This window comes from Zea mays, chromosome 6 (genome assembly GCF_902167145.1).
Source record: "Zea mays cultivar B73 chromosome 6, Zm-B73-REFERENCE-NAM-5.0, whole genome shotgun sequence".
NCBI lineage: Eukaryota > Viridiplantae > Streptophyta > Magnoliopsida > Poales > Poaceae > Zea > Zea mays.
In genome coordinates this window covers 150,227,970-150,300,058 of record NC_050101.1, presented here as the reverse complement: position 1 = coordinate 150,300,058, position 72,089 = coordinate 150,227,970, and the positions used below count along the sequence as shown (strand labels likewise).

The window sequence follows — 72,089 nt, the reverse complement described above, 5'->3', positions numbered from 1 at the left end:
CTGTAAATTGGAACTATGTGTTTGGCGCTAACAAATAATGTATTCCTTGCTGATCAAAGGTTTAAGATTACAGTTTGAACCAAACAAAAATGAATAGAAAGGTGTTTGATATATCTCCGAAACTTAGCTCTCAACTATTGTTGGAGACTTGTTCTCAAGTGCTTCGAGTTAAGAACAAGGCAACATAAAAAGTGTTAAGTGTTAAAATCCTTCGTCCTTCGAAGCATTATGTTCCTTCGGGAAATAATGAGTCTCGGACGAAGGTCATGAGAGACATACCTTCGTAAACATAACAAGTAATGACGAAGGACTAACATAAAGCATGAAATATGATATAAGCATCACCATAGAATCATTTCTATTTTATTAACATGGAAAAACAGAAATGATTCCAAATTACAAATGTACCTTCGGTCCTGAGAGAAGGTGAAAAGTACGAGCGTGATGCCAAAAGCAAATGCCAAGTCAGCGTGAACAGTACGGGAGTACTGTTCATCTATTTATAGACGCGGGACGCAGCCCACGTAAAATTACATCCATGCCCATTACATTTGTTAACGGCTTATGGAAATCCGTCGAGGCCCCCGAAGTCTTTTCATCTTTAAGTCGGTTCCCCCTTCCGCCATCGCGCCGAAGCTTCCCTGCGCACAGCTTCGGCTACGCTCGACCTTCGTCTGGTTCAGGCTTCGTCCTGGCCGTGCTCCATATTCATAATTCTGGATCCGAAAATACCTGTTCACATAATCCACTCGGAAAACATTGTCAAATCATGTTTTTGAGGACCTTCGGAGGACGAAGGCCCCCAACAGTAGCCCCTCGCAATATTAATTTGTAAATAATAAATTCAGATTGCGATATGGACGAAGGCCTTGAGCCGAAGGTCCGAAAAAACACCTTCCCTTTGCTAGAATAACAACATTCAATGACAAGTGGGGTCTTTCAACTTTCAACGCACCAAGCGTATAAATACGGCCATGCCGCAAACTTATTTCGCACGCTTTCTGGCCAACCACTCCTGCTCATTCATTTTTTAGCTCTTGTGCACTGTGATCTGCTAAGTTTTTAGCTTTGAAGCTTCGGCTTTTTAAAAACAGTTTTTTAGCGCTTCCGAAGATGTCTGAAGCTGCTAAGAAGGCTGCTGCTGAGATGAAGCTGAGTCTTGATGAAGAGAAGAACCTAGGGTTTCTTATAGCGATGTCGAAGTCCAACACAGAAAAGATTACCAAGGAAATTCTGGAGGGGCTGTCTGAAGATACTGGTGACAATGAAAGTTATGATATGGACAGCGGTGGCGAAGACTCCGAAGATCGCCCGTGGCGACCAAGCCATTCAGTTTATGGTAAATCAACTATCAAAGAGAATCATCTTGTTAATATGAGAGGAAGGTATTTCCGGGATCTGTCCATTGTGAGGGCGGACGAAGGGGAAAAAACTTGTCCACACCCTGAAGAAAATGAAGTTGTGGTGTACCGAAGCTTTTTGAAAGCTGGACTGCGATTCCCCTTGAGCAGCTTCGTCGTGGAGGTGTTGAAAATCTTCGAAGTCTATCTTCATCAACTTACTCCCGAGGCAATTATAAGGCTAAATATCTTCGTGTGGGCCGCGAGGAGCCAAGGTCTGAAGCCTGACGCAAGAAGCTTCTGTAATGTTCATGAATTATTATATGAAACAAAGCCTTGGGGCAAAGAACAGTACCATAACAACTTTGGCTGCTACAGCTTCGTTTCTCGGTCCGGGGCAAGCTGTCCCGTACCAACCTTTCGGAAGAGATGGCCCGGGGATTGGATGACAGAATGGTTTTATGTGAAGAATGACTTATCAGCACGAGAAGACATCAAAGGTATAATTATGCGTCCTATTTGGCAAAGCTTCGGCCTTCGGAGGCCGAAGGTTGAAATGAACGAAGCCGCCGAAGAGTGCCAAAGAGCCTTCGGCGTTGTCTGCTCTTTTATAGGAACAAGGGACTTAGTACAAGAACATATCGCCTTCAGGGTGTGGCCGCTTGCTGAGAAATGGGAAATGCCACAAGAAACCATGAAAGAGGCCGACGAAGGTGAGCTTGTGAGACTGAAGTACACCTTCAAATTTGGAGATAAATTTATTGAGCCAGATGATGAGTGGTTGAAAAGCATTGACAATTTAAGTGATGAGCTACTCGGGACCTACTCGAAGGCTGAAGATAATGCAATGTCAGCAGCCTTCGGAGGCCGAAAAAAGAAGAGACTGAATCGGGTATTCGATGCCATTGGGTTTGTCTACCCTGACTATCGTTATTCCACTCGAGGACAGAAAAGAAAGAACACAACCTCTGCAGGAGAGGAAGCTGCAACTGCTCCTAGCGAGCCAGAATCAAAGAGAAAGAGGATAAAAGTCCTCACACACCGACCACGCTATATTGAACCAGCTTCGGTGCCTGAGTTCACCGGAGAAGCTTCTTCGGCCATCGAAGCTGAACAGCCAACCTTGCTGCCAGAAACTGCAGAGATGGCCGAAGCACCATCCACAGAAAAAATGGAAGAAGCGAAAAAGCCGACTAAGGAAAAAACATTAGAAGTTTTGAGTCCTGCAGTAAATATTGAAACAGCAAAAAACCAAAAGGGGCCATCAGTGACCCCAAAAAGGAAAAGAATGGTAAATGTACTAGACGTCTTGGAGACAATTAAGTCTTCAAGCACAATTCCAAAAAAGAGTGTTGAAATTGCTGAAGCTTCTACTGAAGCTTCGGCTCAACAAGCTGAAGCTGAAGCTGGGCCTTCAGAGCCCTACAAGGAGCAACCTTTTGAAGCCGAAGCAATAAAAATTCCAGAACCAGTATTAGTTGAAGAAACTGACACCGCCATCCCCGAAGCACCTGCCAGCATGTGTGATTACATGATACGACATGCTTCGGGGAAGAAGCTATCTGAAGAAGAAACTCATGAAGCCATCCATTATGCAAAGGAACTAAAATATCCGAAGGGGGCAGTAATATTCAATGGAACGAATGAAGATGACTTCTTATACTGCCTGCCTGACAACAAAGAGCTATCTGTCTGCCGAGAAATGGCCAGAAGTATTGGTTTCCCGAAGCTTAAATCTGGATTAAGCGCCATGACGAAAGAAGATCTCGCAGACAGTCTTGCGTACAACAGCCTGAAGGTATAGGAATTAAACACTTGAAAAATCCCCTTATTTTTTACGCAACTCATTCCTTTTTTCTTATATGAATTCTTTTTTCGTATAGGGCCTGATCCTAAGCAACGCACTAAGAGCCCAAAAGAGCGCCGAAGATGAAAGCTATGAAATTGCGTTTAATAATTTACGCTCCGAAGTTATCAGACTGAGAAACGAAGCTTTGGAAAAAGATAAAATTCTGCTTACACTGGTAGATAAAGTGAAAAAAGACGAAGCTGCTTCAAAGGCCCAGGCCGAAGCTCAAAAACGCGAGATTAAAGATCTTCAGAAACAGCTGGCTAGAGCTAAAGAGGAGCGCGCGCTTGAGGAAACGAAACGAGAACTTAGTGATTTTATGGTCAGCAAATTGGAATCAAAAGTTAAGGAGCTTCGCACATCTCAGGGGAAATGCTATGTCAAATCTGTAGAATGTGTGAATAAAATTAAATCCAGCTTCGCCAGCGTAGGCGCCTTTTCCAGCGAAGAGAATTTCTCTCGAGGCAATCCCGAAGGTCCGCTGGAATGGATTAGCCACGAAGCAGAGGCCTTCGAAGAGATTCTGAATAGTCGTGGCGACATATGCGCTTTTTCGGGCGCCAGAGGAATTGCTTCTGTCTTAGAGAAGAAAGGTTGCGGGCATGTAAAATTTTTAGCTCAATCCGAAGCTACCTTATCTTCCGAAGACGTCAAGGACCCCTCGGCCGAAGCAAGCGTGGTTGGTGGCAAATTTTTTACTGATATCTGGAACGACGGCGGCCGAGGAATGGCGCAAGAGATCATCCAAAGGAGCGAAAAAGGCATTCATGACGCCAGAAAAGTGGCAGAAGCTGCCGAAAAGAGTACAGAGCCCGAAAGGCAATTAGGTACCAATTAGTCGCTCTTATTGTGTTGTAATTTTTATTCCAAACTTTGCTCAAGGTTTGCAAAAGTAATGAAGAAATGTTCTCTTCCCTCAGAAACTGCTGGATCAAATGTCGACGAAGAAATTAAACAAATGGTCGAAACTATCTTGGACAAAGTTGTTGACCAACTTCTAAATGAGGCCGCCGAAGAAGTATTGAGAGAAGATTAGATGCTATTTGGAAAAATCATTTAAAGTGTAATCTATGTAACACTTTGTACATTTGAATGTAATATACAAGTCTCCTTTCATTATTGAATTCTTTACGATGCATGAAACATTAAATACATACCATTTTTGAGCCTTTGGCGAAAAAACACCTTCCCTTCTTTTCATGCTTCGTGAAGAAGGCATTCTCCGTTAAAATTATTCTGATGAATCACATCCATGCTTCGTCAAAACATTCTTCGAAGCTATACTCCGAAGCTATACAACTTCGATATTGATCTGATAAAGCTCGCCCATGTTTCGTAAAAATATTCTCCGAAGCTGTATTCCGAAGCTGTACAATTTCGATGTCACTTTCTCAAAGCATCCTTTCGAAGGTTGAGAGTATCTCCTTCTCTTGCCAAATGCAATATGATGTATGATGCTTATGCTATGCAAAATGATGTGATGATGTTATGTTATGCATGTGACATTTGTTCCGGAGATACACATAAAATATATTCGTAAGCTCTGCATTCCCTTGGGAACGTCTTTGGAGCTTCTTCGTCTTTTACTTAGACGGTATCAGCGTTGACTTTTCGCTGTAAGCCTCCCTTAGGAGCTTCTTCGCCTTTTACTTAGGCGGTATCAGCGTTGACTTTTCGCTGTAAGCCTCCCTTAGGAGCTTCTTCGCCTTTTACTTAGGCGGTATCAGCGTTGACTTTTCGCTGTAGGCTCTGCATTCCTTTAGGAACGACTTCTGAGCAGAAAACTTACACTGCGCTCCCTTTGGAACGGCTTTTTGTGACTTCATAAACTTACTCTGCGTTCCTTAGAACGACTTTCTGTTACTCCGAAGGATTTTTAATCCGAAGGTCTTCCTTGGTAACGGAAAAAGTTTTAGGCTTCAGCAACTTGGGCCTGTGGAGCAAATAGATTTTCCTCGTGGGAAACAACGAAATTATTACATGAAAACTATCAATGTTTTTTGCTTCACAGAAAATAAAACTGAATAGAAAAGACTGCTATCAAAGGTAGGATATGTCAATAAATGTGCTTCGACTCTGGCACAGTGCTGTTGACTGTGCGAGCTTCGGACTGTTCTCTGAAGTCCCTCTGATGTGGAGCGTATTGACTCCCTTCTGGCTGTTGACCTTGCTGCAATGGAGGTGGAGGCGGAAGCTGCTGCCAGGAAGCTTGAGGTTGACTTGCCGAAGCTACAGAAGCCGCAGGGTGGTTGTCTATGTATTGTGGGACATAAGGCGGATGAAACGAAGCAGTATGCATAACCTGCTTCGACTGAGCTTGTTGAGATGCAGCTTCGGCTAGTTCCTTTTGCTTCTGGATTGTAACATGGCACGTCCTAGTGGTGTGGCCCTTGCCCTCTCCACAGAATAGGCAAAACAGTCTCCTTGGCTGATCTCCGAATCTTCCGCCGAAGCCCCTGGCGCCTCTGCCTCTTGGAGCTGGTGGCCGAAAGAAAGTTTGTTGTTGCCCCGAAGCCTGTGAGGAGCACTGCGGCCTGTTTTGCTGACTCCCCTTATCATCATTCTGAGTGTTGTGAATGGAACGGACATGCCTCGGGTAGTATCTTCCTCCGAAGCCCCTGGTCATCTCAGAAAATCTGAAGGCCTCCTCCCTTCTTTGGCGAAAGTCATTATCAGCACGAATGTACTCATCCATCTTTTGGAGTAATTTCTCCAAGGTCTGAGGAGGCTTCCGAGCAAAGTATTGAGCTGCAGGTCCAGGACGGAGCCCCTTGATCATGGCTTCGATAACGATTTCATTGGGCACCGTTGGTGCCTGCGCCCTCAATCGTAAGAACCTTCGGACATACGCCTGAAGGTATTCTTCGTGATCCTGAATACACTGGAAGAGGGCTTGAGCTGTAACTGGCTTCGTTTGAAATCCTTGAAAGTTGGTCAGTAACATATCCTTCAGCTTCTGCCATGAAGTGATTGTTCCTGGCCGAAGGGAGGAATACCAGGTCTGAGCAACATTCCTGACGGCCATGACGAAAGACTTCGCCATGGTTGCAGCGTTGCCCCCGTACGAAGACACTGTTGCTTCGTAGCTCATCAAGAATTGCTTCGGGTCGGAGTGGCCGTCAAACATGGGGAGCTGGGGTGGCTTATAGGATGGAGGCCAAGGTGTAGCCTGCAGCTCGGCAGACAGAGGAGAAGCATCATCAAAAACAAAATTTCCCTGATGGAAATTATCATACCAGTCGTCTTCGTTGACGAAGCCCTCCTGATGGAGGTCTTTCTGATGAGGCCTTCTGTTCTGCTCATCGTGAGTGAGATGGCGAACTTCCTCAGAAGCTTCGTCAATTTGCCTTTGCAACTCAGCTAGGCGGGCCACCTTCTCCTTCTTCCTCTGCACTTGTTGATGTAGCATCTCCATCTCTCTGATTTCTTGGTCTAGCTCTTCTTCCTCAAGCGTCGGGCTAACAGCTTTTCTCTTCTGGCTTCTGGCCTCCCGAAGAGAGACGGTCTCCTGGTTGTGGTCCAGCGGTTGTAGTGCTGCAGCCCCAGCCGCTGAAGCTTTCTTCGGCGCCATAGCGAAGGTCTATAGCTTCCGAAGGTGTTCACGAAGACTCGAAGTGGAAGTGAGTTCACCGGAGGTGGGCGCCAATGTTGGAGACTTGTTCTCAAGTGCTTCGAGTTAAGAACAAGGCAACATAAAAAGTGTTAAGTGTTAAAATCCTTCGTCCTTCGAAGCATTATGTTCCTTCGGGAAATAATGAGTCTCGGACGAAGGTCATGAGAGACATACCTTCGTAAACATAACAAGTAATGACGAAGGACTAACATAAAGCATGAAATATGATATAAGCATCACCATAGAATCATTTCTATTTTATTAACATGGAAAAACAGAAATGATTCCAAATTACAAATGTACCTTCGGTCCTGAGAGAAGGTGAAAAGTACGAGCGTGATGCCAAAAGCAAATGCCAAGTCAGCGTGAACAGTACGGGAGTACTGTTCATCTATTTATAGACGCGGGACGCAGCCCACGTAAAATTACATCCATGCCCATTACATTTGTTAACGGCTTATGGAAATCCGTCGAGGCCCCCGAAGTCTTTTCATCTTTAAGTCGGTTCCCCCTTCCGCCATCGCGCCGAAGCTTCCCTGCGCACAGCTTCGGCTACGCTCGACCTTCGTCTGGTTCAGGCTTCGTCCTGGCCGTGCTCCATATTCATAATTCTGGATCCGAAAATACCTGTTCACATAATCCACTCGGAAAACATTGTCAAATCATGTTTTTGAGGACCTTCGGAGGACGAAGGCCCCCAACAACTATGAAGTTCATATCTGAAAACAATTTTTTGCAAGTAACCTTTGATCTCCTTGATCTACCAGTTCAAAGACTAGTTCATATATGTGCTTTAACAAGGTAGAGATCAAGAACATAACAATTTTGTTTAAGATTATATGACCATGTGCATATATGATTGGAAGAAATTTTGTGTGGCACAATTAAAGTTTGACCGAAAACCTGCAACTATGAACCCTGTACTTGTGACTCTGAAAATAGATTTGACATTCAGTTTTGGAAGCCAAGTCTGGAAGCAGTTTGCTGAACAAATGTCTAGAAATTTGAATAAATCCTAGACAAAATTGAATAGGAGGGGATGTAATCCCACTTGATCCCCTCCAATCCCCTCGCAACCGAACAAACACTTATCTGATTTTCATATTTTGGTAGTTGATGTGTAGATCTTAACAAAGCAGGTGTGGTGTGACATATACATGGCAATTAGCTAGTATATTGCCGTATAGAGTAGTCATGCCACATAGCTGCACTTTTATTATGCTATCTTTTCTGGGTGAACACATATCATTTTGCTTACTTTCCCTGTACATGATACAATTTGTGGGTACGTTCAATTTACATTCGTGGCTTCACTAATCCAAGAAAGAACAAACAATGTTCTTCATTCTGAAGAGGTATTGTGCTCTCGCCTAATCAGGCAAAAATAAATCTCAGAATGTTAATCATTTTTATACTTTTAACAAGTTCATGTTTCCAATATGGATGCATTATATATTTATTATCCTAAAACCAGGAAATATTAGTTTGAAACAAACCTCAGTAGTATATGATGACACGTCATGCTTGTTCAGCAGTACAGAGGCCAGAACAATCATGTTGACTTCAGATCTTATGTTGACCCGACTAGTGTTGTGAGCCTACATTATCATGTTTCTCAATTATACCTAGGCTAAGTATTTACTCACTCGAGGAAAGTTACAAATGATTCAGATGTCTAATGTATCAATAAGTCTCATGCATTAGTTCTTCTTCATGTTATTTCGATTAAAGCGAAATGACCTCTATCCTAATGTCTAAGGGATTTGGAGTAGCACCTCTAAGTCTCGTGTTCGATTTTTCTCAGGACGATTTTTTCGGTTTGGTTAAAAAATCCCCTTGTTGTACCTCATCCACTCTCTGGTTACGATGTCCTATGCGCCATCCTCCGGTTAGCCTGTTACAGAGTGGACAATTGACGTCGACCCATAAGTGATGGGAGGCTAGAGTTCAGAGATTTTCTCGATCGGGAGCCCCGGACCAATGTTTTGGTCTTTTTTAGCCACCAGTAGATTGTGTGTATCCTTGAGTGCCGACCACATGCATTAATATCAAGAGGGCGATCATTTCCTCTCCCGGTCGAGTTTTTTATTTTGAGTAAATAAAACAAAGCATTCAAGAGAGTGCTAGAGTAAAAATGGTCTTATGTATACATAGATGTTTCATTTATTTCCCAAAAAAATAAACATATGTGTTTTTTCTAGAGTATTTGTATGATGTTAAGATAGTACTTCGGGGTTATATAACCCCAAATAACTTAATCATGCATAAATACTACTATATAGTCTATGCTAACGCTACGATCTAACAGAGAGGAGGGATTGACGACGGCAACGGCACGAGAGGAGGGATGATAGCAACGACAACAAAGACACAAGTGAAGGGGAGGGGACGACGGGGACAGGAGGGAGGGAGAGGCTAGGGACAATAGGGTCGCGAGGGAGGGGGAAGTGATGTGGGATTGTCTAGATAATATTGTCCATTGAATTTGAGTGAGTAAGGGAGAATGTTATTAGTGATCTGAATCGTTGGTTTTAATGATGTGTTAAGTCTGTGTGTAATTTGTTTGGTGGATTTTAGTGAAGGTTATGAGTGTGTGGGTGATTTAGTTAGGTGTGTTTTATAAAGTTTAAAATGATGGATTATATAGTGATATAGATTAAAAAATGTATATCGAAAAATCAAAAAGTAGAGCTCGATTATAACAGAATTCGTTCCTTACTTTTCAAGGTGTAAAAGTTAGAGCTTATTATCGTAAGGGCTTATCTGGGAGCAAAAATACCAGACAAGATTGGATTGGCTAAATTTCTCTTGTATTTAAATGAACACTTTCAGTATTGTGCTTCCAAATAAATAAGCCCCAAGTGTACTGCTCTTAAGCATGCTGGCTTCAAACCATGCACACAAGAAGTTCGCAGTCTCACAACTCGCGAGAAAAATGCCAGACAGAGGCCACCATAAAAACAGGGGCAGATCCACACCAATTCATGGGTATTTAAATGAACATCCAATATTTTTTTAAAAATAAGTATATATAGTACATAATATATGTGTATTTGTAAAAAAGAAATAAAATAGTATTAGTATTTGGGCTAAAATATAAAAAGGCTTAGCGCCTAAGCGGGCCAGTGGGCTGGCGGTGGTGGCCCAGCTACACGTGCTCCTAGTCCATGCGGCCTGTGCCAGTGGCCCTAGCCATGCTCCTAGCACGCGCAGCCACCATTCTGTTGCGCTTAGAGATGACAATGGATACTCGAAACCTAAATACCCGACAGGTTTTACCCGATATGAAGGCGGGTACGAAATGATTTATCTACCCACGGATATGTTAATGGGTAAAAACCTCTACCCGTTGGGTAGACGGGTATGGGTTGGTACTACTCATACCCGTCTACCCGTGGGTAAAATATACCCGCATCAATAGCACTATAAACATCTAATAGAGTCCAACTTAGCTAGAATAAAACTCTTCTCTAATTATCATTTGTCTAGATACCAAGTTATGTAATCATATAATTTGTTATATGTGAAATTGAAGTTGTTTTTATATGTTTCTTTAATATTTTGAGTGATTGGTATATTGGAATTTAATTCTTTTCTAGCGGGTACGGGTTACCCGACGGGTAAAAATACCCGCGCGGGTACGGGTATGGGTAAGATTTTATACCCGCGAGTATATATGGGTAACCTGACGGGTAGAATTTTTTTTGATAGGTATGGTACTACCCGACAAATATGTACGGGTTGCCATCCCTAGTACTTGCGCTCCACACACCGCCGCTCCCGTCGCCAGCTAGCCAGGCCCGGGCGGGAGGCATGTGCCACCAGTGCACAAGAGAGTCATTGGCAATTTTGCCATTATCATTTGTGGGCTTCGCCAGTATGTTATCGGACCCACAAATCATAGATACAGACAGTCCCACCAGTCATAGACACGGGATGGCATAATAACAGGCAGCCAAAATTGAGAGTGGCAAAATAGCAAATTTCTGGTGCACAAGAACAGGGCCCCCTCCCTCCAAGAGCCCCTAAAATAATAGTTAGTGATAATTTAATCAATATAAATTTTAGTAATGATTAGAAAGTCTAGCTAAGTCAGCTCGATAAAAATAAAACAGTGTTTGTCGTAACAAGCGAATATCAATCTCTCATGCAACTCATTTTGGCTATATGGCGAAGTGCAGCTAGCACATGCTGGCATAACATACAAACGTTAAGATCATTCATTACCGTTATTAAGCTATTTCCTATATTAATAATTCAATCACTGTTAATAAATGAGATTAATCTGTGTCATCTATTCTTAACAAAGAAAAAAAGAAAAAAATCGGTACAGTGCCTTCAATTATGCCGGCTCGGCCCTGCAGCTAGCCACCGCTGCCCGCAGGCCGCTCCGCAGTCTGCCGACCTCCAGAGCGCCGTTGCCCATCGCCCGCACTCCCCGCAGCCCCGAACGTGGCACGACCTCGACCCTCGCCCTGGCCTGATGCCCGCAGTGCCGCTTGCGCTTGGCTGCTCGGAGCTGTGCCCGAACTGGAGTTGTGCGCTTGGCCGCTTGCCGGAGGCTAGAGCTACTCTGCTCGTAACCCGCCTGAAGTGAAGTCCTGAACCTGTGAATTGTGACATGCTTGCTTCAATTCAAGAATTCTCTCTTCCCGGCTTACTTTTTACTGTTTAGGATCTGGATGAACCATCATCTACTTTTGTTTGTAAGCTTTGATGTCTCAACAAAGTTAATTTTTTTCTAATTAATATATTAGCTACTTTTATAGCATATAATTTATATCACTAATTTAATAGCTAGTTTTATATGAAGGATAGAAAACTTGTTTAATAATGTAAGTTTTTTACCATTTAGATATTTATTATCTTTTATATATTTCAAATGTTGGCTCTTTTCACTGGTATTGAAAAATTTAATTTTTTATCAATTTTATACTCATCTAAAACTTGATTTTGTTTTATGGACATCATGTGTATGCTATATACTTGTCGCCGTGTCATATATTACAACATTATATATACTAATTAGTTAGATTTTATATGATATTATATATACAATTATTTACTTGTATCAATTTCGAATACCCAGCATTTAAATCGTAAGCCCGGCACTACGCGCGAAGATGTATGGGCTTGTAGTCTTGTACTGATGGTTGGTGGCACGAAGAAGCCATGCGGCGGCAGGTCGTAGCAGGATCATATTATCATGGGTGCGGAGACTATAAATCGGTTAATAGTGAAGTGGATGAGAAAGAATAGAAGAGAAGCGGTGGGCATAACGAAAGAACCAAGAATCTTCTTTGTGAGAGATACAAATGAATAGTAAAGTGTTAACTATTATACAAATAGACTAAGGATGTGTTTGGTTGGAGGGACTAAAGGTTAGTCTCTAGTTTTTAGTCTCATTTAGTTCTTTTTTTGCCAAACACTAGGACTAAAATATGGACTAAGACCTTATTCGTTTACGTCGGATTGCACCCGAAATCGTTTCAGCTAATCAAAGTTTATATAAATTAGAGAAGTAATCCGGCTAGGAATCGTTCCGATCCACCAATCCGACAGAAACGAACAAGACCTAAAATGATTTAGTCTTTAGTCTTTCACATATGTGCTAAAAGAGACTAAAAGCCTACATGACTGTATTCCAAGGGCATTTGAGTCTTTGGACAATGTATTTAATGACTTTAGAATCTATTTAGTCCCTAGAACCAAATAAGTAGGGACTAAAGTTTAGTCTAGGACTAAAGTTTAATCCTAAGACTAATTGAAACCAAACATGACCTAAATAGTAGATTGGAAAGGTTTTTATAGTTAACGATCGACTATATTATTAAACTTGCTCTTTAGTTCATCAATAAACGTCACAGGTCCGCACACAGACGGAGTGCGACTAGTAATGGCACAGCAGCAAGCCGTGCAGGCATTATTGTGCTCGTCTGCCGCTATGCACAATGGCACATCAACACAGGACAGTATGCCACAGGATTGCAGAGCCACCATGACGGTGTGTCAGCCTACCGTTGGTTCTTGTGGATCGGACAGAGCCCAGGTCGCGTTTAATTTGGTGATGGCATGGTCGATGGCGATGCCGAACGTTTGCAACATGGCTGGATCTACCTTCGACCACCCACCCAGTGATGTGTGTGTGCCGCTGATCGCGATGCTTCCGTGTGCTTAAGATTCATGTAGAAGAGAATCAACGTGTTTATTGAACTCGATCCCCGCGAGGAATTCGTCTATTAAAGAATGAGGATAGAGAAGTTTCTTCTCACACGATTATGTAAACAGATTCCCCCCTAATAATGGATAAACGAGAACGGGAAATATTCTCTATCTTCGTTCCCCGCGAGGATCTGTTAAATTTACACGTGATGATATTTTCATGTAATAGTTAATGATAAAAATCTCTACTACTCCTTAAGTTTCTATAGTAGGCGTCCACAATTTCCAGCGGTGCACGGTTCTGCCGTCGCGTCGCGCTGCACTGCGCTGCCGCACCTGACCCACCGATCCGCAGCTGCCGCCCCACCGCTGATGACGGGTTCGTCTCGCACCGCCCTCTCCCTCTCCCCTGCCAATCTCAGCCGCGCCCGCCCCATCCAAGCCCGGATCCATTGCGCGCTCTTGTCTTCCTCGCCACTACGTCGTCGTAATTACCGGCGCCGACTACGCGCTCTTGCCTTCTTCGCCACCACTCCGACGCGCACCTTCCTCGCCACCAGACCATCCGAATTTCTAGCGCCGACTGCGCGCTCTTGCCTTCCTCGCCACCACTCGGACGCGCCTAACCTCGCCCCAATCCCGGCTCACCCAACATCAACAGGAGCCGCGCTCCAAATGCTGCTCCGCCCTTCCATCCTTCGCATGCACTACTAAGACCGGTAAGATCCCCCTAGCGCGTCACCTACCTCCTCCTCCCCTGCGTGTTTCTCACCACCACTTGCCTTGTCGTCCTCGCCGTCCCCTACGACCTCCCGCGCGGCACCAACATCTACGGTAGAGCCAAGAGCTCCCACGAGGACGACAGTGGTGGTGAAGCTCTTGGAGTTTGCAGCTGCCCCGACGCCTAGATCCCATGTTTCATGAGGCCGCGCGGTGGTGGAGAAGCACCCTGGGCGAAGAGTTCGACAAGGTACGCCCCGATCCCCCCCGCCCCCGTTCCCCGCGGCTTCGGTCGTGCCCCGTCCTCCCCGACACCGTGGGCCGTCGCGCCACCTGGCTCATGATACTCCCCCCCCCGTGCCCAGCCGTGATGTTGAGCTGTGAGCTCCGGGAAAGGATAGAGGATAGGAGAGTCCGGGAACGAGGCACGCGCCGTGACGCGGGAGGCACGACTAGAGGACGTGGAGGACAAAACGCAAGCGGCAACACCTAGCAACACTCACTTACCGCAAGATTCAGTCACATAACGAATTGTTTTGTCTGACCCTTACCTTCTTCGTATCATTTCTATTTTGTTAACAATGTTAATACAGTAGATGTAAGTGAGTTTGCTAGGTGTTGGATGGAAAACATTCTCTGCAAACATAATTGTTTGTTTGAATCAATTAGACCTACTTGAGCAACCAAGTTATTGCTAAGGAGAACATTGGTTGTTTGATTCATATTGAGGTCATGTATCAAAATCAAAATTAACTTAAAGTGAAACATGTCCCAAAAAAGAATAAGCAGATCACATTACAATCCATAACTGCAACAATAATTTTAGGTGCAATAGAATTGATAATGTGCAATGCAGCTCAGTTGTGACAGTGGATAATAAATAAATAGGAAGATATTTTGGTGATGATAATCTTTCTTGTGAGGTGGCTTGTTGCTGGTGTAAACTAGGGATGGTTGCAGTCACCCCAGACGATGGAGGCAGCGGTACTGGAGTTGGACCAGTGGCGGCGTGCCCATGGCCACAATATATAGGCTGCAAATAGAATGTCATAGATGTTTGCCTTGGTTTGGAAAAATTTAAATTACTGAGGTTACAATGTATTGCTGCTGAAGGAAGGGGCCAAATCATATTTGCAGTCGTTCTTTTGTCCAGTTCTTTTTTAAAGTATCTTTTTATTTTATCCATATTGGTATGTTGTTACATTTGTAAGCATATTCATGGCTCTATTGATAGACTGTTTCAAGCTATCGTAATCCTAGGATAGAACTACTATTAAAGGCCTCCTTTTTCCACTTGTGATTATGAGTCTTCTTCTACCATGAATAAATTGTGTTGTGAGCTGTGACACTAACTAGCCCATTCCTTGAATCTCTGCAACCTGTTCTTGATCAGGACATATATGCGCAAACCTCTTCTTGTTCGGTATTGTCTTGCTCTAGCCAAGAAGTCCTTCAGAGGGCAACATTTCCTGTTAAAGTTTAGCAGAGTTCATCTCGACCTGCATCATGTAACAAACCAAGACTTAGATGGACTCTAGAGCTCCATGAGTTTTTTGTAAACGCTATCAACAAATGCAGACATAGCAGTGATTCTTGGTTAGCTTTCTCCCATAGGTCTATACCTAAAACACAAATCATGATGTCAATGAATCTAAAGAAAAAATACAATTGAATTCAAAGAATGAATGGAAAAAGTGATTGTTGGGACCATGCTTCGTCGCCGAAGGTCCTGTAGGAAGAAACAGCTTCGGAAAAAGCTGCTTATACATGATGCCGAAGCTACCACTCATGAAGCTTCGGTGTTATAGCGTATCCGAAGATGAAGGATCGAACCGACTTAAAGATGGAATGACCTTTTAGTCCATAAGGGTCTGAGTCATTGTTGTAAACTTTTATAAGGGGTATGATTGTAATTCCTTACAGGTTGTGTCCTGTGCCTATAAATAGTGAACAATATTCCTTTACTGTTCACGCAATCTTGTAATTGCAAACACATTGCTCGAGAATTATTATTTTCTGCCAAGGCGGAGGTATAAATGTACCTAAACATTATGTTTTGATATTTAGGTTCATATAATAAAATATGTGAATAATGTTATCTATTTTTGGTACATCTTCCTCTAATGTTTCATATTTTATATTTTATTTCATATTATTTTGTAATTCTGATCACGAAGGTGTAACCTTCGTGATATTCTACTCATGGTCTTCGTCCGAAGTTCATTAAATCCTTGGGGAGATAATGCTTCAGCGAACGAAGGACAATAATATTTAACATTTTATGTTGCCTTGTTCTTAATTCGAAGCATTTGAGAACAAGTCCCCAACATTGGCGCCCACCTCCGGTGAACTCACTTCCACTTTTTGAGCTGATGGCTTCGTTCAAGAACCAAGCTGGAACTACTTCGGCTCCAAAGCTGATTCTCCCGATAACTGGCGGTTCATGCTCAGAGCCGGCTAACAAGAAACAGAAGAAGGAGGCACAGAGAATAGTACAACATGTAGGGGTACAAGGACCCTTCATCAAGTCAAGATGGTCTCACATTCCAATTACCTTCTCTCAAGAGGATCTTCAGCTCAAGGATTACCCACACAATGATGCTATTGTTATCTCTTGTGTGATCAAAGGATTTCTGGTTCACAATGTTTTGGTTGATACAGGCAGTGCGGCTGATATCATATTTGCCAAAGCCTTCAGACAGATGCAAGAGCCCGAAGATAAGATCCATGATGCCACACATCCCCTTTGTGGCTTCGGAGGAAGGCAGATTGTAGCACTTGGCAAAATCACAATGCCAGTAACATTCGGATTTATTAACAACACAATGACTGAACAAGTTGTGTTTGATATTGTTGACATGGAATACCCTTACAATGCAATCATTGGTCGTGGTACTCTTAATGCCTTCGAAGCAATTCTTCATCCAGCATACCTTTGCATGAAGATACCTTCAGACCAAGGGCCCATTGCTATTCATGGAAGTCAGGAAGCTGCCAGAAGGGCCGAACGAAACTGAACAGACTCAAAAGCAATCCATAACATAGATGGAGTTGAAGCTTGTGAGCAATACAAGTTCAGAAGGGAGAAAGCTGCTTCGGCCGATCAGCCGAAGCCCATGCTTTTATGCGATGACGTAGCAGAGCAGAAGGTGCTATTGGGATCTCAACTGTCCGAAGAACAGGAGAAAACCTTAATAAGGTTTCTGTTCAACAACAAAGATGTTTTTGCATGGTCAGCTAATGATCTTTGCGGAGTCAACAGGGATGTTATTGAACACTCGCTCAATGTTGATCCATCCTTCAGACCTAGAAAGCAGAGGCTTCAGAAGATGTCTGATGACAAGGCCGAAGGTGCTCGGAATGAAGTAAAAAGACTCCTCAGCGCCGAAGTCATCAGAGAAGTAAAATACCCAGAATGGCTGGCTAACACTGTTATGGTAAAAAAGGCCAACGACAAATGGAGGATGTGTATTGATTTTACTGATCTCAACAAGGCCTGTCCGAAGGATGAATTTCTATTGCCAAGGATAGATTCCCTAGTTGATGCAGCAGCTTCATCAGAGCTTATGAGTCTGCTGGATTGCTATTTAGGCTATCATCAAATTTGGATGAAGAAGGAGGATGAGCAAAAAACCAGCTTCATAACCCCCAGTGAAACATATTGTTATCATCGGATGCCTGAGGGACTCAAGAATGCTGGAGGAAGCTTCAGCAGAATGACAGCGAAGGTTCTCCATTCTCAGATAGGCAGAAATGTGCTAACTTATGTTGATGATATCATTGTAAAGAGCACGAAGCAAGAAAATCACATTGCTGATCTGCAGGAGACCTTCGCTAATTTTAGACAGGCCGGTCTAAAGCTGAATCCAGAAAAGTGTGTCTTTGGAGTAAAGAAGGGGAAATTCCTTGGTTGCCTAGTTTCAACAAAGGGGATCGAGGCTAATCCAAATAAAATCGAAGCTATCCTTCGAATGGAACCACCAAGCATAAAGAAGGGGGCTCAACGATTGACAGGAAGACTAGCATCTCTCAACAGATTCATATCTAGATCAGCAGAGAGAAATTTACCATTCTTCGAAGTGCTAAAGTCAGCCGAAGTTTTTCAGTGGGGACCAGTTCAGCAGAGAGCCTTCGAAGAGCTGAAGCAATATTTGATAGACCTAACGACGTTAACTCCACCAACGCTAGGGGCTCCTCTGTTGTTATATGTGGCAGCTTCACACTCAGTGGTAAGTGCGGCACTTGTCCAAGAGAAGCTCGAAGGGCAAGTCAAAAAGCAAGCTCCAATATACTTCGTCTCTGAAGTCCTTAGTTTATCAAAGAAAAATTATACAAAATTGGAGAAGGTGCTGTATGCTGTTTTGATGGCTTCCAGGAAGCTTCGGCACTATTTTCAAGCATACAATATAATTGTCCCTTCTTCACAACCATTGAAGGATATTATGAGAAACAGAGAAGCTACTGGAAGAGTTGGAAAATGGGCTGCGGAACTCAATGAGTTCTGCATTGATTATGTGCATAGATCTTCGATTCAATCCCAAGCGTTAGCAGACTTTATTGCTGACTGGACGCCAGGGACTCAGGAAGAAGAAGCGAGTAAAGACGCTGAAGTTTGGATAGTATTTTGCGATGGTTCTTGGGGAACCTTCGGAGCAGGAGCAGCTGCTGTGTTAGTCGCACCTTCCAAAGTTAAAACTTGCTATGCAACAAGACTTGATTTCAGTTGCACAAATAACATTGCTGAGTATGAAGCTTTGCTCTTGGGTCTTCGGAAATTAAAGGCAATGGGAATTAGAAGGGCGGTTCTTAAAACCGATTCCCAAGTTATTTCTGGTCACATTGACAAGAGTTATAAAGCAAGAGATCCGAAGCTTGAAAAATATTTAGACACGGTCCGAAGGATTGAGGCTTCCTTTGAGGGGTTTTCTGTCAAAAATATTCCTTGAGGAGAAAATGAACATGCTGATTTGTTAGCCAAGTCAGCAGCACAAGGGTTGCCTTTACCTTCGGAAGTATTTTTCAAAACAATAAAAGCACCTTCGGTCGAACTTCTTGAAAGAGCAGTCCTCAACATATCTCCTGTCTATAGTGAAGACTGGAGAACTGAGATCATCTCTTTCCTTTAGGGTAACTTTCTTTCAGATGACGAAGCTTATAACAGGAGGATAGAGGCAAGAGCTCGACCATATGTTATAATAGAAGGGGAGTTGTACAAGCATGGAGTCTGTGCTCCATTACTCAAGTGTTTATCCAGAGCCGAAGGTATAGAATTGATGAAGGAAATACACGCAGGCCTGTGTGGATCTCACATTGGATCTAGGCCTTTGCTTGGAAAAGTTTTTCGTCAAAGATTTTATTGGCCAAAGGCAGCTTCGGATGCAGCGGAATTAGTCCAAAAGTGCGAAGGTTGTCAGAAATGTGCAAGAGATCAAAAACAACCTTCGTCTCTAACCCAGTTAATACAACCCACTTGGCTGTTGCAAAGGTGGGGCCTTGATTTGTTAGGTCTGTTACCACCAGCACAAGGGAACTTAAGATATGTTGTAGTGACAGTGGAATATTTTTCTAAATGGATCGAGGCAAAGCCTTTAGCCACAATAACTTCGGTCACTATTCAAAAGGTTTTCTGGCAAAATATTGTTTGTCGTTTCGGAGTGCCGAAAGCTATTACTGTGGATAATGGAACGCAGTTTGATTCCGAAGCTTTCAGAGAATTTTGTGAACAAATTGACATGAAGATCCATTTTGCATCAGTTCGGTATCCGGAGTCAAATGGACTTGTTGAAAGGGCTAATGGCATCATAATGACAGGAATAATGAAGTTAATCTTCAATCAGCCCAGGAGAAAGTGGCCAGACGAATTAATCAAAGTAGTGTGGAGCCACAACACAACAATATCAAGATCAACAGGTTTTACACCATTCAAATTATTGTTTGGTGACGAAGCAATAACTCCGGAAGAAGCCAAAGCAGGATCAATAAGAGTAGTAGCTTCGATAGAAGACGAAGCAGAAGCTGATTACTCTGTGGAAAAAGATGCTATAGAAGGGATCAGGCTTCAAGCTGTGGAAAACATCAATAAATACCAAGCTGAAACAATAAAATGGCGTGATAAAAAGGTTTGGCTAAAGAATATTAAGCCATGACATTTGGTGCTTCGAAGAGTAGCCAACCCAGAGACAGTAGGCAAGTTACAGCTGAAGTGGGAATGACCTTTTTTGGTAGTATCTTCGTCAAGACCCGGTTCCTACAGATTGAAGGATATGGACGACAACGACATTCCTAGATCATGGAATGCGGATGAGCTTCGGCGATATTATGTTTAGTGTGATGTAATTTTTTCTATTCTTTTTTGTGGTACCCTTTTCCTTTCCAAAGGGGGAGAAAGGTTTTTAATGGGGCCACAACATGTAATTTTTCTTTTTCTTATTTCAATTCTATAAGAGCGATATCCCCCAAAGATGTAAATGTAAAAGCTGAGAACGCACCATCGAGTGCAAAGGAAAAAGAAAAGAAAACAGGGAGAAGCTCAAAAGTCGTTCCTAAGGGAATGCAGAGCTTGCAGCGAAAAATAAACGCTGATTCCGCCGAAAGTAAAAGGCGAAGAAGCTCCTAAGGGAGGCTTGCAGCGAAAAATAAACGCTGATTCCGCCGAAAGTAAAAGGCGAAGAAGCTCCTAAGGGAGGCTTACAGCGAAAAGTCAGCGCTGATACACCGAAAAGTAAACGGTGAAGCCGAAAAGTAAACGGTGAAAAGATTTGAGTCATTCCCAAGGGAATGAAGGCTATGATTATGGTTTCGAATATACATTCGGATATTCATTTGCACGATACATTACATCATGACATTTGCATTCATAAACATTCATTTAGACATATATAGGATCATTATCATATCATACAGAAAAGGCAGATGCTTCGGCTATGAGGAAAAAACTTCGGAGAAAGAAGAAATTTTCATGCTTCGTTGTGTACAAAAAGAAGGGAAGGTGTTTTTCGCCTTCGGCTCAAAAATAAAATTTCGTCCACACCAAAGCAGATCGTACACGGATAAATGAGAAATATATTACAAGGTATGCACAAATTTACATAAGTTTCTCTACAATTATATTACAAAGATTTCCCTAGAATTTTTTGCAGAAAAGTCTTTTGCAGCAACTGTTAAGCTTCAGCTCGTCATTCTTCAGCTTCATCATCCTGTACATATTAAAACGGATAGAGAAAGGTGCAGAATGTAAGGAGAAGGTAAAAGTAACAAGTATAAGTTTCTCACTGGCTTAAGGTGGCTCCGAGCTTCGTCACTAGCCATTTTTCGCCCGCCGTTTATCCAAATCTGGGTCATAAACCTGTTTCCTATGCTTCGGGCTAGGCTTGGGATGTCAACCAAATCTGCCGGTGACAAACTGAAGTTTGGCCTATTTACAATTTTCCCGTGCGTGCAGCCAGCCTTCAGGAAAGCGGTAGAGAAGCTAGCAGGGCGCATAAATCAGCATGCCCAGCAATAACTTCGTCAAGTGCATCAACTTCGCCCTCAATGTATTCCAAGGTGTTTGGCAGGTTTTCAGCTGAAGGTGTAAACTTATCAGAGCTGGCTCCAATTGAGTGAAACACATCCTTCAGCCGCTGCACACATCGGCTGCCGAAATCTAAGCATTTCTCCTGAAGCTCCTTCAATGTTTTTTGCAAATTTGAATTCTTCTCGATTTCGGTCTTGAGACTTGTTTCGATATTCTTCTTTTCCTGCTCAGATTTTTCTGATTTTATAAGTAATTCATTGTTTAATTTGTCATTTTCGGCTTGGGCTTCAGCCAGTGAACCTTCCATAGAATGAATGATGAAGTCTTTCTTTTCCAAGGCAGCTTCGTGATCTTTAACTTTGATTTCAAGGTCTTGAATAACGAAGTCCTTTTTCTTCAGAGCAGCTTCATAATTTTCGATTTTGTTTTCTAGATCTTTGATGGTAGCTTTGTTTTTCTCCTCTTCAAGATCTTGTTGCATTCTCAGCACTTTACTTAGTAGTATACTCTGACAAAACAACCTTCGTTAGAGAACATATTAATTCAAAAAACAATATAAAGTTGAGTTTTTACCTTGAAATTAGCATAGAGCAAGCTACCGGCAATATGCTGTCGCTGGTACCTGCAGAGGTCCGCTTCTATCTTCGGCAGGCCAACGCTTTTTGAGAAAGTCCTAACAACCTTGGCCTCGGTTCGATTCCGAAGGCACCTTAGTTTCCCTTCATTGACACCACCAAATAGCAGAGACCCTGGTTTGTATCCGCAGGATATAGCATATTTCTTTAGCTCTTCTTTTTCAGTGTCTGTTAACTCTTGTCCAAGTATATCTTGAAAATTAAAATTTTCTTCTTCCAAAGTGTCTTCAATTTGCTCTTTTCCTTTTTCAATTGTCGTGTTCACCGCAACCGCAACAGCTTCTTCTTCAGCCATTCTCAGAAGTATATTGTCAATATCACCAAGTGTGGTCTCTAGATTAGGATCTTCGGTGATCTCAGTTTCGGCTCTGGTGGCTTCGACTTCAGTGGTTGCTCCGGTAGCTTCGGCTCCGGTTGTTTCGGCTCTGGTGGTTTCGGCTCCGGTGACTGTGGTTTCGGCAGTGACAATTTTTGACGCCGATGTCGGTGGCGGTGTCTGATGAATGACATCGGCCACTTGGATAATTCTTTGTTTTTTCGGCTTTGCGGGACTTTCTGTTGCCGAAGCTTCTTTGTCCTTCTGAAAAAACTTCGTCAGTTCCGGCGCCAGCGGACTTAGCCTGATAGGCAAAGGTTCAGTCATTACCTTCAGAATCTCTTCCACTTCGGCAGCAGAAGGTGTTGCAGGAGCTTCCTCCTCTCGGGCCGACGTCTTCGGTTTTGGGGATGCGGCTTTTCTTTTCTTCGGAGCAGTTATCTTCGGCTCAGGTGAAAGGGAAATGTGTCCTTGGGCCATCTCTAAGTGTTTTGGTGATTTAGTGTCCAATACAAGTGCCTAAGTGTCAAATGGTGGACAAAGTACAAATCAAGTATAAAGGTATGTTTCTCAGACTTAGTACATTGTTTTAGAGACTAATGTATTGTGTCTAAGTGCTGGAAACAGGAGAAATCGAATTGGAGAAGAGATGGCCTTGTTCAGCCAAAGCCAGCTCTGTCTGGGTGCACCGGACTGTCCGGTGGTGCACCGGACAGTGTCCGTTGCGCCAGACTGACTCAGGCGAACTTGCTGCTCTCGGGAAGTAATTAACGGTGTACGGCTAAAATTCACCGGACTGTCCGGTGTGCACCGGACTGTCCGGTGAGCCAACGGTCGGCCGGGTCAATGGTCGGCCGCGCGATCCGCGTGGGACACGTGGCCGAGCCAACGGCTAGTAGGGGGCACCGGACTGTCCGGTGTGCACCGGACAGTGTCCGGTGCGCCAATGGCTCCAAGGCTGCCAACAGTCGGCTTCGCCAAATAAGGAAGGAAATCCGCACCGGACAGTGTCCGGTGGTGCACCGGACTGTCCGGTGCGACAGGCGACAGAAGGCAAGAATTGCCTTCCTGGAATGCATCCAATGGCTCCTAGCTGCCTTGGGGCTATAAAAGGGACCCCTAGGCGCATGGAGGAGTACACCAAGCATTCTCTAAGCATTCCTAAGCACTAAGACATCGATTCTGCGCTTTTGATTCCTTGCGATAGCAATTAGAGCTCTAGTTGAGTTGTGAACTCATTGAGTTGTGTTGTGAGCTCTTGTTGCGACTTGTGTGCGTGGTGTTGCTGTGATTTCTTGTCTTGAGTGTGTTGCTCATCCCTCCCTTACTCCGTGCTTCTTTGTGATCATCAAAGTGTAAGGGCGAGAGGCTCCAAAGTGTGGAGATTCCTCGCAAACGGGATATAGTAAAGCAAGCAAAACACCGTGGTATTCAAGTGGGTCTTTGGACCGCTTGAGAGGGGTTGATTGCAACCCTCGTCCGTTGGGACGCCACAACGTGGAGTAGGCAAGCGTTGGTCTTGGCCGAACCACGGGTTAAACCACTGTGCCATCTCTATGATTGATCTCTTGTGGTTATTGTGTTTTGTTGAGACTCCTCTCTAGCCACTTGGCATTATTGTGCTAACGCCTAATCAAGTTTTTGTGGATTAAGTTTCAAGTTTCACAGGATCACCTATTCACCCCCCCTCTAGGTGCTCTCAATTGGTATCAGAGCCGTTCTCTTCAAGAAAGGGACTAATCGCCCGAAGAGATGGATCCTAAGGGAAAGGGGATTATGATCAATGATAAGGAGAAGGAGTCCTTCGTCAACGAGCCCAAAGATGACAAGCCTACCGACTCGGGCTCGGGCCACAAACGCAAAGATGAGAAGAAGAAGAAGACAAGGCGCATCAAGGAGATCGTCTACTACGACGACAGCGATGAGTCCACTTCTTCCCAAAAGGACAACGACGACAACGACTACGACAAAAGAAAGACGGTTAATTCTAACTTTTTTTCGATTACTCTCGTATTCCGCATAGCTCAAATGCACATTTTCTTTCCATCCCTCTTAGCAAACCTCCACACTTTGATGGGGAGGACTACGGATTTTGGAGTCACAAAATGCGCAGTCACCTGTTCTCTCTTCATCCAAGTATGTGGGAGATTGTTGAGAATGGAATGAAATTTGATAGCTCGGATAGTCCTATATTTATTAATGAACAGATTCATAAAAATACACAAGCTACTACTGTGTTGTTAGCCTCTTTGTGCAGGGACGAGTATCATAAGGTGAGCGGTTTGGACAATGCCAAGCAGATCTGGGACACCCTCAAGATCTCTCATGAGGGGAACAACGTCACCTTGCTCACCAAGATGGAGTTGGTAGAGGGCGAGCTCGGGAGATTTGCAATGATAAGGGGCGAGGAGCCAACCCAAACATACAACCGGCTCAAGACCCTCATCAACAAAATAAGGAGCTACGGAAGCACGCGATGGACGGACCACGACGTCGTTCGCCTAATGCTAAGGTCCTTTACTGTACTTGATCCACATCTGGTGAACAATATTCGTGAAAATCCTAGGTACACCAAGATGTCGCTCGAAGAAGTTCTTGGGAAGTTCGTGAGCGGGCGAATGATGATCAAGGAGGCGAGATACGTGGACGACACATTGAATGGTCCAATCAATGAGCCTCAACCCTTTGCTCTCAAGGCAACAAGAAGCAAGGAGGCGATACCTAGCAAGGTGGCACAAGTTGAGGCGGCAGGGCTAAATGATGAAGAGATGGCTCTCATCATCAAGCGCTTCAAGACGGCGCTAAAAGGTCACAAGGGGCAGCCAAGCAAGACCAAGACAAAGGGGAAGCACTCATGCTTCAAGTGTGGTAAGATTGGTCATTTTATCGCTAACTGCCCCGATAATGATAGTGACCAGGAACAGGGGAACAAGAGAGAGAAAAAGAAGGCATACAAAAAGGCTAAGGGCGAGGCACACCTTGGCAAGTAGTGGGACTCGAATTGTTCGTCATCCGACTCCGACAATGAAGGACTCGCCGCCACCGCCTTCAACAAGTCATCCCTCTTCCCCAACGAGCGCCACACATGCCTCATGGCGAAGGAGAAGAAGGTATGTACTCGAAACAATGCCACTTATGATTCTTCTAGTGATGATGAGTCCAGTGATGAAGAAATAGATGACTCTAGTTTGTTCAAGGGATTGGATAGAACTAAAATAGATAAGATTAATGAATTGATTGATGCCTTGAATGAAAAGGACAGACTTTTAGAGAAACAAGAGGACCTTTTATATGAAGAGCATGACAAATTTGTAGAGGCACAAAAATCTCATGCTTTAGAAGTTAAAAGAAATGAAATGCTTTCTTGTGAACTATCTTCTTGCCATGAGACAATTTCTAGCTTAAGGAGCATAAATGATGATTTGAATGCTAAGCTAGAAATAGCTAGTAAATCTAACTCTTGTGTAGAACATGTTATGATTTGCAATAGGTGTAAAGATTTTGACATTGATGCCTGTAGTGAACACCTAGTTTCAATTTCCAAATTGAATGATGAATTGGCTAGTCTTAATGACCAACTTAAGACTAGCAAGAATGAATTTGACAAGCTAAAATTTGCAAGGGATGCCTACACGATTGGTAGACACCCCTCAATTAAGGATGGACTTGGCTTCAAGAGGGAAGCCAAGGACTTAACAAGCCATAAGGCTCCCATCTCCATCAAGGAGAAAGGGAAGGCCCCTATGGCAAATAGTGTGCAAAAGAACCATGCTTTCTTATACAATGATAGGAAATATTCTAGGAATGTTCATTGCAATAAAGTTGTTTCATATGCTATGACTGCTTCTAGTTCCCATGTTGTGCATGATAGAAATTTAGCGAAGAGAAATGTTATTAATCACATGCCTAGAAGAAATGTTGTTCATGTTTCTAGGAAAACAAGTAGTGAACCTTCTATAATTTATCATGCTTTAAATGCTTCCTTTGCTATTTGTAGAAAGGATAGGAAGATAGTTGCTAGAAAATTAGGGGCAAAATGCAAGGGAGATAAAACTTGCATTTGGGTCCCTAAGGATATTTGTACTAACCTTGTAGGACCCAACATGAGTTGGGTACCTAAGACCCAAGCCTAAATTTGCCTTGCAGGTTTATGCATCCGGGAGCTCTAGCTGGATTATCGACAGCGGATGCACAAACCACATGACGGGGGAAAAGAAGATGTTCTCTTCCTACGTCAAGAACAAGGATCCCCAAGATTCAATAATATTCGGTGATGGGAACCAAGGCAAGGTGAAAGGGTTAGGGAAGATTGCTATTTCATCTGAGCACTCTATTTCTAATGTGTTTTTAGTTGAGTCTCTTGGATATAATTTGTTATCTGTTAGTCAATTATGCAATATGGGATATAATTGTCTATTCACTAATGTAGATGTGTCTGTCTTTAGAAGAAGTGATGGTTCATTAGCTTTTAAGGGTGTATTAGATGACAAACTTTATTTAGTTGATTTTGCAAAAGAGGAGGTCGGTCTAGATGCATGCTTAATTGCTAAGACTAGCATGGGCTGGCTGTGGCATCGCCGCTTAGCACATGTGGGGATGAAGAACCTTCACAAGCTTCTAAAGGGAGAACACGTGATAGGTTTAACTAACGTGCATTTCGAAAAAGATAGACCTTGTGCAGCTTGTCAAGCAGGTAAACAAGTGGGAGGAGCGCATCACAGCAAAAATGTGATGACCACATCAAGACCCCTGGAGCTGCTACATATGGACCTCTTCGGACCCGTCGCCTATCTGAGCATAGGAGGAAGTAAGTATGGTCTAGTTATTGTTGACGAATTTTCCCGCTTCACTTGGGTATTCTTTTTGCAGGATAAATCTGAAACCCAAGGGACCCTCAAGCGCTTCCTAAGGAGAGCTCAAAACGAGTTTGAGCTCAAGGTGAAGAAGATATGGAGCGACAATGGATCCGAGTTCAAGAACCTTCAAGTGGAGGATTACCTTGAGGAGGAAGGGATCAAGCACGAGTTCTCCGCTCCCTACACACCACAACAAAATGGTGTGGTAGAGAGGAAGAACAGGACGCTTATAGACATGGCGAGGACGATGCTTGGAGAGTTCAAGACCCCCGAGCGCTTTTGGTCGAAAGCCGTGAACACGGCTTGCCACGCCATCAATAGGGTCTACCTTCATCGACTTCTCAAGAAGACGTCATACGAGCTACTAACCGGTAACAAACCCAATGTTTCGTATTTCCGAGTTTTTGGGAGTAAATGCTACATTCTAGTGAAGAAGGGTAGGAATTCCAAATTTGCTCCCAAAGCCGTAGAAGGGTTTTTGTTAGGTTATGACTCAAATACAAAGGCGTATAGGGTCTTCAACAAATCATCAGGTTTGGTTGAAGTCTCTAGCGACGTTGTATTTGATGAGACTAATGGCTCTCCAAGAGAGCAAGTTGTTGATTTTGATGATGTAGATGAAGAAGAAGTTCCAACGGCCGCAATACGCACCATGGCGATTGGAGATGTGCGGCCACAGGAACAAGATGAGCGAGATCAACCTTCTTCCTCAACAATGGTGCAACCCCCAGCTCAAGATGATGAACATGAGGAGTGTGATCAAGGGGGAGCACAAGATGATCATGTAATGGAGGAAGAAGCGCAACCGGCACCTCCAACCCAAGTTCGAGCGATGATTCAAAGGGATCATCCCGTTGACCAAATTTTGGGTGACATTAGCAAGGGAGTAACTACTCGATCTCGATTAGTTAATTTTTGTGAGCATTACTCCTTTGTCTCTTCTATTGAGCCTTTTAGGGTAGAGGAGGCCTTGCTAGATCCGGACTGGGTGTTGGCCATGCAGGAGGAGCTCAACAACTTCAAAAGAAATGAAGTTTGGACACTGGTGCCTCGTCCCAAGCAAAATGTTGTGGGAACCAAGTGGGTGTTTCGCAACAAACAAGACGAGCACGAGGTGGTGACAAGGAACAAGACTCGACTTGTGGCAAAAGGTTATGCCCAAGTTGCAGGTTTGGACTTTGAGGAGACTTTTGCTCCTGTGGCTAGGCTAGAGTCCATTCGCATTTTGCTAGCATATGTCGCTCACCATTCTTTCAGGTTGTTCCAAATGGATGTGAAGAGCGCTTTCCTCAATGGGCCAATCAAGGAGGAGGTGTACATGGAGCAACCCCCTGGCTTCGAGGATGAACGGTACCCCGACCACGTGTGTAAGCTCTCTAAGGCGCTCTATGGACTTAAGCAAGCTCCAAGAGCATGGTATGAATGCCTTAGAGACTTTTTAATTGCTAATGCTATCAAGGTTGGGAAAGCCGATCCAACTCTTTTCACTAAGACATGTGATGGTGATCTTTTTGTATGCCAAATTTATGTCGATGACATAATATTTGGTTCTACTAACCAAAAGTCTTGTGAAGAGTTTAGCAGGGTGATGACTCAAAAATTCGGGATGTCGATGATGGGCGAGTTAAGCTACTTCCTTGGGTTCCAAGTGAAGCAACTCAAGGATGGGACCTTCATCTCCCAAACAAAGTACACACAAGATTTGATCAAGAGGTTTGGGATGAAGGACGCCAAGCCCGCAAAGACTCCAATGGGAACCGACGGACACACCGACCTCAACAAAGGAGTCTCAAAGGTGGTTTGAAAGGGAAAAGGTGGACTTGGACCATGCAAGACTTCCACTGCACTCCGATGAAAGAGTAACTTATTCCAAGTTCATCTCTATACTCTTATTGCCTTTTTAACTCTTAGTTGAAGATTTTGGTGAGACAATGGGGTTAAAGGGCCGAGATTGATCCCGTTTTGGTGCTTGATGCCAAAGGGGGAGAAAATAAGGCCAAAGCAAGAAATGGATCAGCTACCACTTGAGCATTTTTGAAATAGTAGAGTTAGAGTTCTTGTTTGTCAAAATACTCTTGTTTGCATCTTATTGTCAAAAAATTGGTCTCTTGTGGGGAGAAGGTTTAATTATGGGAAAAAGGGGGAGTTTTTGAATCCTTGATCAATTTCTCGTGAAATATCTCTCTTTATGCTTCAACATGTGTGTTTGACTTAGAGATAGGAAATTGAGTTTGATTTGCAAAAACAAACCAAGTGGTGGCAAAGAATGATCCATATATGCCAAATTTGATTCAAAACAAATTTGAGTTCTTATTTGAATTGATTTGTACTTGTTCTACTTGCTTTATGTTGTGTTGGCATAAATCACCAAAAAGGGGGAGATTGAAAGGGAAATGTGTCCTTGGGCCATTTCTAAGTGTTTTGGTGATTTAGTGTCCAATACAAGTGCCTAAGTGTCAAATGGTGGACAAAGTACAAATCAAGTATAAAGGTATGTTTCTTAGACTTAGTACATTGTTTTAGAGACTAATGTATTGTGTCTAAGTGCTGGAAATAGGAGAAATCGAATATGAGAAGAGATGGCCTTGTTCAGCCAAAGCCAGCTCTGTCTGGGTGCACCGGACTGTCCGGTGGTGCACCGGACAGTGTCCGGTGCGCCAGACTAACTCAGGCGAACTTGCTGCTCTCGGGAAGTAATTAACGGTGTACGACTAAAATTCACCGGACTGTCCGGTGTGCACCAGACTGTCCGGTGAGCCAACGGTCGGCCGCGCGATCCGCGCAGGACACGTGGCCGAGCCAACGGCTAGTAGGGGGCACCGGACTGTCCGGTGTGCACCGAACAGTGTCCGGTGCGCCAACGGCTCCAAGGCTGCCAACGGTCGGCTTCGCCAAATAAGGAAGGAAATCCGCACCGGACTGTCCGGTGCGCCAGGCGACAGAAGGCAAGAATTGCCTTCCTGGAATGCATCCAACGGCTCCTAGCTGCCTTGGGGCTATAAAAGGGACCCCTAGGCGCATGGATGAGTACACCAAGCATTCTCTAAGCATTCCTAAGCACTAAGACATCGATTCCGCGCTTTTGATTCCTTGCGATAGCAATTAGAGCTCTAGTTGAGTTGTGAACTCATTGAGTTGTGTTGTGAGCTCTTGTTGCGACTTGTGTGCGTGGTGTTGCTGTGATTTCTTGTCTTGAGTGTGTTGCTCATCCCTCCCTTACTCCGTGCTTCTTTGTGATCATCAAAGTGTAAGGGCGAGAGGCTCCAAAGTGTGGAGATTCCTCGCAAATAGGATATAGTAAAGCAAGCAAAACACCGTGGTATTCAAGTGGGTCTTTGGACCGCTTGAGAGGGGTTGATTGCAACCCTCGTCCATTGGGACGCCACAACGTGGAGTAGGCAAGCGTTGGTCTTGGCCGAACCACGGGATAAACCACTGTGCCATCTCTGTGATTGATCTCTTATGGTTATTGTGTTTTGTTGAGACTCCTCTCTAGCCACTTGGCATTATTGTGCTAACGCCTAATCAAGTTTTTGTGGATTAAGTTTCAAGTTTCACGGGATCACCTATTCACTCCCCCCTCTAGGTGCTCTCAGGGCTCAGTGTTTCAGAAGTTTCCTTGTCCTTTTTAGCCAATTTGGTGCCTTCTTTGTCAAGGGCGCTCGCAATCCTCTTTCTTTTCTAGCCTTCGGCACCTCCGACCAGTTGCTCATAGTCAGGGTAATCAAAATTCAAGGCATCTAGCACACGATTCAATCTTCGTTTCGGACGTGTGCCGAAGGCTGCAGTCATTAATTGATCTTCTTTCTTAGAGTAATTGCCGAGGATCTCGTTGCACATAATTTCAATTGTGTTCAGCCACTCTTGGCAGGGTGCTTTAAAATGTTTCTTAAACTTGTAATGATAAGGCAATCGAACAAGTTCTCCCTTTTTCTTTTCTCCCACTAGCTTCGGCATTTCCCACTCCCTCAATGTTGGGAACACCTTAAAAGCCAAAAAATCTTGCACTAGGTCTCTAGTGCCAATATGATCTGAAATCACTCGAAATTCAGCCAAAGCAGTCTAACTCGGGCTCCCCATTATCATGTTGCATCGGGGCCTCGTTTCTCCGAAGGTTAGTTCTAGCGGACTCTGGACCAATTTATCTTCATCTTCATCAACTTTAACATAAAACCATTCAGATTTCCGTCCGGTTGGCCATTTGCTTCGGTAGCTTATCACTGGAAACTTCGTAGTCTTGTGATAAGCAAAGTTGTAGCAGCCAAAATTTTAGTGCAGACCATCTCCTCTGGCTTTAGTCTGGTAGTGTAATTCATGAACTCGGCAGAAGCCCTCACCGAACGGTTCCACCCCCTGGCTACGAAGAGCCCAAATGTAAACACTTAATCTAACAATAGCATTGGGGGTCAGCTGATGAAGGTAAATCCCAAACTTCTTCAGTACAATAGCAATCATCTTGTTCAAGGGGAACCTTAGACCAGCTTTAAGAAAACTTTTGAAGACTACTACCTCGTCCTTTCCTGGCTTTGGGATAGTTTTCTCTCCACCAAAACGAATTAATTCCTTTTTGGCCTCACTAAAATAACCCATCTTCACCATTTTAGGAAGATCAGCTTCAGAAATGGTGGACTTTCCAAAGTCCAAATGACTAGGTTTACTTGGCATCCCGCAGCTGTACTCATCTTTGGAACCAACTTCTTCAACATCAGCTTGTGTTGCTTCGGCAGCAGGTGTGTCCTCTGATGAAACCAGCCCAGAACGCCTCATTGCTTCGGAAATCGGAACAGTTTCAGCGGCTTCGGTCTCATCTCCATCACGCTCAACCCTAGCAGTGGAGTGTACTCTGGCCATTTGATTTTAGATTTCTTGAAAATTCCTTGGAAATTAATAACCTTTTTTCCGAAGCTCTTCTCGTGACAAAGCAGAATCCAAACTGGAGCTTCGTTTGAATGCAAAAGTCAAGCTTCGGCTATGGCTAAATTTTTGGCAGCGAAACAGTGCAATAGCAATGAATGTTGTGGTAACTTCACACCTACCTGTCTGTTTATATAGTGCTGCAGGTAAGAAGGTGAATCGTCAAAATTTTTACACCGGACAAACAGTCGCTCGCACCCACTGAATGGTGGGCCGCAAAAACCGAGAAAGAGAACCTGCATGGTGGGACCGCTCCGCGCTCGTAAACTGTATCGTTTCTCGGCAACGAGCTCAGGGAAGGTGTTTTTCGGACCTTCGGCTTCCCGAAGCCTAAGAGACTTTTTTCACGGATCAAGCTCGTTACGAAAAACGATCTAGCACCGCGAAGGGGCTACTGTTGGGACCATGCTTCGTCGCCGAAGGTCCTGCAGGAAGAAACAACTTCGGAAAAAGCAGCTTATATGTGATGCCGAAGCGACCACTCATGAAGCTTCGGTGTTATAGCGTATCTGAAGATGAAGGATCGAACCGACTTAAAGATGGAATGACCTTTTAGTCCATAAGGGTCTGAGTCATTGTTGTAAACTTTTATAAGGGGTATGATTGTAATTCCTTACAGGCTGTGTCTTGTGCCTATAAATAGTGAACAATATTCCTTTACTGTTCACGCAATTTTGTAATTGCAAACACATTGCTCGGGAATTATTATTTTCTGCCAAGGAGAAGGTATAAATGTACCTAAACATTATGTTTTGGTATTTAGGTTCATATAATAAAATATGTGAATCTTTACTACTCTATTAAGAGAGCAAGGAGGGCGTCCACACCTTGTGGTGCCCCCGCCTGCCCCCGCCTACCACGCACCCGCAGCGTGCCCCCGCCCCCGTCTCCCGAAGCCCATGATTCCAGCGCCGTCGTGCCCCATCATCGCACTGCATGCCACACTGTGATCCCCGCCCCCTTCCAACCGCGCCCACCTTCGATCCTCGCACATCGTCGACGATCCATAGGTGGAGTTTCCATCTTCGACACCCCACTTCCATAGTCGGCGTCCACGACATGCCCCACCCTCTCTCCCAGCCGCGACAACCAGCCTCGCCTGCCCTGCCTCTGCCCCCGTGACGCAGCAGCATCATCGTCGCGATGCTCGCCCATGCCCCCTCCCCACGCACCTCCTCGCACCCACCCCGCGTCGCGTGCGTGGCACTCGATCTGACGACTTTGGCTGGGGAGGCCGACGAAGTGCGCGACTGCACGTTCACTGGCGCCGCCATCCTTATGCCGACACCCATGTACTTGTCTGAGTGGGAGTCCAACTCGCACGTTGCAAAGAAATGAAGGTAGAGGCGGAGGTGCACCTGGTGTTCTGAGGCGTCGCGAACACGCTGTCCCAGGTGTACACGTACGTCGTCGTGCACCAGAAGGCGTGGTTCCTCGCGGGCGAGCATCGGGCCATGGTGTGTTCCCCTCTGACGATTCGTTTTTCGAAGCATTTCCTATTTCCCCTTGAATCGGTCTTGGCACAAGTTCTTGGCGGCTGGGCTGGTGTCTGATTGAGCGGAGGGTAGAAGGAGATGAGACCTTGCTTTGGTTTTTTCGGGGTTGATGGTGATACAGGACAATGAATCTGTTGCTTTTGCTGAATTCTAGCGGAGAATTCAGTTTGAGACACTAGAATTTGGGCGAGACGTGCTACCTGTTTGTCAAGTTTGCATGTTGTAGGTTGTAGCTGCTTACTCCGAAATGAGATGGTGAGTTACGAATTTCATATCAATGGATTGCTCACAACATTTTTCCTCTGATCCATGCACAATAATAACGATGTAATTTGGGGGCCAAAGTAGGTGTAATTTTTTGGGGTGTGTGCAGACTGTAGAGTTAGGAAACGTGATAAACTGATGTACTTTTTTCTTTTTGAGTTTTGAAATGGATTAGCAATGAAGGGCATCAGGTAATCAAGACTTGTGGGTTGGTTGTTTGTAACATGGTAATTTTTGTATGCAGTCGTCGACCGAGTGCTGCATCCACCTGTGGATGCAAATCTAAGTTTCAAGATGCAAAGTATATTGTTTATGAAATATGCAGAAATATTGTTTGCTTAATAAACTTTATTACGATTTTAATTAATCATCAAAGGTTGACAGATATAAGAAATTTTTAATAATTGGTTACCTAACAGTAAAAGCATTTGAGTTGCCAATAACATTGCAAGCACCATCCGTCAACATACTGCCCATGTTATTCTGACATTTACTCTGGCCTAACAATTTAATCTAGCTTGACACCACTAATATCTGATAATGGCATCAACATGTAGCTATATACTTGTATAAACCATTTAGCTTAGGAGAACATAGGATGAAAGTACCTAAAGATTAGAAGAAATCATCTACAGTACTGAAGCGGAAAAGGAAGAGTTCCCTACCATTTACCTCAAGTGTCTCCTTGTGTTCTTTTGTCTTAACATCAATCATCTCAATCAAAATAGGCTTACCATCCTTTGCTGGGCTAATCTAGAGACATGAATACTTCGAGGTATAATTATACAAAAATTATGCTGAAAGATAACACATCATTAAAAAGCTTGAGTTTCATTTGCTGGCAGAGTTTCAGTTTATATTATTACAACAATAATATGGACAGGTAGAAAGTAGCACATGATGATGTGAACTCTATTTATTAATTTTTGTACTGTTACATGAACCTTTTATATTAATTTGTGTAATGTTATGTGAACTCAAATTATTATCTAATGACGATAGTGGCTCCGAAGATGGGAGTGCATCTAATGATGGGAGTACCATGTTCCTAATTGTGGAGAAGGGCTCCTCCACCAAATGATGAGCAAGAGCCTACATGGGACTGTGTTCTTCCAACCAATCAACGCCAAAAATTATGCCAAAGTTTTTTAGTGGAAGAACTCGGGCATCAAAGCTGAATGAGTGTCCCTGGATGCACCACTGAAACCATGGAAGATAAGCACTGTAGTAGTGGAGTCCATGAGAGAACCATCAGTTATTTAGTACCTGAGCAATTCACAAGTAGCTTGTGGATGTTAGACTTGAGCAACCAAAGTGTCATGGATAAAAGTAGCCACACTGCGTGAATCTCATAATGTCAGGATCTCTTATTTACCAACAAAGCCTCTAAATCTCATAGTTTTATGCCGCTTAACTGAAGTAGACTAGGGTCAAATGGACTTTGTTCCTGAACAACTAGAATAACTTGGGCAGTCCCAGATTTAAGATCACTAAAAACCCTTCTTGATCCCACCAAGAAATCAAGTGACAAAGTAGACATCATTATAAGCAGAGTTATAACACAGAATTCGGTGATCCAACTGCTCAATGTATTCCATGATAGAACCAGTCTGCTTTATATTGTCCATCTACTTCATACGAATGTGATATTGATCTCTACCAAAACAGGCACAAACTGCATCGCAGAGAAGAGGCCAAGAACCGAACCTGCCCCCTGAGCTCAACTGATGGCAACCAGGTAGCTACAGCCCCTTCAAAGTTCAGCGCAGCAAAATCTTGGCTTCAGAGTATCGCTGATGGCATACACTTCAAAGTAGATCTCGCAGTGGTCGTTCCACAAGCGAGGATCGTCACCACTGAAATTGGGGAAATGCAATTTGGGCATCAGAAAACACGATGAATGAGAATACAGTCTGAAATGGAAATCCATGCGTAGAGGATTTGGTGTTAAATACCGTCTCTAATACAGCTAGAAATAGAGATATTGCTAGAAGCATCAATTCTAGAAAACGAATTCCAACCACGGTCAAAAAATGGCTCACGTATAAAAATAGATTTAAAAAACATAGTTTTTTGAACTAGAGTTGGATAAATACAAACTTTATATCACATTTGTAGGGTTGAAGAGATCTACTAAATTGAAGTTGGTGGTTTTATCATTTGAATTTGTTTCTTATTTTTAGATTTTAAAAATAACAAAAATAGCTTCTTTTTTTTCAAATAACGTCAGGTGGAGAGACGCCCTACACCAAAGTCGTCTTGCTTGATAGGATTCAATATTTTAAAGTTGAAACTCTTTACGTTTAGAATAATTTAGACACTAAATATTTATGTCGGCGTTTCGAACCTACGCTTCGACAAATAAATTTGTATGTGATTGTTCCGTGATTTAGATGATATGCTCGGTGCGTGTAAGATTTATACTAATTCAGACGGAACGTTCCTGCATGCAGTCTATGATGGCTCGCGCTACTGACACCTTTGTTACTCAATGCCCGTAGTAGGGGTTACAAGTGAGCGAGAGAGGGTGGAGCTCCCAAGTCTCTTATGCGTGGGTGAACCTAAAGACTACGGGACTAGAGTTCTAAACTGAACCTTGGACGTCGCGGTGGCTCCCGCCTTGGCTTTGGCCTCCGGGCCTTTTGGTCTCGTCTCGTGTGTCTGTTCGTCCTTCTAGCCGACCTCCTCCTTTTATAGGCTAAGGTGGGGGTCGGCCACGAGTAGCTTTCTTGAGGAGCTACTGCGTTGTGGTAAAAAGAGGCGTTCTACCTGGATAAGGCTATGTTTGTCTGTATATGTCTCGGTCTTACAGGTGTACATGATCGTGCTCTTTATGGTCGACAGCATGGAAGGCGAAAAGCCCTGGCACGATTATTGTCGTCTCTGTGTAGCGTCGACCCCTGGCCGTCGTATCCAGGGTCTCGACACGGGGCGTCGTCTTGCGGGGCCTGTAGGTGGCTAACGCACTTAGGTCTAGGCTCGATAGGTCATAAGTGGGTCATAGACCTAGAAACTCGTAGGTCATGAATGGAAGGTGGAACTCGGAGCATTTTAACCATTTGCATTCAAGTATTCGCACTGTTATGGAACACACATTTGGTGTTTCAGATTATTATTGAAACACGATTTCATTGATTGTGCTTTATTTCAACACGGTTTAAATATGAGATGTAGAGTGATTGATGTATATCACTTCACTAATCATGAAATCTATAGAAGGCGAAACTACTAGCCATATATGATATGCAAAATCTGTGTGGTAAACATTATTAATATCAAATAAATTATTTTTAATGGATTTTGTATTATTATAGTGATTGTTGTCGTTCCGTTTCTATGTTTCATACAATTTTTTTACTCCCGTCGCAACGCACGGGCACTCACCTAGTAATGTTATCTATTTTTGGTACATCTTCCTCTAATGTTTCATATTTTATATTTTATTTCATATTATTTTGTAATTCTGCTACTCATGGTCTTCGTCCGAAGTTCATTAAATCCTTGGAGAGATAATGCTTCAGCGGACGAAGGGCATTAATATTTAACATTTTATGTTGCCTTGTTCTTAATTCGAAGCATTTGAGAACAAGTCCCCAACAGTGATCTACCTAACAAGATTTATCAACAACATATTCTAAATAACACGAAATATGAAATTCTAGGAATACCATTTAACTTTCTAAATTTTGAGATCAGGAAAAAAGCTAGAAAATGAATGCAAATGATAAACTACTGATGAAAGATTCGAATAAAGCTAGAAGTAGAAAATATTTTGATGTGCTGATAAGTTCTCCTCGACGCGCTTGACCCCAGGTATGTTCGGTATTGGCCATCCTTTCTCTCCATAGTGCATCCCGGCAAAAAAACAAACGACAACACTGTATCATGACCACTAAAGTTGTTGCCTTTCACTCATCTGTCTATTGTCCTTGATTGCATTCCTTCCTCCAAGTCCATAGAGGTATGGAGGGTGCGACTCATTATTTGTTCTTCAATTGACTCATGCATGAGGTTTTTTCTCTTAGTTTTGTGTTCTAATCATGTAGCGAAAGCCTATGCATATCTTTTTATTTCCGTCGAACACTAGGTGGTTGACCATGTTAGATGCTGCTGCAAATCTTGAATGCTGCCCAACTATAATCAATAAAAGGTATCACCATACTAGATGACCGGTCAGTTTTGTACAGTCTGCGTCTATATCCGGCGTTCCCCAGATATAGGAATTATCTTGAATTCAATGTGGCACCCGTTCAGTTCAGTTGTATTTCATCAGAAAAATAGCTTTCAGTTGTGTTGGCCTTCTCATAAGCGCCACTTCACTTCGAAACTGACTACTTATTACGATGAATGCTCAGGTATGACAATCTTGACTTCCCTGTGTTGTAGTGTTGCAGATATTTAGTATTCTAAGTATCTTAGTTTATTTAACTTTTGCAGCAAAAGCTAGCAGTATGTTTGGTCCTAACTTAGATATATCTATCTGAAAGCTTAAGTATTTTTTGAATAGAAGATGTCTAGAAAGTTTAGTAACGACATGGGTTTCAGCTGTAGCAGTCTTATTCGCTTTTAAGACAGAGAAGAGATTTATTTAGAGTTTAGAAAGAGTAGGTGCTATGGGTGTATCTTATCATTTATGTGGGGAACATCTCTCGTGAAAATGTTCGTTTGGCTTGTGCAAATGGCAGAGCTACGCCTGCTAGGGTGCTGCCCTGTGTGCCCCACCTAGGACATTGTATGTCGATCGCCATGGCTTTGCGCCGTGACTCAGCAGAGTGGCAAGACACAAGGCTTGCCGAGATCCCTAGCCATTATAATGCTTAGTTCTTGAATTGAAGTCAATCGATTTCCAGTTTAGTAAGGCACAATTTGTTTGAGCTTCTGTTGTCGTCTTCACATATTTTAATTTTTAAAGCATGTGGGGATCACTGAAATTGTTGTGCAGACATGTGTTGAGATTGTGTGCTATTTGTGCCTGATTTTATTGCACAGGCAGGGTGGTCTATCTCAAAGATTTTCGAAAGTTGTGTCCTATTACGGTCTCACGACTCCGCCATATAAACTGGTATGTAAGCTTGTTGGCGCCAATCTCAGAAGATTTGTATGTTGTCATTAAAGGAATATCCAAATTTTAACTTTGTTAAACTTTGTTTTGTGGTACAATGTCCATGATGCTCTAGTAACTTACATGAGCAAGAGAACAGTTGAACTTCACTGGGGTAAGCACCATCAAGATTACGTGGATGGCTTGAATAAGCAGCTGGCTACCAGCCCTCTGTTATGTATGTATACACTCTAGATGATCTGATAAAAGAAGCCTACAACAATGTAATCCATTACCAGAGTATAACAATGCAGCACGATTAACTCGTTTATGATACCCTGTCCATTCTATTTTGCTTGCACTACTCATCTTCTGTCTGTCATATGCTTTCTTTAAAAAAACTGCAATTTGTGCTTTCACCAATAGTAGGATGGTTTTGGGAGTTCCAAGCTTCTGTTTTCTTACATGCAGGTTTGGAATCATCATTTTGTTGGGAATTGATGCAACCAGAAGGTGGTGGCTTACCTGAGGGAGGTGTGCTACAGCATATTGAAAAGGATTTTGGCTCATTTACTAATTTTAGGGAAGAGTTTATTCGTTCAGCCTTACAACTATTGGGGTATGGTTGGGTTTGGCTTGTTTGTAAGTTTCTTTCTATTTTCTTTGAAGTACAGACACCACTGGTTCAAACTACTGATTTCCTAAATTGCTCTTTCTAAAGCTAATTTCTAAGTTTAGTTTGTATTTTTCTGGATATTTGTTGTAGTCAAGAGAAATGAGAGAAAGCTTTCAGTAGTTCACACACGAAATGTTATCTTCCCACTTGCTTTTGGTGATATTGTATGTTCTTACACAAAGAATGATATAGAACCACCAAAGAGTTGATTGTATATTGATACTTTTTCTACTTCATATATCTGACAATGTGAGGATATAATGATATAGATTATTTCTATAATATAAATGATCTGCAGCAATAGCTTGATGATTCTGTCAAGAGCCCCAAGGCTATAATAGACATTCTAAGGGATCAAGTTTTTGGATTTGACACATTTTTTGTGACAAGTCAGGAGCCTTACGAGGTAAATATCTGAGATGCCACAATTTAACTTCTGTATAAATCAGATTTTTACCTTACTGTGTTTATACAAGATACAATCAAACTAAAATACTCAATTGATGCATGCTACACCAGCAAGTATGATCTTGCTAATATTTTTCATATTTATGCAGAGAGAAGAACAAATACGGAGGGAAATGTAGAGACATGATGGTGAGAGATGCAAGGAAGAGGAGAGGTTGATGCGTGAAAGGCAAAAGGAAGAAGAGAAATTCTAAAGGGAACAAAAATGTGAACACAAGCATATGAATAAGTTTATGTATAAACAATCTATACGAGAATGAGTAACCATTGTGGTAGATAAAAAATAAATATTACAGTGTCCCTCTTCTATGGAACGAAATTGAGATATCGTGTGTCCATCAATCATTAATTCGTTATATGATTGTGTGCCGTCGTAACGCACGAGCATCATACTAGTAAATAATTACATTGTCAAGAGATCACTCATTGTATAAATATATTTATTTTGATTTACACATAATGATTTCTTACATTGATAATGTGTATAAATGACAATGTTTTACATTAATAACATATGAAATATGTTCTCATTATAATTTAAGTGGTGATAGGGATCTCGATGAAGATTTTTCTCGCGGGAAATGAGGATAGAGAAGAAATATCCCCACAAACGTTTGTGGGGATCTCTGCGGTAAAAAATTCATCACGAGAATAGGGATGAGGAGCTAAAACCCATCAGGAAATTCCTCATTTACATCCCTATCCATATATGCTAGATGGAAGATGTTGGGCAACCCATATTGGCTTATTCGACTTGCTCGACGCCTGCCATCCCACCGGATATCTTACTGAGATCCCTAATCCGATGTGCTACAAGTACCTACTACAAGTAGTAGTTACCATCAAGTACACACACTCACCAATATTTTAATAGACACGATCATTTTATTTTAACCGCAAAAGTAAGTATTGCAAATAAAATATTGAAGACACATCCCTCATAAAAAATGAAAGATACTGAAATAACATATACCATCTGATTGGTTGCCTGGGCGCGCCAACGCGGACTCTTCCCGTGCGTTGACCAAGCGGCGGACGTTGTTTGGTTCCGTGCATATTTCCAAATCAGTACTGCATCCACAGCTGCAAGACAATTACAAAATACACTACCTGTTTGCATACGTGGGTACGAAGGGAGCGTACAGTTTTCGACGGACCACGCTCCAATGAGACAGGCCAAACTCTCTCACCCAACCCATCAGACCCATAATCTTTGTGTCCGGCATGACACATCCATCGAACCCAAAAGAGGTTCAGCATTTTATTTCATATGGAAAACATGAGATCACGTAGTTGCCGAATCGAGGTCAGGTCGAGCCACATTGAAAAAAAAATCAATCTACGATTAGCAAAATTAAGTAGGTTTTTGTTTTGATGGCACACAAATCACGGACGACTCATCCACGCATTGCGAATTGGTGGTCTACGAACATGAAAGCGGCAACGGGAAACAGGCACAGTCAGGCCGTCGTCGTGTGCAGTGCACTGCAACCAAACCAGACATGAGAGCGGCAACGGGCATGGTCCTGACGACCAGACGTGACCCCGAAGCCCGGGACGGCAAACTCCCCCCGACGTCGCATCCGGCGGCGGTCGCCATCGCGCACTACTGACGCCCGGTGATTCTGTAAGCTGTTGATGGTGGTAGGCATTGGGATGGGTTTTTGGTTTTGGCACTTGGTAGTAGGGATGCGTCCTTGGTCGGGGCGGTGCGGGATGGCAGGCGCCGGGCAAGTCGAATATGGGTTGCCCAACACAGCTTCCCATTATCCGGTGCGGTTGGGGAGGTGCCTAGTGCCAAGGGGGCGCCACCAAACCAAAGATCACATATTCACGGTAGCTGCTGGGTGCTTTCCAGTTCTACCAACTCATTCACATACTTAGAAGGTGTTTGGTCTCCTTAAGTAAAATTTAGTTCGTGTCATATCAAATATCTGAATATTAATTATAATTACTAAATATATACTCCATTAGCTTCAATAAATTTGTCTCGTAACATCGTCTTTATCTGTGTATTATGATTAGACTATACTCCATCCGTTCCAAAAATAGGAACTGAACGATTTAGGGTGCGTTTGGTTGGAGAGTCAACTAGAACGGAACAACTCCATTCTAGTTTTTGAGAATAGAGCCGTTCTATTCCGTGTTTGTTAAACAGAACAGAGTTGCTCCATTTTTTTTGTTTGGTTGGAGAGTAGAATAAAGTGAAGCCACTTCGTTCTCTGTTTGGTTGGGGAGTCATACGAGTGTAGATGGTAAGAGAGGGAGTAGAGCGCTCGCGTCCGGTTGTTTTTTGTTGAGCGGGAGCATTCCAACTATCTATATTAAATTTCTATATGTAGACTCCAAGAACTATTATGTTCCTCTTTTGTGGAAACCAAACATCCAAAAAATAGAAATAAAGTCGCTCCATTCTTCTACACTCCTCAACCAAACACACCCTTAGGGTTGATTTGGTGACAAAAGAATCACGGGAGGATTTGACGAGATTAAGCAGGAAATGAACTAATTTCTCTCTCGATTCCCTCCAATCTCCCATTATCTCTCATCACTAAATCAGCACTTAGCGGAACCAAACCCCGCCCTTATTACTCAGTAAAACTTGGAATATACCTCGTAGGCTTCAGTCTCTGAATCTTCTGCTACCCGAGTTGTCTGCTAGTCGTAGAGGCAGAGCAGATGTAACCAACGAGCGTGACGTGTCACCGTTCTGAGGTATACATATACTACCAGTACGCACCCAGCACAAGGAAGCATCACGCCTTACGTGGGAAGCTCGACTTCGGTTGACCTGCAACTACTGGGTACTACAATCATTGATCAGATCATGCTCGACGATCCTTCCACATTTTTTGTCCGGAGCGAATCACGGGAAGCGAGACGTATTACGTGACAATAAAATAAATAGAATGAAGGGCTGCTAACGAGGCCAGCTTTGCATTGTGACGTATACTAGTGGCTGTTGACTGGTACTAGATTAAAGCTACAGCTGCTGCAATCTATCTGTAGAGATAAAATACTGTAAAAAAAAGCAGAAGCCGATCAATTAAATTCGTAGCGAACATGACTACCTCTAGACACAGTATCTTGCGTATCAATAGCAGTATTGTATTTGCGTATCAATAGCCTTCAAGTTTCGAACACGACTCTCTCTAGACACACTAGTAGTATCTCTGTCTCGGTATTAACTTTGCCCATTTTATATTTTATAAAACTGTAATTCTGTAGGATTCAGAAGAAAAAAAAATGTTACGATTCTCACACGAATTCCGCATACCCTAAAATATGTGGATCCGGACCAACCAAGAATCACCGCTATGTACATTACATATATATACACCGGTGGGTTTTCGATTAGAAATATATTGCTAGACTAAGATCCTGTTTTGGAAGCAATCATGTTTTTAATAAACCAATTTTTATTTTTAAGCTAAGAGTGGCTAGTTTCTTGGTTTTAAGAAAACTACCAGGTGGTTCCAAATAGGCCCTAAATTGATTTTATTGTTAGAGGGATTTATAGAACTCGTTAGTACCACAAAACTTTGATGTACATATATGTATGGCATGGTTGTTGTCTATGTACAAATAAAGTAAATACTATTGTTTTACTAGTAGTGATATAGTAGAGAAATTTTGAATTTCTTGAAATAATTTTACATGCGGTTATTGAATGAACGTGCCATTTATACACTAGTGAAGCTCGTGACCTTCACCTAGCTACTTTTTACACTGGTGGAATTCCTCTAAAAATTAACAGCGAGGATATGTGTAGAACCGTCGGCAGAGAGTTTCATTCTGTACTAGTGTTCTTCGTTCCAAATCCTTGGGGAACAATTCACAGGTTCGAAGTACTTGGTACCGGAATAATGACCACCTGAAACTTTTCATCCGACATGCAAATTCTGTGCGCTACATGAAAGCGAGATTCTAGCGTACACGAGCCTTGCATGAGGCAAGGAGAGTAGACGGAGCGCGCCAGCAGGGCCGGCCAGGCTCCCAGCGCGCGTGCGTGCCAGCGCCCGTCCGTCCCCGTCGTCATCAGCTCCTCAGAGCACCGCGGGCAGCCGCGCGGCGGCGACCACTGGCCCGGCCTCGCCGCGCGCGAGGATGGACCTGTAGATCTCGACGAGCGCCTTCTCGTCGTACTCCCTGGTGAGCGGGCGCGGCCGGGCGAACGGGTCGGCGGCGGTGCAGTAGGGCCCGGCGCCGCCGTAGCCGGCCACGGCGGCGGAGGACGCGAGGCGGAGCATGGCGTTCACGTAGGCGTCGCGGAGCCGCGCCAGCAGCCGCCGCGGGGAGAGCGCGCGGAGGAGGCGCCGGCCGAGGACGCCCGCTCGCCGGCGAACGCGCCACCCGCGGCGGCGCCGACCACCCGCTGGCTGAGGATGCGCCTCGCCGCCGCCAAGCTCCGCTGTAGGGAGGCGCGGGCGGCGCTGCGCCGCGGCCGCGTCGATCCGGTCGTAGCCGCGGCGCTTCCAGTAGCCCTTGATTCCGCCCTTGTAGGCCGCACCACCGCCGATGGCCCTTGGCATGGCCGGTCGGTCGGGGGCTGCTGCTTGGGTTCTTGGAGAGGTTGGGCTGGCCTGGCGTGTTCTGGTGCTGAGCTCGCGAGCTGTAGATGTGCAGAAATGGTCGGGAGCTGGGGGCTGGGGGCCGGGTGCCCGGGTCACATGTGCAACGCCGAACTGGGTGCTGAAATGCTGAGGAGAGGAGGCCTAGCGGCTGCCGCACTTATATCAAGCTACCAGTCTACTGTCTACCATCCCATACAGTACTAGTAAACAAAGAAACAACCCATGAATTAAACAATTACTATATGCCCGTGCATTGTAACGTGGGACAATTGTATACACATAGGTCATTGTTTAGTGATGCTATCAAGAATCAACTCAACAATCATAACAAATGTCGAAATCTGCCATTTTAAACGACCAAAATTTAGTTCAATGTAACTATTAATCAAAATAGGTAAACCCTAAGTTGAATACATAATATGATGATATACCATGACCTCCGTAGAACAATTTTGTATTGTAAGATCAAAATTATAAAAAGGGGATCCTAAGGCTATCGAAAGGAGATGGTGAGTTGTGACTATCAAAATTATTTTAGCTTACAAATATGGTCCTCTTATCTTTTTTGTTGTGGGGAAATGTGTTTTGACATGATTTCTACATTAGTTACATAAAGACAGGTAGCCATCAAAACAAAGCAATCATGCTGAGAGCCGACACACGCAATGGGCACATCGACACCACAAAGGCACAAATGATAAAAAAGAAACAAATTAGAGAAAGGCACAAACCTGAGAACACGGTGGTGCTGGTGGGTGTGGCCGGTTGGGTGGTGATGGGTAGCTGCGGCCTCGTTGCGGCGCTGGCTGATGGCGGCCTTCTCGGCGGCCTCGTTGCGGCGCTGCACCTTGACACAGCGCAGACGCTTCCGGTTGCCCCACTGTAACATCAGGTCGCGCTTGGCAGCGGTGCCGCCGCCGCCGCGCGAGGAGCCCTGCGTGTGGTAGTGGTTCCTCGCCTCCTTCATTTCGCGACGAGCTGAAATTACATGTAGAGGAACTGAGGAAAGGATAAAATGCTGGCAAAGTTTAGCTCATAATATATTAGGTCATCCAAAAAAATTCTCAAGATCGGAGGAGACATCTTCTTTAATTCTCTGCACAGATTGATGCAAAGCCACGCTAAGGAGGAGAAACTGAAAGGTAGAAGACCGATTGCAAGGGGACGAGCCATCGCCGAATTTTAGTTTGATTTTACCCCCCAAAAGTTTTTTAAAAACAGATAGTGAGGCAACCATGTAATTTGTATTGGAGAGCAACTGACAATATTTAGAGAAATAAATACATAATATGTTGGATATAGCTAGTTAAATGGTTAGGATGACATTTCACTATTAAAACCAACAACCAGCGCCATCTTTTGCGTAGATCAAACAACCACGTCAATTTGTTTAAGCAAACTGTTAACTACTATGAATCTACCTATGAGGTTCCCAACTATATAGTTTTGTGAATCGAGGACATGCTCGGTTGGACGAACCATCGTGCTAATGTTGATGCCGGAGGAATTCACCAGAGCTTAGCTGACAGAAGAGATAAAGTACAATCCCAGTCAAGCACGCGAGTCAACTCATCAAGGAACATTTTGCTGCCAGTGAGGCCATCTTGAGAAGCGACTAACACACTGAGGCTACTGGCACCTCCGGTATGACGCTGCTAGTAAAACTTATTTCACCCTCCTATAAGAAAGGGAAGAGACAACATTCTTTCGTATAAGCAGACATAGAGCCAACATTCTTTCGCATAAAGTTCTGAACCGAACTATTTTAAAAATTGACTTGCTAATTTGCACATGGATATATATTTCATTATGATGTGAAAACAATTTGCAAGTATGTGTGATATGTTGTTTTACTAAATGACTTGACCAATCTATATTTTCGGTACAAAACGACTAAAAATTAGTTATCATAGTTATAATTGATATTAAACGCAAATAAAATCATATAAAGTATCGAGGTAGCAAACTCACGTAAAAAGTATCATGTTTGGCCGGAACACGACCCGGTTTTAATTTTTCCCCTATTTTTTTAATAAAAGTCTATATTATACTTGAGTATAAAATATAAAACGAAAAATATATGTGTCATGTTGGCTAGATAGATGTGACTTTAAAGCAAACAACCATGGTTCAAATGACATTCACATTTACATACTTGTACGGATGCACACATACAAGTTTTGCATGGAGCGAAAGGATTGCATGCAGACTGGGTGGTTGCATGGGTGCCACGTGGGGACGAGGATTGCATGCACTGCATGCGTAGCCACGCGCGGACGAGAATTGCATGCGCGTATAGGAGGGAGTGGGGGCACGGCTATAGTCTACATTAGACTCTTAATAATTAGTAGAGATTAGGTGCTTATTTTCGGCCTTGCATGCTCCACAGACCACAGTCCACACACACTAGTACTGCTACTGCACAAAAGTACTGCAGTACTCGGCTTTAATTTACCAATTCTCTTGTCTTTTTGGCAATTTATTATTTTTGTACGATTCTCTGACATATAGCCCCGCCGTTTACCGATGTGCTAATAAGCGAACTTTCTTGGCGTGAGGAAAAGGCACTCAATTCACGCAGCTCTTTACTTGTAAAAGCAGTGTACATGCATGATGAGCTTCTTCCTCCTTTAATTACTGTACGATTACGTAGACGGACGTACTCAATCATTAGAGAACATTTGCATGGTTTATGTTCGTTGATCTCAATCATTACCGTTAGTTTTATGATGATCGTGAATCCAAATTTATTTTCAATCCTATGCATGGCGGCTAATAAGTAGGTATCAATGGAACCCTACGCAATGGGACCTACTCCATCCGTCGGTCCACATAAGTTAATCGTTTTAGATTTCTCTAGGTCAAACTATTTAAACTTTAGTCAACAATTTATAAAATTAAATTATTTTAAACTAAACGAATTAATATTATTATGATAGTTCAAGTAACGATGAATCTAGATATTTTACTTTTATGTTATAAAATTTCTTACATATGAAAGTCCGTTTAAAACAGGCTCTATCTAGGTGTCCACGTCGCCTTATTTAATATTTGTCGTCGGATCGTATAGCAACTAGGGTTGAAAACGGACGGAAAAAATCTTGTCTCGACCCGTACCGTTTTCTACATTTGACCCGACCGTTTCCGTATTTACGGAAAAATATGGAAACAGGACGAAAACGGAAGATGGCTTATTCCGTCTGTTTTTTGCGGGATCCCGTTTTTTCCCGGATTGAACCCGTATTTATTCCGTATTTGATAAATATGGGACGAGCCTAATATGCATTAGTATATAAACTAAATCCTCGTGTATTTAGGTGACAAATTATAGTACAATTGTCCATTGTAACCACCGGCTCTTTTCAAATGACAAGTGATTTAAAGTCTTAAACAACATCGGATGTAGCTAAATGTACACATTTAGCAACCAAACAACAATAGAATGTTGCCTCTCTATATTTATTTGTTTTATATTATTGTTCTGACAATCAATCATTAGTCAAACATCAATAACATTTATATTTGTATTAAATTATGAGTTTTCGTTAGTATTTCCGTTTCCGTTCGTTTTCGCAATTCCGTTTATCCCGCTCTCGTTTCCGTTCCCGACTATTCCGGACCCGATCCCGTTTCCAATGATAAAATATGGATACGGAAATGGAAGAGGGGGTTTTCTGTCCGTTTTTATCCTTAATAGCAACTGTTGGCGTAAACGCGTCCCTCCATCTGCAGCCAGCGTATGCATCCACGGCTCCTGGAAGCTTTGGGCTTACCACCCACCTCATCTTTCCTCGTCGACGCACGGGATAAGATGCCATAGCGGTTGCCTGAGATCTGCTCCACGCGCATAGTGGTTCGCCTGGCCACGCTACTCCGCCTAGAAGCGCCCATGTCCGATCGTCGCCCTCGCCCCATTCGCCGATGCCGAGCTCCACCCCGCCCCTGTTCCGCCCAGGCCGAGCTCCGCCCCAGCGTCTGGCCCCAAGTGGTCTTTGCCACGTTCTTGAGCTCCCCCAACAACACGATGGGGCAGGTCTTTCTCTTTAATCCAAAATGCTTTTTTAGCCGGTCCTCAAAGCTCTTGTTTTTTAATGGCGAAAGAATATTGTTGTTCTTTAGAGAATCTGTGTGGCACTATTCTCAGAGTTGGCCGTTTTGAATAGAGGTTGGTCTTTGTCATCAGCAACAAGGATTGCTGCTCACTCCTTCCTATGCATTTCCCGATCGGTTGTTTGGGCTCTGAAGGACCCAGTAACCAAATGTGTAACTGAATGAAGGTGTCTTTTTTATGAATGCGTCAGTTCACCTTCTGCAACTCAGTATTAGATAAATAATCTGTCCATCCAAATTTTTGTACTGAAGAGGTTGTGCCTGTGCGGTTAGGCACACGCACACCATCTAACTGATAATATGCACCTGAGCTGTGTTCTTGCTGTGCATAATATCCATAAACTGCAAGTAATTCTTTACTAACCTGCTTTTGTATGTGGTTTCTTGTATTTGGGGTGTTATTCAGGTGTTCACTATTAGGTAAACTTTTGTACAATTAGGTCTTTGTCACTTCATATTTTTACTTACCGCAAGTGTGTGTATGGTAGTTTGGTGTCAGTATTTGTTTTCATAAAAAAAATCTTGATGTCGCTCATCGACGACGAGAAGAAGCCTTATGACTGCTAGTTTGACCTCTAGAAGCTGTCCTACGTGGCCGCATGCGCCGCTGTGTACGACAAGCTCCGGCGCAGCTGCCGTTTGGACGCGGTGCAGAGCGGCTGCACCACGCTATCCATCATCAAGCAGGGGGACCACATGGTCGTCGCCAACGTCAGCGACTCTAAGGTTGTTCTGGGCACCGCATCCGACGACGACGCCATCACGCCGTCCAATTCATCGTCCACCTGAAGCCCAACCTGCCATGTAAGTCACAACTGACCAGCCATGAATACTTGTGTGCTGGGACGATGGTCGTTGCTGACGATGTGTGAGTGTCTTCGAACATGATGTATGTAGAGGAGTAGCGCATCTGGTGGTGCAACGACCAGGGGTACTACCTCGCTGATGAGCCCGGGGTGCACTTCGTTTGGCAGCCCAGCCAAGAATCATCGGTACTCGCCATGTCGCGCGCGTTCGACGACTATTATATCGATGACTGTGGCGTCATCTTAGCGCCGGAGGTGACGCAGAGGAGGACCGACAACAATGACCAGTTCGTCATCCTCGTCACCGTCAAGGTAGCTTTTGTGTCGGTCTGCCTTTAATTCTCTTCACAAACACACACTTGTATTTTTGTTTAAGCAAGAGCATATGGTGGTACGTGTCTGATGACTAACGATGTACGAGGGAATTTCTTCCGGTGTGTGTGGAACATGCTCTTCAATGATGAGTGAAAGGGAAATTGGGTTAACCATTTCCTATAATTAATTTTAGTGGTTGACGACCAACACAAACATATGGACTAACAAGTTTGTCTAGAATTCATGTATTACAGGTGCATAAGGTTCAACACAAAACAATAAATAAATCAAGATAGGGACTCGATAAAAAACCGGAGCAAGAACTTGAGTGTGCTGTAAAATAAATGGCGCACCGGACTGTCCGGTGTGCCACCGGACAGTGTCCGGTGCACCAAGCCGTACAACTCCAAACCAGCCACTCTCGGGAATTCTAGGGCGCGCTCTGCTATAATTCACCGGACTGTCCGGTGTGCCACCGGACTGTTCGGTGAGCCAGCGGAGCAATGACTATCTGCGCCAACGGTTGACTCTACAAAGTAAACAGTGTCACGACAGAAGTCAGAGCAGGAAGTCAGAGTGGCACCGGACTGTCCGGTGTGGCACCGGACTGTCCGGTGCCGCAAGAAGACAAAGCTCCAACGGTCGACCTAGCTCCAAACCCTAACGGTTGGGTGACATGGCGGCGCACCAGACTGTCCGGTGCGCCCATCGACAGCAGCCTCCACCAACGGCTACAAGATGGTTGGGGGCTATAAATACCCCCTAACCACCACAACCTTTGGCATCCAAGTTTTTAGAGATCACATTCAATACAAGAGCTAGTGCATTCACTCGAAGACACATTTCCAAAGATCAAACCCTCTCCAAGTCTAGAATTCATCTCAACCATTTAGTGACTTGAGAGTGTGTGTTCGTGTTCTTTTGCGCTCTTGTTTCTTGGATTGCCTTTCTTCCTTTCTCATTCTTGTTCTCAAGTGACTTGTAATCAAAGCAAGAGACACCTAAGCGTGTGGTGGTCCTTGCGGGGTCTTAGTGACCCGATTGATTAAGGAGAAGGCTCACTCGGTCTAAGTGACCGTTTGAGAGAGAGAAAGGGTTGAAATAGACCCGATCTTTGTGACCTCCTCAATGGGGACTAGGTTCTTTGGAACCGAACCTCGGTAAAACAAATCATCGTGTTCACTCGTCTTGGTTCTTGTTTGATTTGTTTTCCCCTCTCTTTCGGACTTGAATTTAATTCTAACGCTAACCTCCGACCTTAGTGTGTGCTTAAGTTTATAAATTTCAGGTTTCGCCTATTCACATCCCTCTAGGCGACTTTCAATTGGTATCGGAGCCAGTGCTTCATTAAGAGCCTAACCAACTCGAAGTGATGTCTGGAGATCACGCCAAGAGGGAGATCATGACCAGCGACAAGTCCGCAAGCTCGGGGAGGACTCTCTCAAGGGAGTCCGGCAACCAACACAAGGAGGAATCCTCTTCCTGCATCAAGTCGCATCGGAAAGGTGACAAGAAGAAGAAGATGAAGAAGGTGGTCTACTACGAGACCGACTCTTCGTCACCGTCCACATCAAGCTCCGACTTGTCCATCGCTTCTAAGCGTCGTATTTCAAAGCACGCTCCATTACTTTTTGTTCCCCTAGTTAAACCACCATATTTTGATAGTGAAGATTATTGTATGTGGAGTGATAAAATGAGGCACCATCTAACCTCACTCCACGAAAGTATTTGGGATATTGTTGAGTATGGAGCGCAGGTACCTAAGGTGGGGGACAAAGACTATGACTAGGACGAGGCCGCCCAAATTAGGCACTTTAACTCCCAAGCCACGGCTATACTCCTCGCCTCCTTGTGTCGAGAGGAGTATAACAAGGTGCAAGGACTAAAGAGCGCCAAAGAAATTTGGGACATCCTCAAAATCGCGCACGAAGGGGACGAGGTGACCAAGATCACCAAGCGCGAAACGATCGAGGGAGAACTCGGTCGATTCGTCCTCGACAAAGGAGAAGAGCCACAAGCCATGTACAATCGGCTCAAGATAATGGTCAACCAAGTGCGCAACCTCGGGAGCACCAAATGGGATGACCATGAAATGATCAAGGTTGTTCTAAGATCCCTTGTTTTTCGTAATTCTACTCAAGTACAATTAATACGTGGGGATCTTAGATACAAACTAATGTCTCCCGAGGAAGTCATTGGCAAGTTTATGAGCTTTGAAATTATGATCAAAGACTCCAAACACATCGTCAACTTAGAGCAAGGCACCACCTCGACACCCGAGGTACAACCCATCACATTCAAAGTGACGGAAGAGAAGAAGACGGAGTCTACACCAAGTAGGATTCCAATTGACGCCTCCAACCTCGACAACGAGGAAATTGTGCTCATCATCAAGAGCTTCCGCCAAATCCTCAAGCAAAGGAGGGGAAGGACTACAAGTCCCGCTCCAAGAAGGTGTGCTACCTGTGTGGTAAGTCCAGTCACTTTATTGTTAAATGTCCAATTTCTAGTGAAAGTGACAGGGACGAAGACAAGAAGGGGAAGAAGAAAGAGAAGAAGAAATACTACAAGAAGAAGGGCGGCGATTCCCACATATGCCACCACCGACTCCTTCTCCGACGAGGATGCCGCCAACATCACCGTCAACAAGGGACTTCTCTTTCCCAACGTCGGCCACAAGTGTCTCATGGCTAAGGACGGCAAGAAGAAGAAGGTACACTCTAGAGCCACCCCAAATATACAACATCTAGTGATGAGGGTAGCTCTAGCGATAATGAATATGATTTAATGTCTCTCTTTGCCAACCTTAACATGGACCAAAAGAAAAAATTAAATAAATTAATAGAAGCCATTAATGAAAAAGATGAACTCATGGATAGCCAAGAGGACTTCCTTATTAAAGAAAACAAAAAATTTGTTAAACTGAAAAATGCTTATGCTCAGGAATTATAAAAATGTGAAAACTAAACTAAGGAGCTTAGCATTTGTCATGATTCAATTTCTAGTCTTAGAAATGAAAATGCTAGTTTAGTTTCTAAGGTTAAAGAATTGAATGTTTGCAATGATTCTATTTCCTATCTTAGAAATGAGAATGCCATATTAAATGCTAAAATAGAAGAATTAAATGTTTGCAAACCATCTACATCTACTGTCGAGCATGTTTCCATTTGCACTAGATGTAAAGATATAGATGTTGAAGCTATTGATGATCAACTTGCCATGATCAAAAATCAAAATTATCACATAGCTAAGTGAAAGTCGCCTAGAAGGGGGTGGATAGGCGGAAACTGAAATTTACAACTTTAAGCACACTACAATACGGGGTTAGCGTTAGAACAAATGTCAAGTCCTGGATAGAGGGGAAAACAAATCAACCAAGAAAATAAAACGGATGACACGATGATTTGTTTTACCGAGGTTCGGTTCCAAAGAACCTAGTCCCCGTTGAGGTGCTCACAAAGACCGGGTCTCTTTCAACCCTTTTCTCTCTCTCAAACGGTCACCTAGACCGAGTGAGGCTTATTCCTTAATCTCACGGGTCACTTAGACCCCGCAAGGATCACCACACAATTGGTGTCTCTTGTCTCGCTTACAAAGCTTGAGAGTAAGAAGTGAGAAAGAAAAGAAAGCCAAGCCAAGCAAACAAGTGCAACAAAGAAACACAAATGATCCTCTCACAAGTCATAATGCGCTAGAGTTGAGTTGGGGACTTTGAGTGGATCGATCACTTGAATTGTGTATTTGGAGTGGAGTCTATTGCACTTGTATTGAATGAGATGTGTTGAATGCTTGGAGGTTGGAGTGGAGGTGGTTGTGGGTATTTATAGCCCTCAACCACCAATTCAACCGTTGGGGGTGGCTGCTGTCGATGGGCGCACCGGACCAGCCACGTCACCCAACCGTTAGGGTTTGACCGTTGAAGCTTTGTCTTCTTGTGCCACCGGACAGTCTGGTGCTGCACCGGACAGGTACTGTGCACTGTCTGGTGCGCCTCTGGTGGCTGCTCTGACTTCTGCGCGAACTGTCCGCGCACTGTAGCGTTGCAGGCGACCTTTGCAGCCGACCGTTGCGCTGGCTAGCCATTGCTCCGCTGGTGCACCGGACAGTACGGTGGCACACCGGACAGTCCGGTGAATTATAGCGGAGCGCGACATCAGAAACCCGAAGGTGAAGCGTTTGGAGTTGTACAGCCCTGGTGCACCAGACACTGTCCGGTGGCACACCGGACAGTCCGGTGCGCTAGACCAGGGTACTCTTCGGTTTCTTTTGCTCCTTTCTTTTAAACCCTAACTTTGATCTTTTATTGGTTTGTCTTGAACCTTTATGCACCTGTATAATATATAATCTAGAGCAAACTAGTTAGTCCAATTATTTGTGTTGGGCATTCAACCACCAAAATTATTTATAGGAAAAAGGTTAGACCCTATTTCCCTTTAAATCTCCCCCTTTTTGGTGATTGATGCCAACATAAACCAAAGCAAATATATAAGTGCAGAATTGAACTAGTTTGCATAAGGTAAGTGCATAGGTTACTTAGAATTGAACCAATTTTAACTTTTACTAGATATGCATGGTTTGCTTTCTTTTTATTTTAACATTCTGGACCACGCTTGCACCACTTGTTTTGTTTTTGCAAATTCTTTTGGAAAATCTTTTTAAAGTCTTTTTGCAAATAGTCAAAGGTATATGAATAAAATTTCGAGAAGCATTTTCAAGATTTGAAATTTTCTCCCCCTGTTTCAAATGCTTTTCCCTTTGACTTAAACAAAACTCCCCCTGAATGAAATTCTCCTCTTAGTTTTTAGGAGGGTTTCAATAGACACCAATTAGAAATATAATGAGATGCTAGTTTTTGAAAAACTTATACCAATTGAAAATATCATATCAATTTGAAATATATCAATTAAAATGATTACAAGATACCAATTGAAAACTTTATTTCGAAAATTTTGAAATTAGGTGGTGGTGCGGTCCTTTTGCTTTGGGCTAATACTCTCTCCCCCTTTGGCATTAATCGCCAAAAACGGAGACTTTGTGAGCCCTTTGTATTTTCTCCTCCATTGGTAAATAAAATATGAGTGAAGATTATACCAATCTGGAGTGATGTGGAGTAATGGCGAAGGGTAAATGATACCGATAGAGTGGAGTGGAAGCCTTGTCTTCGCCGAAGACTCCATTTCCCATTTCAATCTACGACTTAGCATAGAAATACACTTGAAAACACATTAGTCATAGCCTTGGTACATAAATAATAAGAATTATGCATTTGTACCAAAAATGAAAGAGATATGATCAAAGGTATATAAATGAGCTATGTGTGCAATGTTTCAATCAAAGTTCCGAGAATCAAGTATATTTAGCCCTTTCCTAAGTTTGCTAAAGGTTTTCTCATCTAATGGTTTGGTAAAGATATCGGCTAATTGTTCTTTGGTGCTAACATAAGCTATCTCGATATCCCCCTTTGTTGGTGATCCCTCAGAAAGTGATACCGAATGTCTATGTGCTTAGTGCGGCTGTGTTCGATGGGATTATCCGCCATACGGATTGCACTCTCATTATCACATAGGAGAGAAACTTTGCTCAATTTGTAGCCATAGTCCCTGAGGGTTTGCCTCATCCAAAGTAATTGTGCTCATATAACCCTCTTATGTCTTGTGGTCTAATAATCATGTATGCGTTTGCATTATTCTATTTTATTTTTCCTTATCCCGTAACAGATTTAGGGGGTGTTTGGTTACACCCCGCTAAAATTTAGCCCCTGTCCCATCGAATGTTTGAACCTCCGTTCCGGGTATTAAATGTAGTCGGATTATAAAACTAATTTGTCAGCCGAAGATTAAAAGACGAGACGAATCTAGTCCAGTTGGTTGGGTCTATATTTCATACTCCTATTTAAAAGTCAAACGCTTGATGTGACCTGGGCTAAACTTTAGCAGGAGCAACCAAACACCCCCTTAAACATAATAAAAGATGCTATTATTGTGTCCCCATTTGTTTTTTCTGCCTTACTCAATGGAGAAGAGTGGTGCAATGCAATGCACAACAAAGTTATTGTTTTTTAAGCCTTGTGAGTATGTTTTCCAAAAATAATTGTGAACATCATCTCTACATACTTCTTGAAAGCATGTTCCAATAACAATTAGGAACATCCTTTCGTATGTTTTTACCATTTCCCCCAACACGTTATTGAAGGACTCCATACTGAAATTACTTGAACTGCATACCAAAACTATTTACTTGTAGTTTTCAACGAAGTTGCGGATACCACACCCTGGAAGAGTTGGTGGCATATTCTTCATCAAGTATGTAATGCCTGCGACTCTAAGTTCGGTGTTTGGTGGTAACAGGTGCATACCAAAACTATTAATTAATGTCATGTGTTCCTGTTTCAAGCACATATGCAATAGTAATAGTTCCATTAGTTTAAATGTCCCATGCAAAGAAATAACACCACCTAGGCTTTCTTAGTTTCCAATTACCATATTTGATCTCATCATGCAAATGAAACTTTTCGTTCTGGAACAAGTTTTCCAATTACCACATTCGATCTCATCATACATATTAATATTTGCATGACAATTGTCATTAACAAGTTTTGGAACTTAGTCGACTATATTGTTACTCTTACATTTATAGTTTCCATTTACATTGAGGATTTCCACATGTGTGCTTATTGATTTCCACCGTTGTTAACATGACTTTTTTTTTCCTTTTTCTCCTCTACATGTGAGTTTTATGTACTCCCGTCGTCCCAAAAAACAATTCTTTTAGACTAAACATATATTCATTAAGAAATCTATAAATGTAGTTTATATATATGTCTATATTCATTATCCTTCGAATGAATGTGGACGGAAAAGAGTGCAAGAAAAAACTATATTTTAGAATGGAGGGAATACTACCTATCTGGTCGATGACATTTATGCTTATGAATTTTTTATGTGATCTATTGGCATACCTCACTGTTATTCAGGTCTTATATTTGATTAATGTGTTATGCCTTGTGAAAACGGTGCACTAACACAGTACGTTCCAATAAATATTAATATTTATATGCCAATTGCCACTAACAAATTTGGAACTTAATAGATTGTATTGTTACTCATATATTTATGGTTTCCCTTTGCATCAATGATTTCCACTTATGTGTGCTTATCCATTGTGTTATTCAAAAACACATAACTTTTGTATACATCTAATTTGACAACGTGTGCAGGTCGCGTGGTATACACTAGTTTTATAAAACATTTGGTATAATCGATCGAAGTTGAGAGAAGACATATGAATGGGGCTTGGGATCCCCTGACGTCGCGCACGGTCACTGCTGCCACGTGGGACAAGGGCCCACGCGTAGTGACCTAACATCAGGGGATCTGATCCCATGAACGGAGGTAGTAGCATCTTAACAAAACTATAATAATAAAATAATATATTACCTTTGTTGTCTCGTCGACCCCACTGGTCGCCATCACGTCGACACCATCGATCTTGCTTTAGCGCGATATGGCCTAGGGTCGGCTCTGGGCATAGGACCATTCGGGCGGTCGTCCTAGGCCCCCAAATCATAGGGGCCTCAATTCATTATATAGCTAACATGATAGCTAATGTTGAATTAAACAATCTAATCTCTAAGTTGAGAGTTTTGAAGTTAAGCTTGACAGAACCACACATGTTTCTACGGAGATATTTGAGTATGTCAATAAGATGGATTCCTATCCTAATGTTTTTAGGCTATCTCCAGCAGCTTACCCATACCTATACTCATATTCAAACTCCATTATGTGAACAGTACAGTCTGCAGTGCAGAACGATGCAAAACAGTGCTTTTGGGTAAATTTTGGGTAGACTGCTGCAAACTGCCTTATAACTTATCTAATCTTATTTACTATACATGTCATAGTGGCATCAAATAAAAGGAGTTTTTCGATGTTAAAATAATTGAAGAACTATTTGATGTCTACAATCTCTCAAGAACGATTGAATCATTTGGTCACCTACCTATTGAGAAAAAAATATTAGATAAGATTAATATCAACACAATCGATGATGACTTTGACTCAAGAAATGGTAGAAGAAACTTTTGAACTATTGTAAAATTTATTTGGCATAAAATTTTGATTAATTATTATCGATATAATATAAAACTAGGTGAGTGCCCGTGCGTTGCAACGGAACCATATAATAACATGATAACTTATGTACATATGTGTTATATTGTTATGAGAAAATGTTTCGGAATCCATTTGTGAACCTACCCATACATAAATTTTGTTATTTTAATCTAGCTATTTCACCATTACATTGCAACCATCAGTACCATATATAGACTTCTATATATGATTTTAATAATATCATTGAGTTATAATGACAACACGATTAGGGAAGTGTTATTTACAACTTAAATCTCAGAAAAAGGTACTAAGAAAGCACAGAAATAAGGTAATTAACTCTGTCACATGAACCAAGTGAACAATGAAATATCTCCATTCCAGCAAACAACATGACAGCCTAAAACTCGGAAAAAGATCAATACAATACTGACCATATATCATGGCCATCACCATTGTCATCATTTATCAAACATGGATAATATTGATCACATCACGCACCTCCTGCATGGATTGAAAGCTCTGTTTCCACCCCTAATGATGAAGAGGTCGAAGCAGAGGCCTGAGAGCACCTAGAGGGGGGGGGGGGGTGAATAGGTGATCCTGTAAAAACTTGAAACTTAATCCAAAAAACTTGATTAGGAGTTAGCACAATGAAGCCAAGTGGCTAGAGAGGAGAGCTTGCACAACACGATAACCACAAAGAGATCAACACAGAGATGGCACAGTGGTTTATCCCGTGGTTCGGCCAAGTCTAACACTTGCCTACTCCACGTTGTGGCGTCCCAACGGACGAGGGTTGCAAACAACCCCTTTCAAGCGGTCCAAAGACCCACTTGAATACCACGATGTTTTGCTTTCACTTTACTATATCCCGCTTGCGAGGAATCTCCACAACTTGGAGCCTCCCGCCCTTACACTTTGATGTTCACAAAGAAGCACAAAGTAAGGAAGGGATGAGCAACGCACACAAGACACGAAATCAGAGTACCAACACGCACACAAGTCGCAACAAGATCTCACAACACAACTCAGCGAGTTCACAACTCAAATGGAGCTCTAATTGCTATCGCAAAGAATCAAATGCGCGGAATCGAAGTCTTGGTGCTTAGGAATGCTTAGAGAATGCTTGGTGTACTCCTCCATGCGCCTAGGGGTCCCTTTTATAGCCCCAAGGCAGCTAGGAGTCGTTGAATGCATTGCAGGAAGGCAATTCTTGCCTTCTGTCGCCTGGCGCACCGGACAGTCTGGTGCACCACCGGACACTGTCTGGTGCGGATTTCTTTCCTTCTTTGGCGAAGCCGACCGTTGGCGCTTTGGAGCCGTTGGCGCACCGGACACTGTCCGGTGCCCCCTTCCGACCGTTGGCTCGGCCACGTGTCTCGCGCGGATCGCGCGGCCGACCGTTGGCCCGGCCGACCGTTGGCTCACCGGACAGTCCGGTGAATTATAGTCGTACGCCGTTAATCACTTCCCGAGAGCAGCAAGTTCGCCTGAGCCAGCCTGGCGCACCGGACACAGTCCGGTGCACCACCGGACAGTCCGGTGCACCCAGACAGAGCTGACTTTGGCTGAACAAAGCCATCTTTAATTTCAACTTGATTTTTCCTGTTTCCAGCACTTAGACACAATACATTAGTCTCTAAAATAATGTACTAAGTCTGAGAAACATACCTTTATACTTGATTTGTACTTTGTCCACCATTTAACACTTAGGCACTTGTGTTGGACACTAAATCACCAAAATACTTAGAAATGGCCCAAGGGCACATTTCCCTTTCAATCTCCCCCTTTTTGGTGATTTATGCCAACACAACACAAAGCAAGTAGAACAAGTGCAAAATCAATTCAAATAAGAACTCAAAATTGTTTTAATTCAAATTTGGCATATATGGATCATTCTTTGCCACCACTTGGTTTGTTTTTGCAAATCAAACTCAATTTCCTTTCTCTAAGTCAAACACACATGTTGAAACATAAAGGGAGATATTTCACGAGAAATTGATCAAGGATTCAAAAACTCCCCCTTTTTCCCATAATTAAGCCTTCTCCCCACAAGAGACCAACTTTTGATAAAACGAGACAACAAAGAGTATTTTGACAAACAAAAACTCTAACTCTACTATTTTCAAAATTCACAAGTGGTAGCTGATCCATTTATTGCTTTGGCCTTATTTTCTCCCCATTTGGCATCAAGCACCAAAACGGGTTCAATTTTGGCCCTTTAACCCCATTGCATCACCAAAATCTTCAACTAAGAGTAAAAAGGCAATAAGAGTACAAAGATGAACTTGGAGTGAGTTACTCTCTTATCGGAGTGCAGTGGAAGTCTTGCATGGTCCAAGTCCACCTTTCCCTTTCAAACCTCCTTTGAGACTAAATTAAGCAAACTCAAGTACACAGTTAGTCTCAAAGGGTCAAGTTGTAGCACATCTCCCCCTAAATATGTGCATCGCTTGCAAATGGACTTGTGAGGTCCGGGGAGTGCGTGTACAACTTGAGCACCATAAATAAACAACAAAATGCATTAAGGAATATGATCAAGGGCATAAACACATGTATGCTACAAATCAATCCAAATTCCGCGAATCTAAGACATTTAGCTCACTACGCAACTTGCAAAAGGTCTGCTCATCTAATGGCTTGGTAAAGATATCGGCTAGCTGGTTCTCGGTGCTAACATGAAACACTTCGATATCTCCCTTTTGCTGGTGGTCTTTCAAAAAGTGATGCCGGATGCCTATGTGCTTTGTGCGGCTGTGTTTAACAGGATTATCCGCCATGCGGATAGCACTCTCATTATCACATAGGAGTGGGACTTTGCTCAAATTGTAGCCGAAGTCCCTGAGGGTTTGCCTCATCCAAAGTAGTTGCGTGCAGCACTGTCCTGCGGCAACGTACTCGGTCTCAGCGGTGGATAGGGCAACAGAAGTTTGTTTCTTGGAACTCCATGACACCAGGGACCTTCCTAAGAATTGGCACGTCCCCAATGTACTCTTCCTATCGACCTTACATCCAGCATAGTCGGAGTCTGAATATCCAATCAAGTCAAAGGTAGACCCCTTTGGATACCAGATCCCGAAGCAAGGCGTAGCGACTAAATATCTAAGAATTCTCTTTACGGCCACTAAGTGACACTCCCTTGGATCAGATTGAAATCTAGCACACATGCATACACTAAGCATAATATCCGGTCTACTAGCACATAAATAAAGTAAAGACCCTATCATAGACCGGTATGCCTTTTGATTAACGGACTTACCTCCTTTGTTGAGGTCGGTGTGTCCGTCGGTTCCCATTGGAGTCTTTGCGGGCTTGGCGTCCTTCATCCCAAACCGCTTGATCAAGTCTTGCGTGTACTTTGTTTGGGAGATGAAGGTCCCATCCTTGAGTTGCCTCACTTGGAACCCAAGGAAATAACTTAACTCGCCCATCATCGACATCTCAAACTTTTGAGTCATCACCCTGCTAAACTCTTCACAAGACTTTTGGTTAGTAGAACCAAATATTATGTCATCGACATAAATTTGGCACACAAAAAGATCACAATCACATGTCTTAGTAAAAAGAGTTGGATCGGCTTTCCCAACCTTGAAAGCATTAGCAATTAAAAAGTCTCTAAGGCATTCATACCATGCTCTTGGGGCTTGCTTAAGTCCATAGAGCGCCTTAGAGAGCTTACACACGTGGTCGGGGTACCGTTCATCCTCGAAGCCAGGGGGTTGCTCCACGTACACCTCCTCCTTGATTGGCCCGTTGAGGAAAGCGCTCTTCACATCCATTTGGAACAACCTGAAAGAATGGTGAGCGGCATATGCTAGCAAAATACGAATGGACTCTAGCCTAGCCACAGGAGCACAAGTCGTGCCTTGTTCCTTGTCACCACCCCGTGCTCGTCTTGTTTGTTGCGGAACACCCACTTTGTTCCCACAACATTTTGCTTGGGACGAGGCACCAGTGTCCAAACTTCATTCCTCTTGAAGTTATTGAGCTCCTCTTGCATGGCCAACACCCAGTCCGGATCTAGCAAGGCCTCCTCTACCCTGAAAGGCTCAATAGAAGTGACAAAGGAGTAATGCTCACAAAAATTAACTAATCGAGACCGAGTAGTTACTCCCTTGCTAATGTCACCCAAAATCTGGTCGACGGGATGATCCCTTTGAATTCGCTCAAACTTGAGTTGGAGGTGCCTGTTGTGCTTCTTCCTCCATTACATGATCATTTTGTGCTCCCCCTTGATCACACGTCTCCTCTTGATGAACCTGTTCATCGTCTTGAGTTGGGGGATGCATCATTGTTGAGAAAGAAGATTGATCTCGCTTATTTTGTTCCTGTGGCCGCACATCTCCAATCACCATGGTGTGTATTGCGACCGTTGGAACGTCTTCTTCATCCGGTTGATGGCGTGGCAAGCCGTGTTCACGGCTTCCGACCAAAAGCGCTCGGGGGTCTTGAATTCTCCAAGCATCGTCCTCGCCATGTCTATAAGCGTCCTGTTCTTCCTCTCTACCACACCATTTTGCTGTGGTGTGTAGGGAGCGGAGAACTCGTGCTTGTTTCCTTCCTCCTCAAGATACTCCTCCACTTGAAGGTTCTTGAATTCGGACCCATTGTCGCTCCTTATCTTCTTCACCTTGAGCTCAAACTCGTTTTGAGCTCTCCTTAGGAAGCGCTTGAGGGTCCGTTGAGTTTCAGATTTATCCTGCAAAAAGAATACCCAAGTGAAGCGGGAAAAATCATCAACTATAACAAGACCATACTTACTTCCTCCTATGCTTAGATAGGCGACAGGTCCGAAGAGGTTCATATGAAGTAACTCCAGGGGTCTTGATGTTGTCATCACATTTTTGGCATGATGAGAGCTTCCCACCTGTTTCCCTGCTTGACAAGCTGCACAAGGTCTATCTTTTTCGAAAGTAACATTAGTTAGACCTATCACGTGTTCTCCCTTTAGAAGCTTGTGAAGGTTCTTCATCCCCACATGTGCTAAGTGGCGATGCCACAGCCAGCCCATGCTAGTCTTAGCAATTAAGCATGCATCTAGACCGACCTCCTCTTTTGCAAAATCAACTAAATAGAGTTTGCCGTCTAATACACCCTTAAAAGCTAATGAACCATCACTTCTTCTAAAGACAGACACATCTACATTTGTGAATAGACAATTATATCCCATATTACATAATTGACTTACGGATAACAAATTATATCCAAGCGACTCAACTAAGAATACATTAGAAATAGAGTGCTCATTTGAGATTGCAATCTTGCCTAAGCCTTTAACCTTGCCTTGGTTCCCATCACGAATATGATTGAATCTTGGGGATCCTTGTTCTTGACGTAGGAAGAGAACATCCTCTTTTCCCCCGTCATGTGGTTTGTGCATCCGCTGTCGATAATCCAGCTAGAGCCCCCGGATGCATAAACCTGCAAGGTAAATTTAGGCTTGGGTCTTAGGTACCCAACTCATGTTGGGTCCTACAGGGTTAGTACAAATAGCCTTAGGGACCCAAATGCAAGTTTTATCTCCCTTGCATTTTGCCCCTAATTTTCTAGCAACTATCTTCCTATCCTTTCTACAAATAGCAAAGGAAGCATTTAAAGCATAATAAATTGTAGAAGGTTCACTATTTGTTTTCCTAGGCACATGAACAACATTTCTTCTAGGCATGTGATTAATAACATTTCTCCTAGCTAAATTTCTATCATGCATAATAGAAGAACTAGAAGCAACCATGGCATGAGAATCAAAAGCATCATAACTTCTATAAACATTTCTAGAATGTCTCCTATCATGATACATGAAGGCATGGTTCTTTTGAGCACTACTAGACATAGGAGCCTTCCCTTTCTCTTGGCGGAGATGGAAGCCTTATGGCTTGTTAAGTTCTTGACTTCCCTCTTGAAGCTAAGACCATCCTTAATTGAGGGGTGTCTACCAATCGTGTAGGCATCCCTTGCAAATTTTAGCTTGTCAAATTCACTCTTGCTAGTCTTAAGTTGGGCATTAAGACTAGCCACTTCATCCTTTAATTTAGAAATGCAAACTAGGTGTTCACTACAAGCATCAACATTAAAATCTTTGCACATATTGCAAATCATAACATGTTCTACACAAGCGTTAGATTTACTTGCTACTTCTAGTTTAGCATTTAAATCATCATTCACACTTTTTAAAGTAGAAATGGTTTCATGACAAGTAGATAGTTCATAAGAGAGCATTTCATTCCTTTTAACTTCTAGAGCAAGAGAATTTTGTGCACTAACAAATTTATCATGCTCTTCATATAAAAGGTCCTCTTGTTTTTCTAGTAATCTATTCTTATCATTCAAAGCATCAATCAATTCATTTATCTTATCAATCTTAGTTCTATCTAATCCCTTGAATAAGCATGAATAGTCTATTTCATCATCATCACTAGACTCATCCTCGCTTGAAGAAGCATAAGTAGTGTTGTTTCGAGTACATACCTTCTTCTCCTTTGCCATGAGGCATGTGTGATGCTCGTTGGGAAAGAGGGATGACTTGTTGAAGGCGGTGGCGGCGAGTCCTTCGATGTCGGAGTCGGACGAGGAGCAATCCGAATCCCACTCCTTTCCAAGATGTGCCTCGCCCTTCGCCTTCTTGTAGTTCTTCTTCTTTTCCCACTTTCCACTCTTCTTTTCCTGGTCACTATCATTATCGGGACAATTAGCGATAAAATGACCAATCTTACCACATTTGAAGCAAGAGCGCTTACCCTTTGTCTTGTTCTTGTTGGGGTGCTCCTTGCGACCCTTTAGCGCCATCTTGAACCGCTTGATGATAAGGGCCATTTCTTCCTCATTAAGCCCGGCTGCCTCAACTTGCGTCACCTTGCTAGGTAGTGCCTCCTTGCTCCTTGTCGCTTTGAGAGCAACGGTTTGAGGCTCGTGGATTGGGCCATTCAATGCATCATCCACGTATCTCGCCTCCTTGATCATCATCCGCCCGCTTACAAATTTCCCAAGAATTTCTTCGGGCGACATCTTGGTATACCTGGGATTCTCACGAATATTGTTGACAAGATGTGGATCAAGTACAGTAAAGGACCTTAGCATTAGGCGGACGACGTCATGGTCCGTCCATCGCGTGCTTCCATAGCTCCTTATCTTGTTGACGAGGGTCTTTAGCCTGTTGTACGTCTAGGTTGGCTCCTCCCCTCTTATCATCGCGAATCTCCCGAGTTCGCCTTCCACCAACTCCATCTTGGTGAGCATGGTGACGTCGTTCCCCTCATGTGAGATCTTGAGGGTGTCCCAGATCTGCTTGGCATTGTCCAAGCCGCTCACCTTATGGTACTCGTCCCTGCACAATGAGGCTAACAACACAGTAGTAGCTTGTGCATTTTTGTGAATCTGTTCATTGATAAACAAAGGACTATCCGAGCTATCAAATTTCATTCCACTCTCTACTATCTCCCATATACTAGGACGGAGAGAGAACAAGTGACTACGTATTTTGTGACTCCAAAATCCGTAGTCCTCTCCATCAAAATGAGGAGGTTTACCAAGTGGAATGGAGAGTAAATGAGCATTGGTACTTTGAGGAATACGAGAATAATCAAAAGAGAAGTTTGAATTAACCGTCTTCTTTTTCTCATAGTCGTTGTCATCGTCCTTTTGGGAAGAAGAGGATTCGTCGCTGTCGTAGTAGACTATCTCTTTGATGCGCCTTGTTTTCTTCTTCTTCCCATCTTTTCTTTTGTGGCTCGAGCCCGAGTCAGTAGGCTTGTCCTCCTTTGGATCATTGACAAAGGACTCCTTCTCCTTATCGTTGACCACCATCCCCTTGCCCCTAGGATCCATCTCTTCGGGCGGTTAGTCCCTTTCTTGAAGAGAACGGCTCCGATACCAATTGAGAGCACCTAGAGGGGGGGTGAATAGGTGATCCTGTAAAAACTTGAAACTTAATCCAAAAAACTTGATTAGAAGTTAGCACAATTAAGCCAAGTGGCTAGAGAGGAGAGCTTGCACAACACGATAACCACAAAGAGATCAACACAGAGATGGCACAGTGGTTTATCCCGTGGTTCGGCCAAGTCCAACACTTGCCTACTCCACGTTGTGGCGTCCCAACGGACGAGGGTTGCAATCAACCCCTTTCAAGCGGTCCAAAGACCCACTTGAATACCACGGTGTTTTTCTTTCACTTTACTATATCCCGCTTGCGAGGAATCTCCACAACTTGGAGCCTCTCGCCCTTACACTTTGATGTTCACAAAGAAGCACGGAGTAAGGAAGGTATGAGCAACGCACACAAGACACGAAATCAGAGTACCAACACGCACACAAGTCGCAACAAGAGCTCACAACACAACTCAGCGAGTTCACAACTCAAATGGAGCTCTAATTGCTATCGCAAAGAATCAAATGCGCGGAATCGAAGTCTTGGTGCTTAGGAATGCTTAGAGAATGCTTGGTGTACTCCTCCATGCGCCTAGAGGTCCCTTTTATAGCCCCAAGGCAGCTAGGAGCCGTTGAATGCATTGCAGGAAGGCAATTCTTGCCTTCTGTCGCCTGGCGCACCGGACAGTCCGGTGCGGATTTCTTTCCTTCTTTGGCGAAGCCGACCGTTGGCGCTTTGGAGCCGTTGGCGCACCGGACACTGTCCGGTGCCCCCTTCCGACCGTTGGCTCGGCCACGTGTCTCGCACGGATCGCGCGGCCGACCGTTGGCTCACCGGACAGTCCGGTGCACACCGGACAGTCCGGTGAATTATAGTCGTACGCCGTTAATCACTTCCCGAGAGCAGCAAGTTCGCCTGAGCCAGCCTGGCGCACCAGATACTGTCCGGTGCTCCACCAGACAGTCCGGTGCACCTAGAAAGAGCTGACTTTGGCTGAACAAAGCCATCTTTAATTTCAACTTGATTTTTCCTGTTTCCAGCACTTAGACACAATACATTAATCTCTAAAACAATGTACTAAGTCTGAGAAACATACCTTTATACTTGATTTGTACTTTGTCCACCATTTAACACTTAGGCACTTGTGTTGGACACTAAATCACCAAAATACTTAGAAATGGCCCAAGGGCACATTTCCCTTTCAAGGCCCTTGACGGAGCAACGACGCGGGCGTCCCGGACGAGGTTGCCGCACCAGGCGAGGCGAAACTACTCGAGCACGTGCGCGAGGTGCGCGACATCGGTGCAGGTCCAGAGCGCGGTGACCACGGAAGCGAGGCCGGCATCCATGTAGAGACAGGGCTTAAAATACCACATGAGCATGAGCTGATGAGAACATTATTTGTAAACACATGCTCAATATAAATAAGTCACAAGATATTTAGAGTTGAAAAAATAGACTTTTTTTAAGGTTCATGCCTTCATGGCAGTCACCCAGCCAATATTTCTCCGTGGGTAAAATCAAAAGATAGGTAAAAACTGAGTAGGGCTCACAGGAGGGTTGAGAGCACCTAGAGGGGGTGAATAGGTGATCCTGTAAAATCAAACATTAATAGCCACAAAACTTGGTTTAAAATGTTAGTACGACTAAGTAGCTTTGAAGCAAGTTCTTGTGAACACAACAATCACAGAGGAAGCAACACAAGAGACACGCGATTTTTATCCCCAGCCAAGTGACACTTGCGTACTTCCACGTTGTGGTGTCCCAATGGACGAGGGTTGCACTCAACCCCTTTCAAGTGATCCGATGATCAACTTGAATACCACGGTCTTTTCCTTTAGAGTATGTTTCCCGTTTGCGAGGAATCTCCACAATTTGGAGTCTCTCGCCCTTACAATAGAGATCACAAAAAAAGCGCAGAGTAAGGTTGGGAGAGCAACAAACACAAGACACAAATCCGCAGCACACACACGCACACAAGCCAAGACTTGAGCTCGAAACGTAGCACAGAGAGTTCACAACTCAAATGGAGCTCAAATCACTAACACATTCGATCAAATGCGCGGAGGCGGAGTGTGGGAGTCTTAAAATGCTTAGTGAATGCTTAGGTTCCTCCTCCATGCGCCTAAGGGTCCCTTTTATAGCCCCAAGGCAGGTAGGAGCCATTGGAGGCCAACTTGGAAGGCCAAACTTGCCTTCTGTCGGGTGGTGCACCGGACAGTCCGGTGTACCACCGGACAGTCACTGTAGCTGTCTGGTGCGTGATTGCCTTCCAAATCAGGCGCATCCGACCGTTGGTCCTCGGGATTGGTTGGCGCACCGGACACTGTCCGGTGTGCCCAACCGACCGTTGCTGCGGGCCATGCGTCGCCCGCAGATCGCGCAGCCGACCGTTGGCACTGGCGACCGTTGGCTCACCGGACATCAGTCCGGTGCACCACCGGATAGTCCGATGAATTATAGTCGTACGCTTATGCGTTTTCCCGAGAGCAGCCGGTTCACCGCCGGCCAGCCTGGCGCACCGGACACTGTCCGGTGCACCTGACCAGAGTTGATGTTGGCTGCATATAGCCAACTCGTTTTCCTTTTCTTTTCCTGTTCTTTTGTCACTGTTTCTTGCACTTAGACAAACATATTAGTATACAAAACAATATACTAAGTCTAGAAATATACCTTACACTTTGATTTGCACTCTTCGCACATTTTGCACATAAGTACTCATTAAATGTGTTGGGCATCTAATCACCAAAATACTTAGGGCATGTTTGTTTCCTTGGAAATAAAACTCATTCCATGAATAACATTCTAGATATTAGATTCCTAAAGAAATAATTCCTTAGAATTTGATTCAATTCAATTTTTTGTTTGGATGCTAATGGAATTCTTTTCCATGAATCAAATTCAATATCCTGTTTGGATAGTTATATATGGAATTTACATATTTGGAGGGAAGTAACCACATCAACTTGTACACGACAAAATACACATGTTTCTTGTGTGCACATGTGCCATGATGAGTCATATACATGTGCAATAGATTAGAGACAAGTTTTCACCCTACAATTTATCAAGCAACATGCATCACGAGAATAGTAATAATAATGCAGATTTGTCTTAAATGTCTACATATCATTGGAACACATTACTTGCTACTCAATGCGATGTTCAATTCACCCAACATAAACTAAGACAGCAACATCAACACACCCAACAACAGTTCAATTCACCCAACCACAACTTGGTTCGCTTTTTAAGTTGCTTCAACAACCATCTCTTCCTTAGGATCACTGGAAGTGCCAATAAGGGCTCGGCTTGTTCTAACATAAGGAGTTATCTTCTTACCAGCTTAAAGAAAATAGATTGATTGTCATGATAATGTTCTTTTATAGGACTAGGTCTAACAATCAACCGAGATATAGTACAATATGAGATTAATATAAATTTAACTTGGTAGACTCGTTAACTAACAATATGAACTAATATAAAAAATACTGGTTCCGCTGGTTGAACGAGCTACCTAACCTTTTGGTTCACCACTGTGCTTATCCCCAACCGCAGGCTCTGTACCCTTTTCGAGTTGTCAGGGAATCGTGCAGTGCTGCATCCAAACCCAAACGAGGTGCTCGCTGCTGGGCGCTAGCGGTGAGGGAATGGGGCGACAAGCCAAGGCACAACACCTGCCCGAAAGACACAGACGATGGTGCATGAAGCTGCTTGGATGGCTTAGCTTCTCGTGCGCACGATCTCAGAAATATCAAGCTGACGGCCTGATGCTAAGCTAAGCTCTCCGTAGGTTCATCTTCTATTAAAAAGTCTTAAAAATTAGCAGTATCATGTGGAGCTACGAGGAAGGAGGGTAGGTGTGCTTGGCTAGCAACATGAGCAGAGGGACATGAGCAGGGGGACACAGATGCAGAGGGAGATAAGGTGACGAGCGACTGGCTTGACCAGCAGCTACAGGGCGAGGCGGACGGCTCGGCTGAGACCTTGAGGCTGAAGCGGAAGGTGTACCAGTCAGAGAAGAGGAGAAGGGGTGGGGAGCAAGTGACATTACCGCAGCAGATCTCGGGGAGGAGACAGATCAGAGGAGGCGACGACGCGGCGCTCGGGGAGGAGACGAGTGAGGCGGTGCGGCGGCACTCAGGACGAGTCAGGAATCTATTTCCTCATTTTAGGGTAAGAAAGTTTTAGAGGCTTCTGATTCAAGTCCAAGAAATGGATGAAAAGTTACTTTCCAATTCTATAGCTTGCCAAACAAATCAGCCCAAGAATTAAATTCCAATTCAGCCCAATTCCAATCAAATAAACGAGCCCTTATAGAAATTGCCCAATAGCACATTTCCCTTTCAATCTCCCCCTTTTTGGTGATTTATGCCAACACATTAAAAAGCAACAAAGGAAGTGCAACATCAATGCAATCGAAGACCAAATTGTTTTCGCTAATGATTTGACATATTTGGATCACTCTTTGCCACCACTTGGTTTGTTTTTGTAAATCAAATTCTTTTTCCTATCTCTAAGTCAACCATACTTGTTTGGGCAAATCGAGAGATATTCCAAGAGATAATTTATCAAGTACCAAACCCCCCCCTTTTTCCCATAATCAAAATTCTCCCCCACAAGAGACTAAATTTTGCAATAAGAGTATTTTGGAAAAATCAAAAATTCTAACTCTATTATTTTCAAAATTCACAAGTGGTTTGGATGATCCATTTGCTTTGGCCTTAATTTCTCCCCCTTTGGCATTAAGCACCAAAACATGATCATTTTTTTGGCCCTTTAACCCCATTGCCTCACCAAAAGATGTCAATTAAGAGCAAAAAGGCAATGCGATTGCAAGTATGAACTTGGAAGTAAGTACACTAATACGCCGGAGTACAGTGGAAGTCTTTTCATTTTCCAAGTTCACCTTTCCCTTTCAATGCACCTTTGGGACTACATCAAGTATACTCAAACAAACAGGTTAGTCTTAAAGGGTCAAGTTGTAGCACATCTCCCCCTAAATATGTGCACATTTGCATAGGGACTTGTGAGGTCTGAGGAGGCTTGTACAACTTGAGCACCATAAATATAAATGAATAATGTAAATGCTCAAAGTAACTTGATCAAAGGCATAGACTACATGTATGCTATAGATCAATCCAAGTTTCGCGAATCTAAGACATTTAGCTCACTACGCAACCTGTAAAAGGTTTTCTCATCCAACAGCTTGGTGAAGATATCGGCTAGCTGGTTCTCGGTGCTAATATGGTACACCTCGATATCTCCCTTTTGCTGGTGGTCCCTCAAGAAGTGATGCTAGATGTCTATGTGCTTAGTGCGGGTGCGTTCAACAGGATTATCCGCCATGCGGATTGCACTCTTATTGTCACATAGGAATGAGATTTTGCTCAGATTATAGCCAAAGTCCCGGAGGGTTTGCCTCATCCAAAGTAGTTGCGCGCAACACTGTCCTGCGACAACATACTCGACCTCAGCGGTGGATAGGGCAACAGATGTTTGTTTCTTGGAACTCCAGGACACCAGGGACCTTCCTAGAAATTGGCACGTCCCTGATGTGCTCTTTCTATCAACCTTGCACCCGGCATAATTAGAGTCTGAGTATCCAATTAAGTCAAAGGTAGACCCTTTTGGATTCCAGATCCCGAAGCAAGGCGTAGCAACTAAATATCTAAGAATTCGCTTAACGGCCATAAGGTGACACTCCTTGGGGTTGGATTGATATCTAGCACACATGCATACACTTAGCATAATGTTCGGTCTACTAGTACAAAGATAAAGTAATGAACCTATCATGGACCAGTATGCCTTTTGATCAACGGACTTACCTCCTTTGTTGAGGTCGACATGCTCGTCGGTTCCCATCGGTGTCTTCGTGGGCTTGGCGTCCTTCATCCCAAACCTCTTGAGAAGATCTTGAGTGTACTTTATTTGGGAGATGAAGGTGCCGTCTTTGAGTTGCTTCACTTGGAACCCAAGGAAGTAGGTCAACTCGCCCATCATAGACATCTCAAACTTTTGAGTCATCACCCTGCTAAACTCCTCACAAGACTTTTGGTTAGTAGAACCAAATATTATGTCATCGACATAAATTTGGCACACAAAAAGATCACCATCACAAGTCTTTGTAAAAAGAGTGGGATCGACTTTCCCAACATTGAAAGCATTAGCAATTAAAAAATCTCTAAGGCATTCATACATGCTCTTGGGGCTTGCTTAAGTCCATAGAGCGCCTTAGAGAGTTTGTACACATGGTCGGGATACCTATCATCCTCAAAGCCAGGGGGTTTTTCCACATACACCTCCTCCTTTATTGGCCCGTTGAGGAAAGCGCTCTTCACGTCCATTTGCAATAGCCTAAAGGAATGGTGAGCGACATAGGCTAATAAAATTCGAATTGACTCTAGCCTAGCCACAGGAGCAAAAGTCTCCTCGAAATCCAAACC

General features: G+C 43.5%; 2 protein-coding genes and 1 pseudogene across 2 annotated transcripts; 2 read left to right on the top strand and 1 right to left on the bottom strand.

Annotated features, from left to right (window-relative positions):
- Window positions 1-33,064: 33,064 nt before the first annotated feature.
- LOC109940564 (superoxide dismutase [Fe] 2, chloroplastic-like) lies at window positions 33,065-39,607 on the top strand (annotated as a pseudogene).
- Window positions 39,608-43,634: 4,027 nt separating this feature from the next.
- LOC100277719 (Binding protein) lies at window positions 43,635-44,573 on the bottom strand. Its single transcript, NM_001151215.2, has one exon. The coding sequence runs from the start codon at window positions 44,396-44,398 to the stop codon at window positions 43,913-43,915; it is 486 nt and encodes a 161-aa protein (NP_001144687.2). The 5' UTR covers window positions 44,399-44,573; the 3' UTR covers window positions 43,635-43,912.
- A 3,795-nt stretch (window positions 44,574-48,368) lies between these two features.
- On the top strand, window positions 48,369-49,761 carry LOC100273002 (uncharacterized). The gene is made up of 2 exons (NM_001147452.1): window positions 48,369-49,354; window positions 49,448-49,761. The coding sequence occupies exons 1-2, from the start codon at window positions 49,107-49,109 to the stop codon at window positions 49,494-49,496; spliced, it is 297 nt and encodes a 98-aa protein (NP_001140924.1). The 5' UTR covers window positions 48,369-49,106; the 3' UTR covers window positions 49,497-49,761.
- Window positions 49,762-72,089: the final 22,328 nt, after the last annotated feature.

Coding starts and splice junctions, on each gene's coding strand:
- LOC100277719 (NM_001151215.2), bottom strand. CDS start 44,398: ATGCCAAGGGCCATCGGCGGTGGTGCGGCCTACAAGGGCGGAATCAAG.
- LOC100273002 (NM_001147452.1), top strand. CDS start 49,107: ATGACTGCTAGTTTGACCTCTAGAAGCTGTCCTACGTGGCCGCATGCG. Junction 49,355..49,447: donor CCTGAAGCCCAACCTGCCAT/GTAAGTCACAAC, acceptor TGATGTATGTAG/AGGAGTAGCGCATCTGGTGG.